Here is a 72089-nt window from a genome sequence, read left to right as displayed (position 1 = left end):
TCCCATGGAGGAAAGTGTGCGATGGTGACAGTTGTATTCCACCCCGATGCAATTTCTGTGTTTAATCAACACTTTGAAGGTCCACAGATTACAGAATGCCTCTAGATGTGCATCGGAAACTACTACTGGTCTTCCAGGGAACGATCAAAGCGTAGACTGTTTGTGACATTACTCCCATGGAGGAAAGTGCGCATGATGACTGTTGTATTCAATCCCGATGCAATTTCAGTGTTTCATCAACACTCTGATAGTCCACAGATTACAGAATGCCTCCAGATATGAATCGGAAACAACTACTGGTCTTCGAGGGAACGATCAAAGCGTATACTGTTTGAGACATCAGTCCCATGGAGGAAAGTGCGCATGGTGACTGTTGTATTCAATCCCGATGCAATTTCTGTGTTTCATCAACACTTTGAAGGTCCACAGATTACAGAATACCTCCAGATGGACATCGAAAACTACTACTGGTCTTCCAGTGAACGATCAAAGCGTAGAATGTTTGAGACATTACTCCCATATAGGAAAGTGCGCATGGTGACTGTTGAATTCAATCCCTATGCAATTGCTGTGTTTCATCACACTCTGATAGTCCACAGATTACAGAATGCCTCCAGATGTGCATCGGAAACTACTACTGGTCTTCCAGGGGACGATCAAAATGTAGACCGTTTGAGACATTACTCACACGGAGGAATGTGCGCATGGTGACTGTTGTATTCAATCCCGATGCAATTTCTGTATTTCATCAATACTTCGAAGGTCCACAGATTACAGAATGCCTCCAGATGTGCATCGGAAACTACTACTGGTCTTCCAGAAAACGATCAAAGCGTAGACTCTTAGAGACATTACTCCTATGGAGGAAAGTGCGCATGGTGACTGTTGTATTCCATCCCGATGCAATTTCTGTGTTTCATCACCACTTTGAAGGTCCACAGATTACAGAATGCCTCCAGATGTGGATCGGAAAATTCTACTGGTCTTTCAGGGAACGATCAAAGCGTAGACTCTTTGAGACATTAATCCCATGGAGGTAAGTGCGCATGGTGACTGTCGTATTCAATCCCGATGCAATTTCTGTGTTTCATCAACACTCAGATAGTCCACAGATTACAGAATACCTCCAAATGTGCATCGGAAACTAATAATGGTCTTCCAGGGAACGATCAAAACGTAGAAAGTTTGAGACATTACTCCGTTGAGAAAAGCCCGCATGGTGCCTGTTGTATTCAATCTCGATGCAATTTGTGTGATTCATCAACACTGTGAAAGTCCACAGATTACAGAATGTCTCCAGATGTGCATCGGAAACTACTACTGGTCTTCCAGGGAACGTTCAAAGCGTATACTGTTTGAGACATTACTCACATGGAGGAAAGTGCGCATGGTGACTGTTGTATTCAATCAGGTTGCAATTTCTGTGTCTCATCAACACTTTGAAGGTACACAGATTACAGAATGAATCCAGAAGTGCATGGGAAACTACTACTGGTCTTCCAGGGAACGATCAAAGCGTAGACAGTTTGAGACATTACTCTCATGGAGGAAAGTGTGCATGGTAACTGTTGTATTCCATCCCGATGCAATTTCTGTGTTTCATCAACACTTTGAAGGTCCACAGATTACAGAATGCCTCCAGATGTGCATCGGAAACTACTACTGGTCTTCCAGGGAACGATCAAAGCGTAGACTTTTTGAGATATTACTCCCATGCAGGAATGTTGGCATGGTGCCTGTTGTATTCAACCCCAATGCAATTTCTGTGTTTAATAAACACTCTGATTGTCTACAGATTACAGAATGACTCCAAATGGGCTTCGGAAACTACTACTGGTCTTCCAGGGAGCGATCAAAGTGTAGACAGTTTGAGAAAATACTCCCATGGAGAAAAGCCTGCATAGTGCCTTTTGTATTCAATCCCGATGCAATTTCTGTGTTTCATCAACACTCTGAATGTCCACAGATTACAGAATGCCTCCAGATGTGCATCGGAAACTACTAATGGTCTTCCAGGGAACGATCAATGCGTAGACTGTTTGAGACAGTACTCCCATGGAGGAAAGTGCGCATGGTGACTGTTGTATTCAATACCGATGCAATTTCTGTGTTTCATCAACAATCTGACTGTCCACAGATTACAGAATGCCTCCAGATGTGCATCGGTAGCTACTACAGGTCTTCCAGGGAACGATTAAAGCGTAGACAGTTTGAGACATTACTCACGTGGCGAAAAACCCGCATGGTGCATGTTGTATTTAATCCCGATGCTATTTCTGGGTTTAATCAACACTCTGTCTGTCCACAGATTACAGAATGACTCCGGATGGGTTTCGGAAACTACTACTGGTCTTCCAGGGAGCGATCAAAGCCTAGACAGTTTGAGAGAATACTCTCATGGAGAAAAGCCTGCATGGTGCCTGTTGTATTCAATCCCGATGCAATTTCTGTGTTTCATCAACACTTTGAAAGTCCACTGATTACAGAATGCCTCCAGATGTGCATCGGAAACTACTACTGGTCTTCCAGGGAACGATCAAAGCGTAGTTTCTTTGAGACATTACTCCCATGGAGGAAAGTGCGCATGATGACTGTTGTATTCAATCCCGATGCAATTTCAGTGTTTCATCAACACTCTGATAGTCCACAGATTACAGAATGCCTCCAGATGTGCATCGGAAACTACTACTGGTCTTCCAGGGAACTATCAGAGCGTATACTGTTTGAGACTTTAGTAACATTTAGAAAAGTGCGCATGGTGACTGTTGTATTCACTCCCGATGCAATTTCTGTGTTTCATCAACACTTTGAAGGTCCACAGATTACAGAATGCCTCCAGATTTGCATGGGAAACTACTACTGGTCTTCCAGGGAACGATCAAAGCGTAGACTGTTAGAGACATTACTCCCATGGAGGGAAGTGCGCGTGATGACTCTTGTATTCAATCCCGATGCAATTTCTGTGTTTCATCAAAACTGTGATAGTAAACATATTACTGAATGCCTCCAGACGTGCATCGGAAACTACTACTGGTCTTCTAGGGAATGATCAAAGCGTAGACTGTTTGAGGCATTACTCCCATGGAGGAAAGTGTGCGATGGTGACAGTTGTATTCCACCCCGATGCAGTTTCTGTGTTTAATCAACACTTTGAAGGTCCACAGATTACAGAATGCCTCTAGATGTGCATCGGAAACTACTACTGGTCTTCCAGGGAACGATCAAAACGTAGACTGTTTGTGACATTACTCCCATGGAGGAAAGTGCGCATGATGACTGTTGTATTCAACCCCGATGCAATTTCAGTGTTTCATCAACACTCTGATAGTCCACAGATTACAGAATGCCTCCAGATATGAATCGGAAACAACTACTGGTCTTCGAGGGAACGATCAAAGCGTATACTGTTTGAGACATCAGTCCCATGGAGGAAAGTGCGCATGGTGACTGTTGTATTCAATCCCGATGCAATTTCTGTGTTTCATCAACACTTTGAAGGTCCACAGATTACAGAATGCCTCCAGATGGACATCGGAAAACTACTACTGGTCTTCCAGTGAACGATCAAAGCGTAGACTGTTTGAGATATTACTCCCATATAGGAAAGTGCGCATGGTGACTGTTGAATTCAATTACTATGCAATTGCTGTGTTTCATCAACACTCTGATAGTCCACAGATTACAGAATGCCTCCAGATGTGCATCGGAAACTACTGCTGGTCTTCCAGGGGACGATCAAAATGTAGACCGTTTGAGACATTACTCACACGGAGGAATGTGCGCATGGTGACTGTTGTATTCAATCCCGATGCAATTTCTGTATTTCATCAATACTTCGAAGGTCCACAGATTACAGAATGCCTCCAGATGTGCATCAGAAACTACTACTGGTCTTACAGAAAACGATCAAAGCGTAGACTCTTAAAGACATTACTCCTATGGAGGAAAGTGCGCATGGTGACTGTTGTATTCGATCCCGATGCAATTTCTGTGTTTCATCACCACTTTTTAGGTCCACAGATTACAGAATGCCTCCAGATGTGGATCGGTAAATTCTACTGGTCTTTCAGGGAACGATCAAAGCGTAGACTCTTTGAGACATTAATCCCATGGAGGTATGTCCGCATGGTGACTGTCGTATTCAATCCCGATGCAATTTCTGTGTTTCATCAACACTCTGATAGTCCACAGATTACAGAATACCTCCAAATGTGCATCGGAAACTACTAATGGTCTTCCAGGGAACGATCAAAACGTAGAAAGTTTGAGACATTACTCCGTTGAGAAAAGCCCGCATGGTGCCTGTTGTATTCAATCTCGATGCAATTTGTGTGATTCATCAACACTCTGAAAGTCCACAGATTACAGAATGCCTCCAGATGTGCATCGGAAACTACTACTGGTCTTCCAGGGAACGTTCAAAGCGTAGACTGTTTGAGACATTACTCACATGGAGGAAAGTGCGCATGGTGACTGTTGTATTCAATCCCGTTGCAATTTCTGTGTCTCATCAACACTTTGAAGGTACACAGATTACAGAATGAATCCAGAAGTGCATGGGAAACTACTACTGGTCTTCCAGGAAACGATCAAAGCGTAGACAGTTTGAGACATTACTCTCATGGAGGAAAGTGTGCATGGTAACTGTTGTATTCCATCCCGATGCAATTTCTGTGTTTCATCAACACTTTGAAGGTCCACAGATTACAGAATGCCTCCAGATGTGCATCGGAAACTACTACTGGTCTTCCAGGGAACGATCAAAGCGTAGACTTTTTGAGATATTACTCCCACGCAGGAATGTGGGCATGGTGCCTGTTGTATTCAACCCCAATGCAAATTCTGTGTTTAATAAACACTCTGATTGTCTACAGATTACAGAATGACTCCAAATGGGCTTCGGAAACTACCACTGGTCTTCCAGGGAGCGATCAAAGTGTAGACAGTTTGAGACAATACTCCCATGGAGAAAAGCCTGCATAGTGCCTGTTGAATTCAATCCCGATGCAATTATTGTGTTTCATCAACACTCTGAATGTCCACAGATTACAGAATGCCTCCAGATGTGCATCGGAAACTACTAATGGTCTTCCAGGGAACGTTCAAAGCGTAGACTGTTTGAGACAGTACTCCCATGGAGGAAAGTGCGCATGGTGACTGTTGTATTCAATCCCGATGCAATTTCTGTGTTCCATCAACAATCTGACTGTCCACAGATTACAAAATGACTCCAAATGTGCATCGGAAACTACTACTGGTCTTCCAGGGAACGATTAAAGCGTAGACAGTTTGAGACATTACTCACGTGGCGAAAAGCCCGCATGGTGCCTGTTGTATTTAATCCCGATGCTATATCTGTGTTTAATCAACACTCTGACTGTCCACAGATTACAGAATGACTCCAGATGGGTTTCTGAAACTACTACTGGTGTTCCAGGGAGCGATGAAAGCGTAGACAGTTTGAGACAATACTCTCATGTAGAAAAGACTGCATGGTGCCTGTTGTATTCAATCCCGATGCAATTTCTGTGTTTCATCAACACTTTGAAAGTCCACAGATTACAGAATGCCTCCAGATGTGCATCGGAAACTACTACTGGTCTTCCAGGGAACGATCAAAGCGTAGACTGTTTGAGACATTACTCCAATGGAGGAAAGTGCGCATGATGACTGTTGTATTCAATCCCGATGCAATTTCTGTGTTTCATCAACACTCTGATAGTCCACAGATTACAGAATGCCTCCAGATGTGCATCGGAAACTACTACTGGTCTTCCAGGGAAGTATCAAAGCGTATACTGTTTGAGACTTTAGTCCCATGGAGGAAAGTGCGCATGGTGACTGTTGTATTCAATCCCGATGCAATTTCTGTGTTTCATCAACACTTTGAAGGTCCACAGATTACAGAATGCCTCCAGATGTACATCGAAAACTACTACTGGTCTTCCAGGGAACGATCAAAGCGTAGACTGTTTGAGATATTACTCCCAAGTAGGAAAGTGCGCATGGTGAGTGTTGTATTCAATCCCGATGCAATTTCTGTGTTTCATCAACACTCCGATAGTCCACAGATTACATAATGCCTCCAGATGTGCATCGGAAACTACGATTGGTCTTCCAGGGAACGATCAAAATATAGACCGTTTGAGACATTACTCACATGGAGGAATGTTCGCATGGTTACTGTTGTATTCAATCCCGGTGCAATTTTTGTGTTTCATCAACACTTTGAAGGTCCACAGATTACAGAATGCCTCCAGATGTGCATCGGAGACTACTACTGGTCTTCCAGAAAACGATCAAAGCGTTGACTCTTAGAGACATTACTCCCATGGAGGAAAGTGCGCATGGTGACTGTTGTATCCATCCCGATGCAATTTCTGTGTTTCATCAACACTTTGAAGGTCCACAGATTACAGAATGCCTCCAGATGTGCATCGGAAACTACTACTGGTCTTTCAGGAACGATCAAAGCGTAGACTGTTTGAGACATTAATCCCATGGAGGTAAGTGCAGATGGTCACTGTTGTATTCAATCCCGATGCAATTTCTGTGTTTCATCAACACTCTAATAGTCCACAGATTACCGAATACCTCCAAATGGGCATGGGAAACTACTACTGGTCTTCCAGGGAACGATCAAAGCGAAGACAGTTTGAACATTACTCCCGTGGAGAAAAGCCCGCATGGTGTCTGTTGTATTCAATCCCGATGCAATTTGTGTGTTTCATCAACACTCTGAAAGTCCACAGATTACAGAATGACTCCAGATGGGCTTCGGAAACTACTACTAGTCTTCCAGGGAACGATCAAAGCGTATACTGTTTGGGACATTAGTCCCATGGAGGAAAGTCGAATGGTGACTGTTGTATTCAATCCCGATGCAATTTCTGTGTTTCATCAACACTCTGATGGTCCACAGATTACAGAGTGCCTCTAGATGTGCATCGGAAACTACTACTGGTCTTCCAGGGAAAGATCAAAACTTAGACTGTTTGAGACATTACTCACATGGAGGAAAGTGCGCATGGTGCCTGTTGTATTCAGTCCCGATGCAATGTCTGTGTTTCATCAACACTTTGAAGGTCCACAGATTACAGAATGCCTCCAGATGTACATCGAAAACTACTACAGGTCTTCCAGGGAACGATCAAAGCGTAGACCGTTTGAGACATTACTCACATGGAGGAAAGTGCGCATGGTGAATGTTGTATTCAATCCCGAGGAAATTTCTTTGTTTAATCAACACTTTGAAGGTCCACGGATTACAGAATGCCTCCAGATGTGCATCGGAAACTACTACTGGTATTCCAGGGAACGATCAAAGCGTAGACTTTTTGAGACATTACTCCCATGGAGGAATGTGCACATGGTGCCTGTTGTATTCAACCAGAATGCAATTTCTGTGTTTTATCAACACTCTGAAAGTCCACAGATTACAGAATGCCTTCAAATGTGCATCGTAAACTACTACTTGTCTTCCAGGGAACGATCAAATCGTAGACAGTTTGAGCCATTAATCCCGTGGAGAAAAGCCCGCATGGTGCCTGTTGTATTCAATCCCGATGCTATTTCTGTGTTTAATAAAGACTCTGATTGTCTACAGATTACAGAATGACTCCAAATGGGCTTCGGAAACTACTACTGGTCTTCCAGGGAGCGATCAAAGTGTAGACAGTTTGAGACAATACACTCATGGAGAAAAGCCTGCATAGTGCCTCTTGTATTCAATCCCGATGCAATTATTGTTTTTCATCATCACTCTGAATGTCCACAGATTACAGAATGCCTCCAGATGTGCATCGGAAACTACTAATGCTCTTCCAGGGAACGATCAAAGCGTAGACTGTTTGAGACAGTACTCCCATGGAGGAAAGTGCGCATGGTGACTGTTGTATTCAATCCCGATGCAATTTCTGTGTTTCATCAACAATCTGACTGTCCACAGATTACAGAATGCCTCCAAATGTGCATCGGAAACTACTACTGGTCTTCCAGGGAACGATTAAAGCGTAGACAGTTTGAGACATTACTCACGTGGTGAAAAGCCCGCATGGTGCCTGTTGTATTTAAGCCCGATGCTATTTCTGTGTTTAATCAACACTCTGACTGTCTACAGATTACAGAATGACTCCAGATGGGTTTCGGAAACTACTACTGGTCTTCCAGGGAGCGATCAAAGCGTAGACAGTTTAAGACAATACTCTCATGGAGAAAAGCCTGCATGGTGCCTGTTGTATTCAATCCCGATGCAATTTCTGTGTTGCATCAACACTTTGAAAGTCCACAGATTACAGAATGCCTCCAGATGTGCATCGGAAACTACTACTGGACTTCCAGGGAACGATCAAATCGTATACTGTTTGAGACATTACTACCATGGAGGAAAGTGCGCATGATGACTGTTGTATTCAATCCCGATGCAATTTCAGTGTTTCTTCAACACTCTGATAGTCCACAGATTACAGAATGTCTCCAGATGTGCATCGGAAACTACTACTGGTCTTTCATTGAACTATCAAAGCGTATACTGTTTGAGACTTTAGTCCCATGGAGGTAAGTGCACATGGTGACTGTTGTATTCAATCCCGATGCAATATCTGTGTTTCATCAACACTCTGATAGTCCACAGATTACAGAGTGCCTCCAGATGTGCATCGGAAACTACTACTGGTCTTCCAGGGAAAGAGCAAAACGTAGACTGTTTGAGACATTACTCACATGGAGGAAAGTGCGCATGGTGCCTGTTGTATTCAGTCCCGATGCAATTTCAGTGTTTCATCAACACTCTGATAGTCCACAGATTACAGAATGCCTCCAGATGTGCATAGGAAACTACTACAGGTCTTCCAGGGAACGATCAAAGCGTAGACTGTTTGAGATATTACTCCCAAGTGGGAAAGTGCGCATGGTGACTGTTGTATTCCATCCCGATGCATTTTCTGTGTTTCATCAACACTTTGAAGGTCCACAGATTACAGAATGCCTAGAGATGTGCATCGGAAACTACTACTGGTCTTTCAGGGAACGATCAAAGCGTAGACTGTTTGAGACATTAATCCCATGGAGGTAAGTGCGCATGATGACTGTTGTATTCAATCCCGATGCAATTTCTGTGTTTCATCAACACTCTAATAGTCCACAGATTACCGAATACCTCCAAATGTGCATCGGAAACTACTACTGGTCTTCCAGGGAACGATCAAAGCGTAGACAGGTTGAGACATTACGCCCGTGGAGAAAAGCCCGCAGGGTGTCTGTTGTATTCAATCCCAATGCAATTTGTGTGTTTCATCAACACTCTGAAAGTCCACAGATTACAGAATGACTTCAAATGGGCTTCGGAAACTACTACTGGTCTTCCAGGGAACGATCAAAGCGTACACTGTTTAGACATTAGTCCCATGGAGGAAAGTGCGAATGGTGACTGTTGTATTCAATCCCTATGCAATTTCTGTGTTTCATCAACACTCTGATAGTCCACAGATTACAGAGTGCCTCCAGATGTGCATCGGAAACTACTACTGGTCTTCCAGGGAAAGATCAAAACGTAGACTGTTTGAGACATTACTCACATGGAGGAAAGTGCGCATGGTGCCTGTTGTATTCAGTCCCGATGCAATTTCTGTGTTTCATCAACACTCTGAAAGTCCACAGATTAAAGAATGCCTCCAGATGTGCATCGGAAACTACTACTGGTCTTCCAGGGAACGATCAAAGCGTATACTGTTTGAGACGTTAGTCCCATGGAGGAAAGTGCGCATGGTGACTGTTGTTTTCAATCCCGATGCAATTTCTGTGTTTCATCAACACTTTGAAGGTCCACAGATTACAGAATGCCTCCAGATGTACATCGAAAACTACTACAGGTCTTCCAGGGAACGATCAAAGCGTAGACTGTTTGAGATATTACTCCCATGTAGGAAAGTGCGCATGGTGACCGTTGTATTCAATCTCGATGCAATTTCTGTGTTTCATCAACACTCGGATAGTCCACAGATTACATAATGCCTCCAGATGTGCATCGGAAACTACTACTGGTCTTCCAGGGAGCGATCAAAGCGTAGACCGTTTGAGACATTACTCACATGGAGGAAAGTGCGCATGGTGAATGTTGTATTCAATCCCGAGGAAATTTCTGTGTTTCATCAACACTTTGAAGGTCCACAGATTACATAATGCCTCCAGATGTGCATCGGAATCTCCTACTGGTCTTCCAGAAAACGATCAAAGCGTAGACTCTTAGAGACATTACTCCCATGGAAGGAAGTGCGCATGGTGACTGTTGTATTCAATCCCGATGCAATTTCTGTGTTTCATCAACACTCTAATAGTCCACAGATTACCGAATACCTCCAAATGGGCATGGGAAACTACTACTGGTGTTCCAGGGAACGATCAAAGCGTAGACAGTTTGAGACATTACTCCCGTGGAGAAAAGCCCGCATGGTGTCTGTTGTATTCAATCCCGATGCAATTTGTGTGTTTCATCAACACTCTGAAAGTCCACAGATTACAGAATGACTCCAGATGGGCTTCGGAAACTACTACTGGTCTTCCAGGGAACGATCAAAGCGTATACTGTTTGGGACATTAGTCCCATGGAGGAAAGTGCGAATGGTGACTGTTGTATTCAATCCCGATGCAATTTCATTGTTTCATCAACACTCTGATAGTCCACAGATTACAGAGTGCCTCTAGATGTGCATCGGAAACTACTACTGGTCTTCCAGGGAAAGATCAAAACGTAGACTGTTTGAGACATTACTCACATGGACTAAAGTGCGCATGGTGCCTGTTGTATTCAGTCCCGATGCAATGTCTGTGTTTCATTAACACTCTGAAAGTCCACAGATTACAGAATGCCTCCAGATGTGCATCGGAAACTACTACTGGTCTTCCAGGGAAAGATCAAAGCGTATACTGTTTGAGGCATTAGTCCCATGGAGGAAAGTGCGCATGGTGACTGTTGTATTCAATCCCGATGCAATTTCTGTGTTTCATCAACACTTTGAAGGTTCACAGATTACAGAATGCCTCCAGATGTACATCGAAAACTATTACAGGTCTTCCAGGGAACGATCAAATCGTAGACAGTTTGAGCCATTACTCCCGTCGAGAAAAGCCCGCATGGTGCCTGTTGTATTCAATCCCAATGCTATTTCTGTGTTTAATAAACACTCTGATTGTCTACAGATTACAGAATGACTCCAAATGGGCTGCGGAAACTACCACTGGTCTTCCAGGGAGCGATCAAAGTGTAGACAGTTTGAGACAATACTGCCATGGAGAAAAGCCTGCATAGTGCCTGTTGTATTCAATCCCGATGCAATTATTGTGTTTCATCAACACTCTGAATATCCACAGATTACAGAATGCCTCCAAATGTGCATCGGAAACTACTACTGGTCTTCCAGGGAACGATTAAAGCGTAGACAGTTTGAGACATTACTCACGTGGCGAAAAGCCCGCATGGTGCCTGTTGTATTTATCCCGATGCTATATCTGTGTTTAATCAACACTCTGACTGTCCACAGATTACAGAATGACTCCAGATGGGTTTCGGAAACTACTACTGGTCTTCCAGGGAACGATCAAAATATAGACCGTTTGAAACATTACTCACATGGAGGAAGGTTCTCATGGTTACTGTTGTATTCAATCCCGATGCAATTTTTGTGTTTCATCAACACTTTGAAGGTCCACAGATTACAGAATGCCTCCAGATGTGCATCGGAAACTACTATTGGTCTTCCAGAAAACGATCAAAGCGTTGACTCTTAGAGACATTACTCCCATGGAGGAAAGTGCTTATGGTGACTGTTGTATTCCATCCCGATGCAATTTCTGTGTTTCATCAACACTTTGAAGGTCCACAGATTACAGAATGCCTCCAGATGTGCATCGGAAACTACTACTGGTCTTTCAGGGAACGATCAAAGCGTAGACTGTTTGAGACATTAATCCCATGGAGGTAAGTGCACATTTTCACTGTTGTATTCAATCCCGATGCAATTTCTGTGTTTCATCAACACTCTAATAGTCCACAGATTACCGAATACCTCCAAATGGGCATCGGAAACTACTACTCGTCTTCCAGGGAACGATCAAAGCGTAGACAGTTTGAGACATTACTCCCGTGGAGAAAAGCCCGCATGGTGACTGTTGTATTCAATCCCGATGCAATTTCTGTGTTTCATCAACACTCTGAAAGTCCACAGATTACAGAATGACTCCAGATGGGCTTCGGAAACTACTACTGGTCTTCCAGGGAACGATCAAAGCGTATACTGTTTGGGACATTAGTCCCATGGAGGAAAGTCGAATGGAGACTGTTGTATTCAATCCCGATGCAATTTCTGTGTTTCATCAACACTCTGATGGTCCACAGATTACAGAGTGCCTCTAGATGTGCATCGGAAACTACTACTGGTCTTCCAGGGAAAGATCAAAACTTAGACTGTTTGAGACATTACTCACATGGAGGAAAGTGCGCATGGTGCCTGTTGTATTCAGTCCCGATGCAATGTCTGTGTTTCATCAACACTCTGAAAGTCCACAGATTACAGAATGCCTCCAGATGTACATCGAAAACTACTACAGGTCTTCCAGGGAACGATCAAAGCGTAGACCGTTTGAGACATTACTCACATGGAGGAAAGTGCGCATGGTGAATGCTGTATTCAATCCCGAGGAAATTTCTTTGTTTCATCAACACTTTGAAGGTCCACAGATTACAGAATGCCTCCAGATGTGCATCGGAAACTACTACTGGTATTCCAGGGAACGATCAAAGCGTAGACTTTTTGAGACATTACTCCCATGGAGGAATGTGCGCATGGTGCCTGTTGTATTCAACCAGAATGCAATTTCTGTGTTTGATCATCACTCTGAATGTCCACAGATTACAGAATGCCTCCAGATGTGCATCGGAAACTACTAATGGTCTTCCAGGGAACGATCAAAGCGTAGACTGTTTGAGACAGTACTCCCATGGAGGAAAGTGCGCATGGTGACTGTTGTATTCAATCCCGATGCAATTTCTGTGTTTCATCAACAATCTGACTGTCCACAGATTACAGAATGCCTCCAAATGTGCATCGGAAACTACTACTGGTCTTCCAGGGAACGATTAAAGCGTAGACAGTTTGAGACATTACTCACGTGGCGAAAAGCCCGCATGGTGCCTGTTGTATTTAAGCCCGATGCTATTTCTGTGTTTAATCAACACTCTGACTGTCTACAGATTACAGAATGACTCCAGATGGGTTTCGGAAACTACTACTGGTCTTCCAGGGAACGATCAAATCGTATACTGTTTGAGACATTACTACCATGGAGGAAAGTGCGCATGATGACTGTTGCATTCAATCCCGATGCAATTTCAGTGTTTCTTCAACACTCTGATAGTCCACAGATTACAGAATGTCTCCAGATGTGCATCGGAAACTACTACTGGTCTTTCATTGAACTATCAAAGCGTATACTGTTTGAGACTTTAGTCCCATGGAGGTAAGTGCACATGGTGACTGTTGTATTCAATCCCGATGCAATTTCAGTGTTTCTTCAACACTCTGATAGTCCACAGATTACAGAATGCCTCCAGATGTGCATAGGAAACTACTACAGGTCTTCCAGGGAACGATCAAAGCGTAGACTGTTTGAGATATTACTCCCAAGTGGGAAAGTGCGCATGGTGACTGTTGTATTCCATCCCGACGCAATTTCTGTGTTTCATCAACACTTTGAAGGTCCACAGATTACAGAATGCCTAGAGATGTGCATCGGAAACTACTACTGGTCTTTCAGGGAACGATCAAAGCGTAGACTGTTTGAGACATTAATCCCATGGAGGTAAGTGCACATGGTGACTGTTGTATTCAATCCCGATGCAATTTCTGTGTTTCATCAACACTCTAATAGTCCACAGATTACCGAATACCTCCAAATGTGCATCGGAAACTACTACTGGTCTTCCAGGGAACGATCAAAGCGTAGACAGGTTGAGACATTACTCCCGTGGAGAAAAGCCTGCAGGGTGTCTGTTGTATTCAATCCCAATGCAATTTGTGTGTTTCATCAACACTCTGAAAGTCCACAGATTACAGAATGACTTCAAATGGGCTTCGGAAACTACTACTGGTCTTCCAGGGAACGATCAAAGCGTACACTGTTTAGACATTAGTCCCATGGAGGAAAGTGCGAATGGTGACTGTTGTATTCAATCCCTATGCAATTTCTGTGTTTCATCAACACTCTGATAGTCCACAGATTACAGAGTGCCTCCAGATGTGCATCGGAAACTACTACTGGTCTTCCAGGGAAAGATCAAAACGTAGACTGTTTGAGACATTACTCACATGGAGGAAAGTGCGCATGGTGCCTGTTGTATTCAGTCCCGATGCAATTTCTGTGTTTCATCAACACTCTGAAAGTCCACAGATTAAAGAATGCCTCCAGATGTGCATCGGAAACTACTACTGGTCTTCCAGGGAACGATCAAAGCGTATACTGTTTGAGACGTTAGTCCCATGGAGGAAAGTGCGCATGGTGACTGTTGTTTTCAATCCAGATGCAATTTCTGTGTTTCATCAACACTTTGAAGGTCCACAGATTACAGAATGCCTCCAGATGTACATCGAAAACTACTACAGGTCTTCCAGGGAACGATCAAAGCGTAGACTGTTTGAGATATTACTCCCATGTAGGAAAGTGCGCATGGTGACCGTTGTATTCAATCTCGATGCAATTTCTGTGTTTCATCAACACTCGGATAGTCCACAGATTACATAATGCCTCCAGATGTGCATCGGAAACTACTACTGGTCTTCCAGGGAGCGATCAAAGCGTAGACCGTTTGAGACATTACTCACATGGAGGAAAGTGCGCATGGTTAATGTTGTATTCAATCCCGAGGAAATTTCTGTGTTTCATCAACACTTTGAAGGTCCACAGATTACATAATGCCTCCAGATGTGCATCGGAATCTCCTACTGGTCTTCCAGAAAACGATCAAAGCGTAGACTCTTAGAGACATTACTCCCATGGAGGGAAGTGCGCATGGTGACTGTTGTATTCAATCCCGATGCAATTTCTGTGTTTCATCAACACTCTAATAGTCCACAGATTCCCGAATACCTCCAAATGTGCATCGGAAACTACTACTGGTCTTCCAGGAACGATCAAAGCGTCGACAGTTTGAGACATTACTCCCGTGGAGAAAAGCCCGCATGGTGTCTGTTGTATTCAATCCCGATGCAAATTGTGTGTTTCATCAACACTCTGAAAGTCCACAGATTACAGAATGACTCCAGATGGGCTTCGGAAACTACTACTGGTCTTCCAGGGAACGATCAAAGCGTATGCTGTTTGAGACATTAGTCCCATGGAGGAAAGTGCGAATGGTGACTGTTGTATTCAATCCCGATGCAATTTCTGTGTTTCATCAACACTCTGATAGTCCACAGATTACAGAGTGCCTCCAGATGTGCATCGGAAACTACTACTGGTTTTCCAGGGAAAGATCAAAACGTAGACTGTTTGAGACATTACTCACATGGAGGAAAGTGCGCATGGTGCCTGTTGTATTCAGTCCCGATGCAATTTCTGTGTTTCATCAACACTCTGAAAGTCCACAGATTACAGAATGAATCCAGATGTGCATCGGAAACTACTACTGGTCTTCCAGGGAACGATCAAAGCGTATACTGTTTGAGACATTAGTCCCATGGAGGAGAGTGCGCACGGTGACTGTTGTATTCAATCCCGATGCAATTTCTGTGTTTCATCAACACTTTGAAGGTCCACAGATTACATAATGCCTCCAGATGTGCATCGGAAACTACTACTGGTCTTCCAGGGAACGATCAAAGCGTAGACTTTTTGAGACATTACTCCCATGGAGGAATGTGCGCATGGTCACTGTTGTATTCAATCCCGATGCAATTTCTGTGTTTCATCAACACTCTAATAGTCCACAGATTACCGAATACCTCCAAATGGGCATGGGAAACTACTACTGGTGTTCCAGGGAACGATCAAAGCGTAGACAGTTTGAGACATTACTCCAGTGGAGAAAAGCCCGCACGGTGTCTGTTGTATTCAATCCCGATGCAATTTGTGTGTTTCATCAACACTCTGAAAGTCCACAGATTACAGAATGACTCCAGATGGGCTTCGGAAACTACTACTGGTCTTCCAGGGAACGATCAAAGCGTATACTGTTTGGGACATTAGTCCCATGGAGGAAAGTGCGAATGGTGACTGTTGTATTCAATCCCGATGCAATTTCATTGTTTCATCAACACTCTGATAGTCCACAGATTACAGAGTGCCTCTAGATGTGCATCGGAAACTACTACTGGTCTTCCAGGGAAAGATCAAAACGTAGACTGTTTGAGACATTACTCACATGGACTAAAGTGCGCATGGTGCCTGTTGTATTCAGTCCCGATGCAATGTCTGTGTTTCATCAACACTCTGAAAGTCCACAGATTACAGAATGCCCCCAGATGTGCATCGGAAACTATTACAGGACTTCCAGGGAACGATCAAATCGTAGACAGTTTGAGCCATTACTCCCGTCGAGAAAAGCCCGCATGGTGCCTGTTGTATTCAATCCCAATGCTATTTCTGTGTTTAATAAACACTCTGATTGTCTACAGATTACAGAATGACTCCAAATGGGCTTCGGAAACTACCACTGGTCTTCCAGGGAGCGATCAAAGTGTAGACAGTTTGAGACAATACTCCCATGGAGAAAAGCCTGCATAGTGCCTGTTGTATTCAATCCCGATGCAATAATTGTGTTTCATCAACACTCTGAATGTCCACAGATTACAGAATGCCTCCAAATGTGCATCGGAAACTACTACTGGTCATCCAGGGAACGATTAAAGCGTAGACAGTTTGAGACATTACTCACGTGGCGAAAAGCCCGCATGGTGCCTGTTGTATTTATCCCGATGCTATATCTGTGTTTAATCAACACTCTGACTGTCCACAGATTACAGAATGACTCCAGATGGGTTTCGGAAACTACTACTGGTCTTCCAGGGAACGATCAAAATATAGACCGTTTAAAACATTACTCACATGGAGGAAGGTTCTCATGGTTACTGTTGTATTCAATCCCGATGCAATTTTTGTGTTTCATCAACATTTTGAAGGTCCACAGATTACAGAATGCCTCCAGATGTGCATCGGAAACTACTATTGGTCTTCCAGAAAACGATCAAAGCGTTGACTCTTAGAGACATTACTCCCATGGAGGAAAGTGCTTATGGTGACTGTTGTATTCCATCCCGATGCAATTTCTGTGTTTCATCAACACTTTGAAGGTCCACAGATTACAGAATGCCTCCAGATGTGCATCGGAAACTACTACTGGTCTTTCAGGGAACGATCAAAGCGTAGACTGTTTGAGACATTAATCCCATGGAGGTAAGTGCACATTTTCACTGTTGTATTCAATCCCGATGCAATTTCTGTGTTTCATCAACACTCTAATAGTCCACAGATTACCGAATACCTCCAAATGGGCATCGGAAACTACTACTCGTCTTCCAGGGAACGATCAAAGCGTAGACAGTTTGAGACATTACTCCCGTGGAGAAAAGCCCGCATGGTGACTGTTGTATTCAATCCCGATGCAATTTCTGTGTTTCATCAACACTCTGAAAGTCCACAGATTACAGAATGACTCCAGATGGGCTTCGGAAACTACTACTGGTCTTCCAGGGAACGATCAAAGCGTATACTGTTTGGGACATTAGTCCCACGGAGGAAAGTGCGAATGGTGACTGTTGTATTCAATTCCGATGCAATTTCTGTGTTTCATCAACACTCTGATAGTCCACAGATTACAGAGTGCCTCCAGATATGCATCGGAAACTACTACTGGTCTTCCAGGGAAAGATCAAAACGTAGACACTTTGAGAGATTACTCACATGGAGGAAAGTGCGCATGGTGCCTGTTGTATTCAGTCCCGATGCAATTTCTGTGTTTCATCAACACTCTGAAAGTCCACAGATTACAGAATGCCTCCAGATGTACATCAAAAACTACTACAGGTCTTCCAGGGAACGATCAAAGCGTAGACCGTTTGAGACATTACTCACATGGAGGAAAGTGCGCATGGTGAATGTTGTATTCAATCCCGAGGAAATTTCATGTTTCATCAACACTTTGAAGGTCCACAGATTACAGAATGCCTCCAGATGTGCATCGGAAACTACTACTGGTCTTCCAGGGAACGATCAAAGCGTAGACTTTTTGAGACATTACTCCCATGGAGGAATGTGCGCATGGTGCCTGTTGTATTCAACCCCAATGCAATTTCTGTGTTTTATCAACACTCTGAAAGTCCACAGATTACAGAATGCCTTCAAATGTGCATCGTAAACTACTACTTGTCTTCCAGGGAACGATCAAATCGTAGACAGTTTGAGCCATTAATCCCGTGGAGAAAAACCCGCATGGTGCCTGTTGTATTCAATCCCGATGCAATTTCTGTGTTTCATCAACACTTTGAAAGTCCACAGATTACAGAATGCCTCCAGATGTGCATCGGAAACTACTACTGGTCTTCCAGGGAACGATCAAATCGTAGACTGTTTGAGACATTACTCCCATGGAGGAAAGTGCGCATGATGACTGTTGTATTCAATACCCGATGCAATTTCAGTGTTTCTTCAACACTCTGATAGTCCACAGATTACAGAATGCCTCCAGATGTGCATCGGAAACTACTACTGGTCTTCCATTGAACTATCAAAGCGTATAATGTTTGAGACCTTAGTCCAATGGAGCTAAGTGCACATGGTGACTGTTGTATTCAATCCCGATGCAATTTGTGTGTTTCATCAACACTCTGAAAGTCCACAGATTACAGAATGACTCCAGATGGGCTTCGGAAACTACTACTGGTCTTCCAGGGAACGATCAAAGCGTATACTGTTTGAGACATTACTCACATGGAGGAAAGTGCGCATTGTGCCTGTTGTATTCAGTCCCGATGCAATTTCAGTGTTTCATCAACACTCTGATAGTCCACAGATTACAGAATGCCTCCAGATGTGCATAGGAAACTACTACAGGTCTTCCAGGGAACGATCAAAGCGTAGACTGTTTGAGATATTACTCCCAAGTGGGAAAGTGCGCATGGTGATTGTTATATTCCATCCCGATGCAATTTCTGTGTTTCATCAACACTTTGAAGGTCCACAGATTACAGAATGCCTCCAGATGTGCATAGGAAACTACTACAGGTCTTCCAGGGAACGATCAAAGCGTAGACTGTTTGAGATATTACTCCCAAGTGGGAAAGTGCGCATGGTGACTGTTGTATTCCATCCCGATGCAATTTCTGTGTTTCATCAACACTTTGAAGGTCCACAGATTACAGAATGCCTCCAGATGTGCATCGGAAACTACTACTGGTCTTCCAGGGAACGATCAAAGCGTATACTGTTTGAGACATTAATCCCATGGAGGAAAGTGCGCATGGTGAATGTTGTATTCAATCCCGATGCAATTTCTGTGTTTCATCAACACTCTAATAGTCCACAGATTACCGAATACCTCCAAATGTGCATCGGAAACTACTACTGGTCTTCCAGGAACGAACAAAGCGTAGACCGTTTGAGACATTACTCCCGTGGAGAAAAGCCCGCATGGTGTCTGTTGTATTCAATCCCGATGCAAATTGTGTGTTTCATCAACACTCTGAAAGTCCACAGATTACAGAATGACTCCAGATGGGCTTCGGAAACTACTACTGGTCTTCCAGGGAACGATCAAAGCGTATACTGTTTGAGACATTAGTCCCATGTAGGAAAGTGCGAATGGTGACTGTTGTATTCAATCCCAATGCAATTTGTGTGTTTCATCAACACTCTGAAAGTCCACAGATTACAGAATGACTTCAAATGGGCTTCGGAAACTACTACTGGTCTTCCAGGGAACGATCAAAGCGTACACTGTTTAGACATTAGTCCCATGGAGGAAAGTGCGAATGGTGACTGTTGTATTCAATCCCTATGCAATTTCTGTGTTTCATCAACACTCTGATAGTCCACAGATTACAGAGTGCCTCCAGATGTGCATCGGAAACTACTACTGGTCTTCCAGGGAAAGATCAAAACGTAGACTGTTTGAGACATTACTCACATGGAGGAAAGTGCGCATGGTGCCTGTTGTATTCAGTCCCGATGCAATTTCTGTGTTTCATCAACACTCTGAAAGTCCACAGATTAAAGAATGCCTCCAGATGTGCATCGGAAACTACTACTGGTCTTCCAGGGAACGATCAAAGCGTATACTGTTTGAGACGTTAGTCCCATGGAGGAAAGTGCGCATGGTGACTGTTGTTTTCAATCCAGATGCAATTTCTGTGTTTCATCAACACTTTGAAGGTCCACAGATTACAGAATGCCTCCAGATGTACATCGAAAACTACTACAGGTCTTCCAGGGAACGATCAAAGCGTAGACTGTTTGAGATATTACTCCCATGTAGGAAAGTGCGCATGGTGACCGTTGTATTCAATCTCGATGCAATTTCTGTGTTTCATCAACACTCGGATAGTCCACAGATTACATAATGCCTCCAGATGTGCATCGGAAACTACTACTGGTCTTCCAGGGAGCGATCAAAGCGTAGACCGTTTGAGACATTACTCACATGGAGGAAAGTGCGCATGGTTAATGTTGTATTCAATCCCGAGGAAATTTCTGTGTTTCATCAACACTTTGAAGGTCCACAGATTACATAATGCCTCCAGATGTGCATCGGAATCTCCTACTGGTCTTCCAGAAAACGATCAAAGCGTAGACTCTTAGAGACATTACTCCCATGGAGGGAAGTGCGCATGGTGACTGTTGTATTCAATCCCGATGCAATTTCTGTGTTTCATCAACACTCTAATAGTCCACAGATTCCCGAATACCTCCAAATGTGCATCGGAAACTACTACTGGTCTTCCAGGAACGATCAAAGCGTCGACAGTTTGAGACATTACTCCCGTGGAGAAAAGCCCGCATGGTGTCTGTTGTATTCAATCCCGATGCAAATTGTGTGTTTCATCAACACTCTGAAAGTCCACAGATTACAGAATGACTCCAGATGGGCTTCGGAAACTACTACTGGTCTTCCAGGGAACGATCAAAGCGTATGCTGTTTGAGACATTAGTCCCATGGAGGAAAGTGCGAATGGTGACTGTTGTATTCAATCCCGATGCAATTTCTGTGTTTCATCAACACTCTGATAGTCCACAGATTACAGAGTGCCTCCAGATGTGCATCGGAAACTACTACTGGTTTTCCAGGGAAAGATCAAAACGTAGACTGTTTGAGACATTACTCACATGGAGGAAAGTGCGCATGGTGCCTGTTGTATTCAGTCCCGATGCAATTTCTGTGTTTCATCAACACTCTGAAAGTCCACAGATTACAGAATGAATCCAGATGTGCATCGGAAACTACTACTGGTCTTCCAGGGAACGATCAAAGCGTATACTGTTTGAGACATTAGTCCCATGGAGGAGAGTGCGCACGGTGACTGTTGTATTCAATCCCGATGCAATTTCTGTGTTTCATCAACACTTTGAAGGTCCACAGATTACATAATGCCTCCAGATGTGCATCGGAAACTACTACTGGTCTTCCAGGGAACGATCAAAGCGTAGACTTTTTGAGACATTACTCCCATGGAGGAATGTGCGCATGGTCACTGTTGTATTCAATCCCGATGCAATTTCTGTGTTTCATCAACACTCTAATAGTCCACAGATTACCGAATACCTCCAAATGGGCATGGGAAACTACTACTGGTGTTCCAGGGAACGATCAAAGCGTAGACAGTTTGAGACATTACTCCAGTGGAGAAAAGCCCGCACGGTGTCTGTTGTATTCAATCCCGATGCAATTTGTGTGTTTCATCAACACTCTGAAAGTCCACAGATTACAGAATGACTCCAGATGGGCTTCGGAAACTACTACTGGTCTTCCAGGGAACGATCAAAGCGTATACTGTTTGGGACATTAGTCCCATGGAGGAAAGTGCGAATGGTGACTGTTGTATTCAATCCCGATGCAATTTCATTGTTTCATCAACACTCTGATAGTCCACAGATTACAGAGTGCCTCTAGATGTGCATCGGAAACTACTACTGGTCTTCCAGGGAAAGATCAAAACGTAGACTGTTTGAGACATTACTCACATGGACTAAAGTGCGCATGGTGCCTGTTGTATTCAGTCCCGATGCAATGTCTGTGTTTCATCAACACTCTGAAAGTCCACAGATTACAGAATGCCTCCAGATGTGCATCGGAAACTATTACAGGACTTCCAGGGAACGATCAAATCGTAGACAGTTTGAGCCATTACTCCCGTCGAGAAAAGCCCGCATGGTGCCTGTTGTATTCAATCCCAATGCTATTTCTGTGTTTAATAAACACTCTGATTGTCTACAGATTACAGAATGACTCCAAATGGGCTTCGGAAACTACCACTGGTCTTCCAGGGAGCGATCAAAGTGTAGACAGTTTGAGACAATACTCCCATGGAGAAAAGCCTGCATAGTGCCTGTTGTATTCAATCCCGATGCAATAATTGTGTTTCATCAACACTCTGAATGTCCACAGATTACAGAATGCCTCCAAATGTGCATCGGAAACTACTACTGGTCATCCAGGGAACGATTAAAGCGTAGACAGTTTGAGACATTACTCACGTGGCGAAAAGCCCGCATGGTGCCTGTTGTATTTATCCCGATGCTATATCTGTGTTTAATCAACACTCTGACTGTCCACAGATTACAGAATGACTCCAGATGGGTTTCGGAAACTACTACTGGTCTTCCAGGGAACGATCAAAATATAGACCGTTTGAAACATTACTCACATGGAGGAAGGTTCTCATGGTTACTGTTGTATTCAATCCCGATGCAATTTTTGTGTTTCATCAACATTTTGAAGGTCCACAGATTACAGAATGCCTCCAGATGTGCATCGGAAACTACTATTGGTCTTCCAGAAAACGATCAAAGCGTTGACTCTTAGAGACATTACTCCCATGGAGGAAAGTGCTTATGGTGACTGTTGTATTCCATCCCGATGCAATTTCTGTGTTTCATCAACACTTTGAAGGTCCACAGATTACAGAATGCCTCCAGATGTGCATCGGAAACTACTACTGGTCTTTCAGGGAACGATCAAAGCGTAGACTGTTTGAGACATTAATCCCATGGAGGTAAGTGCACATTTTCACTGTTGTATTCAATCCCGATGCAATTTCTGTGTTTCATCAACACTCTAATAGTCCACAGATTACCGAATACCTCCAAATGGGCATCGGAAACTACTACTCGTCTTCCAGGGAACGATCAAAGCGTAGACAGTTTGAGACATTACTCCCGTGGAGAAAAGCCCGCATGGTGACTGTTGTATTCAATCCCGATGCAATTTGTGTGTTTCATCAACACTCTGAAAGTCCACAGATTACAGAATGACTCCAGATGGGCTTCGGAAACTACTACTGGTCTTCCAGGGAACGATCAAAGCGTATACTGTTTGGGACATTAGTCCCACGGAGGAAAGTGCGAATGGTGACTGTTGTATTCAATTCCGATGCAATTTCTGTGTTTCATCAACACTCTGATAGTCCACAGATTACAGAGTGCCTCCAGATATGCATCGGAAACTACTACTGGTCTTCCAGGGAAAGATCAAAACGTAGACACTTTGAGAGATTACTCACATGGAGGAAAGTGCGCATGGTGCCTGTTGTATTCAGTCCCGATGCAATTTCTGTGTTTCATCAACACTCTGAAAGTCCACAGATTACAGAATGCCTCCAGATGTACATCAAAAACTACTACAGGTCTTCCAGGGAACGATCAAAGCGTAGACCGTTTGAGACATTACTCACATGGAGGAAAGTGCGCATGGTGAATGTTGTATTCAATCCCGAGGAAATTTCATGTTTCATCAACACTTTGAAGGTCCACAGATTACAGAATGCCTCCAGATGTGCATCGGAAACTACTACTGGTCTTCCAGGGAACGATCAAAGCGTAGACTTTTTGAGACATTACTCCCATGGAGGAATGTGCGCATGGTGCCTGTTGTATTCAACCCCAATGCAATTTCTGTGTTTTATCAACACTCTGAAAGTCCACAGATTACAGAATGCCTTCAAATGTGCATCGTAAACTACTACTTGTCTTCCAGGGAACGATCAAATCGTAGACAGTTTGAGCCATTAATCCCGTGGAGAAAAACCCGCATGGTGCCTGTTGTATTCAATCCCGATGCAATTTCTGTGTTTCATCAACACTTTGAAAGTCCACAGATTACAGAATGCCTCCAGATGTGCATCGGAAACTACTACTGGTCTTCCAGGGAACGATCAAATCGTAGACTGTTTGAGACATTACTCCCATGGAGGAAAGTGCGCATGATGACTGTTGTATTCAATACCCGATGCAATTTCAGTGTTTCTTCAACACTCTGATAGTCCACAGATTACAGAATGCCTCCAGATGTGCATCGGAAACTACTACTGGTCTTCCATTGAACTATCAAAGCGTATAATGTTTGAGACCTTAGTCCAATGGAGCTAAGTGCACATGGTGACTGTTGTATTCAATCCCGATGCAATTTGTGTGTTTCATCAACACTCTGAAAGTCCACAGATTACAGAATGACTCCAGATGGGCTTCGGAAACTACTACTGGTCTTCCAGGGAACGATCAAAGCGTATACTGTTTGAGACATTACTCACATGGAGGAAAGTGCGCATTGTGCCTGTTGTATTCAGTCCCGATGCAATTTCAGTGTTTCATCAACACTCTGATAGTCCACAGATTACAGAATGCCTCCAGATGTGCATAGGAAACTACTACAGGTCTTCCAGGGAACGATCAAAGCGTAGACTGTTTGAGATATTACTCCCAAGTGGGAAAGTGCGCATGGTGATTGTTATATTCCATCCCGATGCAATTTCTGTGTTTCATCAACACTTTGAAGGTCCACAGATTACAGAATGCCTCCAGATGTGCATAGGAAACTACTACAGGTCTTCCAGGGAACGATCAAAGCGTAGACTGTTTGAGATATTACTCCCAAGTGGGAAAGTGCGCATGGTGACTGTTGTATTCCATCCCGATGCAATTTCTGTGTTTCATCAACACTTTGAAGGTCCACAGATTACAGAATGCCTCCAGATGTGCATCGGAAACTACTACTGGTCTTCCAGGGAACGATCAAAGCGTATACTGTTTGAGACATTAATCCCATGGAGGAAAGTGCGCATGGTGAATGTTGTATTCAATCCCGATGCAATTTCTGTGTTTCATCAACACTCTAATAGTCCACAGATTACCGAATACCTCCAAATGTGCATCGGAAACTACTACTGGTCTTCCAGGAACGAACAAAGCGTAGACCGTTTGAGACATTACTCCCGTGGAGAAAAGCCCGCATGGTGTCTGTTGTATTCAATCCCGATGCAAATTGTGTGTTTCATCAACACTCTGAAAGTCCACAGATTACAGAATGCCTCCAGATGTGCATCGGAAACTACTACTGGTCTTCCAGGGAACGATCAAAGCGTAGACTTTTTGAGACATTACTCCCATGGAGGAATGTGCGCATGGTGCCTGTTGTATTCAACCCCAATGCAATTTCTGTGTTTTATCAACACTCTGAAAGTCCACAGATTACAGAATGCCTTCAAATGTGCATCGTAAACTACTACTTGTCTTCCAGGGAACGATCAAATCGTAGACAGTTTGAGCCATTAATCCCGTGGAGAAAAACCCGCATGGTGCCTGTTGTATTCAATCCCGATGCAATTTCTGTGTTTCATCAACACTTTGAAAGTCCACAGATTACAGAATGCCTCCAGATGTGCATCGGAAACTACTACTGGTCTTCCAGGGAACGATCAAATCGTAGACTGTTTGAGACATTACTCCCATGGAGGAAAGTGCGCATGATGACTGTTGTATTCAATACCCGATGCAATTTCAGTGTTTCTTCAACACTCTGATAGTCCACAGATTACAGAATGCCTCCAGATGTGCATCGGAAACTACTACTGGTCTTCCATTGAACTATCAAAGCGTATAATGTTTGAGACCTTAGTCCAATGGAGCTAAGTGCACATGGTGACTGTTGTATTCAATCCCGATGCAATTTGTGTGTTTCATCAACACTCTGAAAGTCCACAGATTACAGAATGACTCCAGATGGGCTTCGGAAACTACTACTGGTCTTCCAGGGAACGATCAAAGCGTATACTGTTTGAGACATTACTCACATGGAGGAAAGTGCGCATTGTGCCTGTTGTATTCAGTCCCGATGCAATTTCAGTGTTTCATCAACACTCTGATAGTCCACAGATTACAGAATGCCTCCAGATGTGCATAGGAAACTACTACAGGTCTTCCAGGGAACGATCAAAGCGTAGACTGTTTGAGATATTACTCCCAAGTGGGAAAGTGCGCATGGTGATTGTTATATTCCATCCCGATGCAATTTCTGTGTTTCATCAACACTTTGAAGGTCCACAGATTACAGAATGCCTCCAGATGTGCATAGGAAACTACTACAGGTCTTCCAGGGAACGATCAAAGCGTAGACTGTTTGAGATATTACTCCCAAGTGGGAAAGTGCGCATGGTGACTGTTGTATTCCATCCCGATGCAATTTCTGTGTTTCATCAACACTTTGAAGGTCCACAGATTACAGAATGCCTCCAGATGTGCATCGGAAACTACTACTGGTCTTCCAGGGAACGATCAAAGCGTATACTGTTTGAGACATTAATCCCATGGAGGAAAGTGCGCATGGTGAATGTTGTATTCAATCCCGATGCAATTTCTGTGTTTCATCAACACTCTAATAGTCCACAGATTACCGAATACCTCCAAATGTGCATCGGAAACTACTACTGGTCTTCCAGGAACGAACAAAGCGTAGACCGTTTGAGACATTACTCCCGTGGAGAAAAGCCCGCATGGTGTCTGTTGTATTCAATCCCGATGCAAATTGTGTGTTTCATCAACACTCTGAAAGTCCACAGATTACAGAATGCCTCCAGATGTGCATCGGAAACTACTACTGGTCTTCCAGGGAACGATCAAAGCGTAGACTTTTTGAGACATTACTCCCATGGAGGAATGTGCGCATGGTGCCTGTTGTATTCAACCCCAATGCAATTTCTGTGTTTTATCAACACTCTGAAAGTCCACAGATTACAGAATGCCTTCAAATGTGCATCGTAAACTACTACTTGTCTTCCAGGGAACGATCAAATCGTAGACAGTTTGAGCCATTAATCCCGTGGAGAAAAACCCGCATGGTGCCTGTTGTATTCAATCCCGATGCAATTTCTGTGTTTCATCAACACTTTGAAAGTCCACAGATTACAGAATGCCTCCAGATGTGCATCGGAAACTACTACTGGTCTTCCAGGGAACGATCAAATCGTAGACTGTTTGAGACATTACTCCCATGGAGGAAAGTGCGCATGATGACTGTTGTATTCAATACCCGATGCAATTTCAGTGTTTCTTCAACACTCTGATAGTCCACAGATTACAGAATGCCTCCAGATGTGCATCGGAAACTACTACTGGTCTTCCATTGAACTATCAAAGCGTATAATGTTTGAGACCTTAGTCCAATGGAGCTAAGTGCACATGGTGACTGTTGTATTCAATCCCGATGCAATTTGTGTGTTTCATCAACACTCTGAAAGTCCACAGATTACAGAATGACTCCAGATGGGCTTCGGAAACTACTACTGGTCTTCCAGGGAACGATCAAAGCGTATACTGTTTGAGACATTACTCACATGGAGGAAAGTGCGCATTGTGCCTGTTGTATTCAGTCCCGATGCAATTTCAGTGTTTCATCAACACTCTGATAGTCCACAGATTACAGAATGCCTCCAGATGTGCATAGGAAACTACTACAGGTCTTCCAGGGAACGATCAAAGCGTAGACTGTTTGAGATATTACTCCCAAGTGGGAAAGTGCGCATGGTGATTGTTATATTCCATCCCGATGCAATTTCTGTGTTTCATCAACACTTTGAAGGTCCACAGATTACAGAATGCCTCCAGATGTGCATAGGAAACTACTACAGGTCTTCCAGGGAACGATCAAAGCGTAGACTGTTTGAGATATTACTCCCAAGTGGGAAAGTGCGCATGGTGCCTGTTGTATTCAATCCCGATGCAATTTCTGTGTTTCATCAACACTTTGAAAGTCCACAGATTACAGAATGCCTCCAGATGTGCATCGGAAACTACTACTGGTCTTCCAGGGAACGATCAAATCGTAGACTGTTTGAGACATTACTCCCATGGAGGAAAGTGCGCATGATGACTGTTGTATTCAATACCCGATGCAATTTCAGTGTTTCTTCAACACTCTGATAGTCCACAGATTACAGAATGCCTCCAGATGTGCATCGGAAACTACTACTGGTCTTCCATTGAACTATCAAAGCGTATAATGTTTGAGACCTTAGTCCAATGGAGCTAAGTGCACATGGTGACTGTTGTATTCAATCCCGATGCAATTTGTGTGTTTCATCAACACTCTGAAAGTCCACAGATTACAGAATGACTCCAGATGGGCTTCGGAAACTACTACTGGTCTTCCAGGGAACGATCAAAGCGTATACTGTTTGAGACATTACTCACATGGAGGAAAGTGCGCATTGTGCCTGTTGTATTCAGTCCCGATGCAATTTCAGTGTTTCATCAACACTCTGATAGTCCACAGATTACAGAATGCCTCCAGATGTGCATAGGAAACTACTACAGGTCTTCCAGGGAACGATCAAAGCGTAGACTGTTTGAGATATTACTCCCAAGTGGGAAAGTGCGCATGGTGATTGTTATATTCCATCCCGATGCAATTTCTGTGTTTCATCAACACTTTGAAGGTCCACAGATTACAGAATGCCTCCAGATGTGCATAGGAAACTACTACAGGTCTTCCAGGGAACGATCAAAGCGTAGACTGTTTGAGATATTACTCCCAAGTGGGAAAGTGCGCATGGTGACTGTTGTATTCCATCCCGATGCAATTTCTGTGTTTCATCAACACTTTGAAGGTCCACAGATTACAGAATGCCTCCAGATGGGCTTCGGAAACTACTACTGGTCTTCCAGGGAACGATCAAAGCGTATACTGTTTGAGACATTAGTCCCATGTAGGAAAGTGCGAATGGTGACTGTTGTATTCAATCCCGATGCAATTTCTGTGTTTCATCAACACTCTGATAGTCCACAGATTACAGAGTGCCTCCAGATGTGCATCGGAAACTACTACTGGTCTTCCAGGGAAAGATCAAAACGTAGACTGTTTGAGACATTACTCACATGAAGGAAAGTGCGCATGGTGACTGTTGTATTCAGTCCCGATGCAATTTCAGTGTTTCATCAACACTCTGAAAGTCCACAGATTACAGAATGAATCCAGATGTGCATCGGAAACTACTACTGGTCTTCCAGGGAACGATCAAAGCGTATACTGTTTGAGACATTACTCCCGTGGAGAAAAGCCCGCATGGTGACTGTTGTATTCAATCCCGATGCAATTTCTGTGTTTCATCAACACTTTGAAGGTCCACAGATTACAGAATGCCTCCAGATGTGCATCGGAAACTACTACTGGTCTTCCAGGGAACGATCAAAGCGTAGACTTTTTGAGACATTACTCCCATGGAGGAATGTGCGCATGGTGCCTGTTGTATTCAACCCCAATGCAATTTCTGTGTTTTATCAACACTCTGATAGTCCACAGATTACAGAATGCCTCCAAATTTGCATCGTAAACTACTACTTGTCTTCCAGGGAACGATCAAATCGTAGACAGTTTGAGCCATTACTCCCGTGGAGAAAAGCCCGCATGGTGCCTGTTGTATTCAATCCGGATGCTATATCTGTGTTTAATAAACACTCTGATTGTCTACAGATTACAGAATGACTCCAAATGGGCTTCGGAAACTACTACTGGTCTTCCAGGGAGCGATCAAAGTGTAGACAGTTTGAGACAATACTGCCATGGAGAAAAGCCTGCATAGTGCCTGTTGTATTCAATCCCGATGCAATTATTGTGTTTGATCAACACTCTGAATGTCCACAGATTACAGAATGCCTCCAGATGTGCATCGGAAACTACTAATGGTCTTCCAGGGAACGATCAAAGCGTAGACTGTTTGAGACAGTACTCCCATGGAGGAAAGTGCGCATGGTGACTGTTGTATTGAATCCCTATGCAATTTCTGTGTTTCATCAACAATCTGACTATCCACAGATTACAGAATGCCTCCAAATCTGCATCGGAAACTACTACTGGTCTTCCAGGGAACTATTAAAGCGTAGACAGTTTGAGACATTACTCACGTGGCGAAAAGCCCGCATGGTGCCTGTTGTATTTAATCCCGATGCTATTTCTGTGTTTAATCAACACTCTGACTGTCCACAGATTACAGAATGACTCCGGATGGGTTTCGGAAACTACTACTGGTCTTCCAGGGAGCGATCAAAGTGTAGACAGTTTGAGACAATACTCCCATGAAGAAAAGCCTGCATAGTGCCTGTTGTATTCAATCCCGATGCAATTATTGTGTTTCATCAACACTTTGAAAGTCCACAGATTACAGAATGCCTCCAGATGTGCATCGGAAACTACTACTGGTCTTCCAGGGAACGATCAAATCGTAGACTGTGTGAGACATTACTCCCATGGAGGAAAGTGCGCATGATGACTGATGTATTCAATCCCGATGCAATTTCAGTGTTTCTTCAACACTCTGATAGTCCACAGATTACAGAATGCCTCCAGATGTGCATCGGAAACTACTACTGGTCTTCCAGGGAACTATCAAAGCGTATACTGTTTGAGACTTTAGTCCCATGGAGGTAAGTGCACATGGTGCCTGTTGTATTCAGTCCCGATGCAATTTCAGTGTTTCATCAACACTCTGATAGTCCACAGATTACAGAATGCCTCCAGATGTGCATCGGAAACTACTACAGGTCTTCCAGGGAACGATCAAAGCGTCGACTGTTTGAGATATTACTCCCAAGTAGGAAAGTGCGCATGGTGACTGTTGTATTCCATCCCGATGCAATTTCTGTGTTTCATCAACACTTTGAAGGTCCACAGATTACAGAATGCCTCCAGATGTGCATCGGAAACTACTACTGGTCTTTCAGGGAACGATCAAAGCGTAGACTCTTTGAGACATTACTCCCATGGAGGGAAGTGCGCATGGTGACTATTGTTTTCAGTCCCGATGCAATTTCTGTGTTTCATCAACACTCTAATAGTCCACAGATTACCGAATACCTCCAAATGTGCATCGGAAACTACTACTGGTCTTCCAAGGAACGATGAAAGCGTAGACAGTTTGAGACATTACTTCCGTGGAGAAAAGCCTGCATGGTGTCTGTTGTATTCAATCCCGATGCAATTTGTGTGTTTCATCAACACTCTGAAAGTCCACAAATTACAGAATGACTCCAGATGGGCTTCGGAAACTACTACTGGCCTTCCAGGGAACGATCAAAGCGTATACTGTTTGAGACATTAGTCCCATGGAGGAAAGTGCGAATGGTGACTGTTGTATTCAATCCCGATGCAATTTCTGTGTTTCATCAACACTCTGATAGTCCACAGATTACAGAGTGCCTCCAGATGTGCATCGGAAACTACTACTGGTCTTCCAGGGAAAGATCAAAACGTAGACTGTTTGAGACATTACTCACATGGAGGAAAGTGCGCATGGTGCCTGTTGTATTCAGTCCCGTTGCAATTTCTGTGTTTCATCAACACTCTGAAAGTCCACAGATTACAGAATGCCTCCAGATGTGCATCGGAAACTACTACTGGTCTTCCAGGGAACGATCAAAGCGTAAACTGTTTGAGACATTAGTCCCATGGAGGAAAGTGCGCATGGTGACTGTTGTATTCAATCCCGATGCAATTTCTGTGTTTCATCAACACTTTGAAGGTCCACAGATTACAGAATGCCTCCACATGTACATCGAAAACTAGTACAGGTCTTCCAGGGAACGATCAAAGCGTAGACTGTTTGAGATATTACTCCCATGTAGGAAAGTGCGCATGGTGACTGTTGTATTCAATCTCGATGCAATTTCTGTGTTTCATCAACACTCGGATAGTCCACAGATTACATAATGCCTCCAGATGTGCATCGGAAACTACTACTGGTCTTCCAGGGAGCGATCAAAGCGTAGACCGTTTGAGACATTACTCACATGGAGGAAAGTGCGCATGGTGAGTGTTGTATTCAATCCCGAGGAAATTTCTGTGTTTCATCACCACTTTGAAGGTCCTCAGATTACATAATGCCTCCAGATGTGCATCGGAAACTACTACTGGTCTTCCAGGGAACGATCAAATCGTAGACTGTTTGAGATATTACTCCTATGTAGGAAAGTGCGCATGGTGACTGTTGTATTCAATCTCGATGCAATTTCTGTGTTTCATCAACACTCTGATAGTCCACAGATTACAGAGTGCCTCCAGATGTGCATCGGAAACTACTACTGGTCTTCCAGGGTAAGATCAAAACGTGGACTGATTGTGACATTACTCACATGGAGGAAAGTGCGCATGGTGCCTGTTGTATTCAGTCCCGATGCAATTTCAGTGTTTCATCAACACTCTGATAGTCCACAGATTACAGAATGCCTCCAGATGTGCATCGGAAACTACTACAGGTCTTCCAGGGAACGATCAAAGCGTAGACTGTTTGAGATATTACTCCCAAGTAGGAAAGTGCGCATGGTGACTGTTGTATTCTATCCCGATGCAATTTCTGTGTTTCATCAACACTTTGAAGGTCCACAGATTACAGAATGCCTCCAGATGTGCATCGGAAACTACTACTGGTCTTTCATGGATCGATCAAAGCGTAGACTCTTTGAGACATTACTCCCGTGGAGGGAAGTGCGCATGGTGACTGTTGTATTCAATCCCGATGCAATTTTTGTGTTTCATCAACACTCTAATAGTCCACAGATTACCGAATACCTCCAAATGTGCATCGGAAACTACTACTGGTCTTCCAGGGAACGATGAAAACGTAGACAGTTTGAGACATTACTCCCGTGGAGAAAAGCCCGCATGGTGTCTGTTGTATTCAATCCCGATGCAATTTGTGTGTTTCATCAACACTCTGAAAGTCCACAGATTACAGAATGACTCCAGATGGGCTTCGGAAACTACTACTGGTCTTCCAGGGAAAGATCAAAACGTAGACTGTTTGAGACATTACTCACATGGAGGAAAGTGCGCATGGTGCCTGTTGTATTCAGTCCCGATGCAATATCTGTGTTTCATCAACACTCTGAAAGTCCACAGATTACAGAATGCCTCCAGATGTGCATCGGAAACTACTACTGGTCTTCCAGGGAACGATCAAAGCGTATACTGTTTGAGACATTATTCCCATGGAGGAAAGTGCGAATGGTGACTGTTGAATTCAATCCCGATGCAATTTCTGTGTTTCATCAACACTCTGATAGTCCACAGATTACAGAGTGCCTCCAGATGTGCATCGGAAACTACTACTGGTCTTCCAGGGAAAGATCAAAACGTAGACTGTTTGAGACATTACTCACATGGAGGAAAGTGCGCATGGTGCCTGTTGTATTCAGTCCCGATGCAATATCTGTGTTTCATCAACACTCTGAAAGTCCACAGATTACAGAATGCCTCCAGATGTGCATCGGAAACTACTACTGGTCTTCCAGGGAACGATCAAAGCGTATACTGTTTGAGACATTAGTCCCATGGAGGAAAGTGCGCATGGTGACTGTTGTATTCAATCCCGATGCAATTTCTGTGTTTCATCAACACTTTGAAGGTCCACAGATTACAGAATGCCTCCACATGTACATCGAAAACTACTACAGGTCTTCCAGGGAACGATCAAAGCGTAGACTGTTTGAGATATTACTCCCATGTAGAAAAGTGCGCATGGTGACTGTTGTATTCAATCTCGATACAATTTCTGTGTTTCATCAACACTCGGATAGTCCACAGATTACATAATGCCTCCAGATGTGCATCGGAAACTACTACTGGTCTTCCAGGGAGCGATCAAAGCGTAGACCGTTTGAGATATTACTCACATGGAGGAAAGTGCGCATGGTGAATGTTGTATTCAATCCCGAGGAAATTTCTGTGTATCATCAACACTTTGAAGGTCCTCAGATTACATAATGCCTCCAGATGTGCATCGGAAACTACTACTGGACTTCCAGGGAACGATCAAAAAGTAGACTGTTTGAGATATTACTCCCATGTAGGAAAGTGCGCATGGTGAGTGTTGTATTCAATCTCGATGCAATTTCTGTGTTTCATCAACACTCTAATAGTCCACAGATTACCGAATACCTCCAAATGTGCATCGGAAACTACTACTGGTCTTCCAGGGAACGATGAAAGCGTAGACAGTTTGAGACATTACTCCCGTGGAGAAAAGCCCGCATGGTGTCTGTTGTATTCAATCCCGATGCAATTTGTGTGTTTCATCAACACTCTGAAAGTCCACAGATTACAGAATGACTCCAGATGGGCTTCGGAAACTACTACTGGTCTTCCAGGGAACGATCAAAGCGTATACTGTTTGAGACATTAGTCCCATGGAGGAAAGTGCGAATGGGGACTGTTGTATTCAATCCCGATGCAATTTCTGTGTTTCATCAACACTCTGATAGTCCACAGATTACAGAGTGCCTCCAGATGTGCATCGGAAACTACTACTGGTCTTCCAGGGAAAGATCAAAACGTAGACTGTTTGAGACATTACTAACATGGAGGAAAGTGCGCATGGTGCCTGTTGTATTCAGTCCCGATGCAATTTCTGTGTTTCATCAACACTCTGAAAGTCCACAAATTACAGAATGCTTCCAGATGTGCATCGGAAACTACTACTGGTCTTCCAGGGAACGATCAAAGCGTATACTGTTTGAGACATTAGTCCCATGGAGGAAAGTGCGCATGGTGACTGTTGTATTCAATCCCGATGCAATTTGTGTGTTTCATCAACACTTTGAAGGTCCTCTGATTACATAATGCCTCCAGATGTGCATCGGAAACTACTACTGGTCTTCCAGGGAACGATCAAAGCGTAGACTGTTTGAGATATTACTCCCATGTAGGAAAGTGCGCATGGTGACTGTTGTATTCAATCTCGGTGCAATTTCTGTGTTTCATCATCACTCTGATAGTCCACAGATTACATAATGCCTCCAGATGTGCATCGGAAACTACTACTGGTCTTCCAGGGAGCGATCAAAGCGTAGACTGTTTGAGACATTACTCCCATGGAGGAAAGTGCGCATGGTAACTGTTGTAATCCATCCCGATGCAATTTCTGTGTTTCATCAACACTTTGAAGGTCCACAGTTTACAGAATGCCTCCAGATGTGCATCAGAAACTACTACTGGTCTTCCAGGGAACGATCAAAGCGTAGACCGTTTGAGACATTACACACATGGAGGAAAGTGCGCATAGTGACTGTTGTATTCAATCCCGATGCAATTTCTGTGTTTCATCAACACTTTGAAGGTTCACAGTATACATAATGCCTCCAGATGTGCATCGGAAACTACTACTGGTCTTCCAGAAAACGATCAAAGCGTAGACTCTTAGAGACGTTACTCCCATGGAGGAAAGTGCGCATGGTGACTGTTGTATACAATCCCAATGCAATTTCTGTGTTTCATCAACACTTTGAAGGTCCACAGATTACAGAATGCCTCCAGATCTGCATCGGAAACTACTACTGGTCTTCCAGGGAAGGATCAAAGCGTAGACCGTTTGAGACATTACTCACATGGAGGAAAGTGCGCATAGTGACTGTTGTATTCAATCCCGATGCAATTTCTGTGTTTCATCAACACTTTGAAGGTTCACAGATTACATAATGCCTCCAGATGTGCATCGGAAACTACTACTGGTCTTCCAGAAAACGATCAAAGCGTAGACTCTTAGAGACGTTACTCCCATGGAGGAAAGTGCGCATGGTGACTGTTGTATACAATCCCAATGCAATTTCTGTGTTTCATCAACACTTTGAAGGTCCACAGATTACAGAATGCCTCCAGATGTACATCGAAAACTACTACTGGTCTTCCAGTGAACGATCAAAGCGTAGACTGTTTGAGATATTACTCCCATGTAGGAAACTGCGCATGGTGAATGTTGTATTCAATCCCGATGCAATTGCTGTGTTTCATCAACACTCTGATAGTCCACAGATTACAGAATACCTCCAAATGTGCATCGGAAACTACTACTGGTCTTCCAGGGAACGATCAAAACGTAGGAAGTTTGAGACATTACTCCGTGGAGAAAAGCCCGCATGGTGCCTGTTGTATTCAATCACGATGCAATTTCTGTGTTTCATCAACACTTTGAAGGTCCACAGATTACAGAATGAATCCAGAAGTGCATGGGAAACTACTACTGGTCTTCCAGGGAACGATCAAATCGTAGACTGTTTGAGACATTACTCCCATGGAGGAAAGTGCGCATGATGACTGTTGTATTCAATCCCGATGCAATTTCAGTGTTTCTTCAACACTCTGATAGTCCACAGATTACAGAATGCCTCCAGATGTGCATCGGAAACTACTACTGGTCTTCCAGGGAACTATCAAAGCGTATACTGTTTGAGACTTTAGTCCCATGGAGGTAAGTGCACATGGTGACTGTTGTATTCAATCCTGATGCAATTTGTGTGTTTCATCAACACTCTGAAAGTCCGCAGATTACAGAATGACTCCAGATGGGCTTCGGAAACTACTACTGGTCTTCCAGGGAACGATCAAAGTGTATACTGTTTGAGACATTAGTCCCATGGAGGAAAGTGCGAATGGTGACTGTTGTATTCAATCACGATGCAATTTCTGTGTTTCATCAACACTCTGATAGTCCACAGATTACAGAGTGCCTCCAGATGTGCATCGGAAACTACTACTGGTCTTCCAGGGAAAGATCAAAACGTAGACTGTTTGAGACATTACTCACATGGAGGAAAGTGCGCATGGTACCTGCTGTATTCAGTCCCGGTGCAATTTCTGTGTTTCATCAACACTCTGAAAGTCCACAGATTACAGAAGGCCTCCAGATGTGCATCGGAAACTTCTACTGGTCTTCCAGGGAACGATCAAAGCGTATACTGTTTGAGACATTAGTCCCATGGAGGAAAGTGCGCATGGTGACTGTTGTATACAATCCCGATGCAATTTCTGTGTTTCATCAACACTTTGAAGGTCCTCAGATTACATAATGCCTCCAGATGTGCATCGGAAACTACTACTGGTCTTCCAGGGTACGATCAAAGCGTAGACTGTTTGAGATATTACTCCCATGTAGGAAAGTGCGCATGGTGACTGTTGTATTCAATCTCAATGCAATTTCTGTGTTTCATCAACACTCTGATAGTCCACAGATTACATAATGCCTCCAGATGTACATCGAAAACTACTACTGGTCTTCCAGTGAACGATCAAAGCGTAGACTGTTTGAGATATTACTCCCATGTAGGAAACTGCGCATGGTGAATGTTGTATTCAATCCCGATGCAATTGCTGTGTTTCATCAACACTCTGATTGTCCACAGATTACAGAATACCTCCAAATGTGCATCGGAAACTACTACTGGTCTTCCAGGGAAAGATCAAAACGTAGACTGTTTGAGACATTACTCACATGGAGGAAAGTGCGCATGGTACCTGCTGTATTCAGTCCCGATGCAATTTCTGTGTTTCATCAACACTCTGAAAGTCCACAGATTACAGAAGGCCTCCAGATGTGCATCGGAAACTACTACTGGTCTTCCAGGGAACGATCAAAGCGTATACTGTTTGAGATATTACTCACATGGAGGAAAGTGCGCATGGTGACAGTTGTATTCAATCCCGTTGCAATTTCTGTGTCTCATCAACACTTTGAAGGTCCACAGATTACAGAATGAATCCAGAAGTGCATGGGAAACTACTACTGGTCTTCCAGGGAAAGATCAAAACGTAGACTGTTTGAGACATTACTCACATGGAGGAAAGTGCGCATGGTACCTGCTGTATTCAGTCCCGATGCAATTTCTGTGTTTCATCAACACTCTGAAAGTCCACAGATTACAGAAGGCCTCCAGATGTGCATCGGAAACTACTACTGGTCTTCCAGGGAACGATCAAAGCGTAGACTGTTTGAGACATTACTCCCATGGAGGAAAGTGCGCCATATGACTGTTGTATTCAATCCTGATGCAATTTCAGTGTTTCATCAACACTCTGATAGTCCACAGATTACAGAATGCCTCCAGATGTGCATCGGAAACTACTACTGGTCTTCCAGGGAACGATCAAAGCGTATACTGTTTGAGACTTTAGTCCCATGGAGGAAAGTGCGCATGGTGACTGTTGTATTCAATCCCGATGCAATTTCTGTGTTTCATCAACACTTTTAAGGTCCACAGATTACAGAATGCCTCCAGATGTACATCGAAAACTACTACTGATCTTCCAGGGAACGATCAAAGCGTAGACTGTTTGAGATATTACTCCCAAGTAGGAAAGTGCGCATGGTGATTGTTGTATTCAATCCCGATGCAATTAATGTGTTTCATCAACACTCGGATAGTCCACAGATTACATAATGCCTCCAGATGTGCATCGGAAACTACTACTGGTCTTCCAGGGAACGATCAAAATGTAGACCGTTTGAGACATTACTCACATGGAGGAAAGTTCACATGGTTACTGTTGTATTCAATCCCGATGCAATTTCTGTGTTTCATCAAAACTGTGATAGTAAACATATTACTGAATGCCTCCAGACGTGCATCGGAAATTACTACTGGCCTTCCAGGGAACGATCAAAGCGTAGACTGTATGAGACATTACTCCCATGGAGGAAAGTGCGCATGGTAACTGTTGTATTCCATCCCGATGCAATTTCTGTGTTTCATCAACACTTTGAAGGTCCACAGATTACAGAATGCCTCCAGATGTGCATCGGAAACTACTACTGGTCTTCCAGGGAACGATCAAAGCGTAGACAGTTTCAGACATTACTCCCGTGGAGAAAAGCCCTCATGGTGCCTGTTGTATTTAATCCCGATGCTATTTCTGTGTTTAATCAACACTCTGACTGTCCACAGATTACAGAATGACTCCAGATGGGTTTCGGAAACTACTACTGGTCTTCCAGGGAGCGATCAAAGCGTAGACAGTTTGAGACAATACTCTCATGGAGAAAAGCCTGCATGTTGCCTGTTGTATTCAATCCCGATGCAATTTCTGTGTTTCATCAACACTTTGAAAGTCCACAGATTACAGAATGCCTCCAGATGTGCATCGCTAACTACTACTGGTCTTCCAGGGAACGATCAAAGCGTACACTGTTTGAGACATTACTCCCGTGGAGGAAAGTGCGCATGGTGACTGTTGTATTCAATCCCGATGCAATTTCTGTTTTTCATCAACACTTTGAAGGTCCACACATTACAGAATGCCTCCAGATGGACATCGAAAACTACTACTGGTCTTCCAGGGAACGATCAAAGCGTAGACTGTTTGAGATATTACTCCCAAGTAGGAAAGTGCGCATGGTGACTGTTGTATTCAATCCCGATGCAATTTCTGTGTTTCATCAACACTCGGATAGTCCACAGATTACATAATGCCTCCAGATGTGCATCGGAAACTACTACTGGTCATCCAGGGAACGATCAAAGCGTAGACAGTTTCAGACATTACTCCCGTGGAGAAAAGCACGCATGGTGTCTGTTGTATTCAATCCCGATGCAATTTGTGTGTTTCATCAACACTCTGAAAGTCCACAGATTACAGAATGACTCCAGATGGGCTTCGGAAACTACTACTGGTCTTCCAGGGAACGATCAAAGCGTATACTGTTTGAGACATTAGTCCCATGGAGGAAAATGCGAATGGTGACTGTTGTATTCAATACCGATGCAATTTCTGTGTTTCATCAACACTCTGATAGTCCACAGATTACAGAGTGCCTCCAGATGTGCATCGGAAACTACTACTGGTCTTCCAGGGAAAGATCAAAACGTAGACTGTTTGAGACATTACTCACATGGAGGAAAGTGCGCATGGTGCCTGTTGTATTCAGTCCCGATGCAATTTCTGTGTTTCATCAACACTCTGAAAGTCCACAGATTACAGAATGCCTCCAGATGTGCATCGGAAACTACTACTGGTCTTCCAGGGAACGATCAAAGCGTAGACTCTTAGAGACATTACTCCCATGGAGGGAAGTGCGCATGGTGACTGTTGTATTCAATCCCGAAGCAATTTCTGATTTTCATCAACACTTTGAAGGTTCACAGATTACAGAATGCCTCCAGATGTGCATCGGAAACTACTACTGGTCTTTCAGGGAACGATCAAAGCGTAGACTGTTTGAGACATTAATCCCATGGAGGTAAGTGTGCATGGTGACTGTTGTATTCAATCCCGATGCAATTTCTGTGTTTCATCAACACTCTGATAGTCCACAGATTACAGAATACCTCCAAATGTGCATCGGAAACTACTACTGGCCTTCCAGGGAACGATCAAAGCGTAGACCGTTTGAGACATTACTCACATGGAGCAAAGTGCGCATAGTGACTGTTGTATTCAATCCCGATGCAATTTCTGTGTTTCATCAACACTTTGAAGGTTCACAGATTACATAATGCCTCCAGATGTGCATCGGAAACTACTACTGGTCTTCCAGAAAACGATCAAAGCGTAGACTCTTAGAGACATTACTCAGATGGAGGAAAGTGGGCATGGTGACTGTTGTATTCAATCGCAATGCAATTTGTGTGTTTCATCAACACTCTGAAAGTCCACAGATTACAGAATGCCTCCAGATGTGCATCGGAAACTACTACTGGTCGTCTAGGGAGCGATCAAAGCGTAGACTGTTTGAGACATTACTCACATGGAGGAAAGTGCGCATGGTGACTGTTGTATTCAATCCCGTTGCAATTTCTGTGTCTCATCAACACTTTGAAGGTTAACAGATTACAGAATGAATTCAGATGTGCATGGGAAACTACTACTGGTCTTCCAGGGAAAGATCACAGCGTAGACTGTTTGAGACATTACTCCCATGGAGGAAAGTGCGCATGGTGACTGTTGTATTCCATCCCGATGCAATTTCTGTGTTTCATCAACACTTTGAAGGTCCACAGATTACAGAATGCCTCCAGATGTGCATCGGAAACTACAACTGGTCTTCCAGGGAACGATCAAAGCGTAGACTTTTTGAGACATTACTCCTATGGAGGAATGTGCGCATGGTGCCTGTTGTATTCAACCCCGATGCAATTTCTGTGTTTTATCAACACTCTGATAGTCCACAGATTACCGAATGCCTCCAAATGAGCATCGGAAACTATTACTGGTATTCCAGGGAACGGTCAAATCGTAGACAGTTTGAGACATTACTCCAGTGGAGAAAAGCCCGCATGGTGCCTGTTGTATTCCATCCCGATGCAATTTCTGTGTTTCATCAACACTCTGATTGTCCAGAGATTACAGAATGCCTCCAGATGTGCATCGGAAACTACTAATGGTCTTCCAGGGAACGATCAAAGCGTAGAATGTTTGAGACAGTACTCCCATGGAGGAAAGCGCGCATGGTGACTGTTGTATTCAATCCCGATGCAATTTATGTGTTTCATCAACAATCTGACTGTCCACAGATTACAGAATGCCTCCAAATTTGCATCGTAAACTACTACTGGTCTTCCAGGGAACGAGTAAAGCGTAGACAGTTTGAGACATTACTCACGTGGCGAAAAGCCCGCATGGTGCCTGTTGTATTTAATCCCGATACTATTTCTGTTTTTAATCAACACTCTGACTATCCACAGATTACAGAATGACTTCAGATGGGCTTTGGAAACTACTACTTTTCTTCCAGGGAGCGATCAAAGCGTAGACAGTTTGAGACAATACTCTCATGGAGAAAAGCCTGCATGGTGCCTGTTGTATTCAATCCCGATGCAATTTCTGTGTTTCATCAACACTTTGAAAGTTCACAAATTACAGAATGCCTCCAGATGTGCATCGGAAACTACTACTGGTCTTCCAGGGAACGATCACAATGTAGACCGTTTGAGACATTACTCACATGGAGGAAAGTGCGCATGGTGACTGTTGTATTCAATTCCGATGCAATTTCTGTGTGTCATCAACACTTTGAAGGTCCACAGATTACAGAATGCTTCCAGATGTGCATCGGAAACTACTACTACTCTTCCAGAAAACGATCAAAGCGTAGACTCTTAGAGACATTACTCCCGTGGAGGAATGTGAGCATGGTGACTGTTGTATTCCATCCCGATGCAATTTCTGTGTTTCATGAACACATTGAAGGTCCACAGATTACAGAATGCCTCCAGATGTGCATCGGAAAATTCTACTGGTCTTTCAGGGAACGATCAAAGCGTAGACTGTTTGAGACATTCCTCCCATGAAGGAAAGTGCGCATGGTGACTTTTGTATGCAGTCCCGATGCAATTTCTGTGTTTCATCAACAATCTGATAGTCCGCAGATTACAGAATGCCTCCAGATGTGCATCGGTAACTACTACTGGTCTTCCAGGGAACGATCAAAGCGTAGACAGATTGAGACATTACTCCCGTGGAGAAACGCCCGCACGGTGACTGTTGTATTCAATCCCGATGCAATTAGTGTGTTTCATCAACACTCTGAAAGTCCACAGATTACAGAATGCCTCCAGATGTGCATCGGAAACTACTACTGGTCTTCCAGGGAACGATCAAAGCGGAGACTGTTTGAGACATTACTCACATGGAGGGAAGTGCACACGGTGACTGTTGTATTCAATCCCGTTGCAATTTCTGTCTCTCATCAACACTTTGAAGGTCCACAGATTACAGAATGAATCCAGATGTGCATGGGAAACTACTACAGGTCTTCCAGGGAACGATCAAAGCGTAGACTGTTTCAGACATTACTCCCATGGAGGGAAGTGCGCATGATGACTCTTGTATTCAATCCCGATGCAATTTCTGTGTTTCATCAAAACTGTGATAGTAAACATATTACTGAATGCCTCCAGACGTGCATCGGAAACTACTACTGGTCTTCCAGGGAACGATCAAAGCGTAAACTGTTTGAGACATTACTCCCATGGAGGAAAGTGCGCATGTTGACTGTTGTATTCCATCCCGATGCAATTTCTGTGTTTCATCAACACTTTGAAGGTCCACAGATTACAGAATGCCTCCAGATGTGCATCGGAAACTACTACTGGTCTTCCAGGGAACGATCAAAGAGTAGACACTTTGCGACATTACTCCCATGGAGGAAAGTGCGCATGGTGACTGTTGTATTCAATCCCAATGCAATTTGTGTGTTTCATCAACACTCTGAAAGTCCACAGATTACAGAATGCCTCCAGATGTGCATCGGATACTACTACTGGTCTTCCAGGGAACGATCAAAATGTAGACCGTTTGAGACATTACTCACATGGAGGAAAGTGCGCATGGTGACTGTTGTATTCAATTCCGATGCATTTTCTGTGTTTCATCAACACTTTGAAGGTCCACAGATTACAGAATGCCTCCAGATGTGCATCGGAAACTACTACTAGTCTTCCAGAAAACGATCAAAGCGTAGACTCTTAGAGACATTACTCCCATGGAGGAAAGTGCGCATGGTGACTGTTGTATTCCATCCCGATGCAATTTCTGTGTTTCATCAACACATTGAAGGTCCACAGATTACAGAATGCCCCCAGATGTGCATCGGAAAATTCTACTGGTCTTTCAGGGAACGATCAAAGCGGAGACTCTTTAAGACATTACTCACATGGAGGAAAGTGCGCATGGTGACTGTTGTATTCAATCCCGTTGCAATTTCTGTGTCTCATCAACACTTTGAAGGTCCACAGATTACAGAATGAATCAAGATGTGCATGGGAAACTACTACTGGTCTTCCAGGGAACGATCAATGCGTAGACTGTTTGAGACATTACTCCCATGGAGGGAAGTGCGCATGATGACTCTTGTATTCTATCCGGATGCAATTGCTGTGTTTCATCAAAACTGTGATAGTAAACATATTACTGAATGCCTGCAGACGTGCATCGGAAACTACTACTGGTCTTCCAGGGAACGATCAAAGCGTAGACTGTTTGAGACATTACTCCCATGGAGGAAAGTGCGCATGGTGACTGTTCTATTCCATAACGATGCAATTTCTGTGTTTCATCAACACTTTGAAGGTCCACAGATTACAGAATGCCTCCAGATGTGCATCGGAAACTACTACTGGTCTTCCAGGGAACGATCAAAGCGTAGACTCTTTGAGACATTACTCCCATGGAGGAATGTGCGCATGGTGCCTGTTGTATTCAACCCCGATGCAATTTCTGTGTTTTATCAACACTCTGATAGTCCACAGATTACAGAATACCTCCAAATGTGCATCGGAAACTACTACTGGTCTTCCAGGGAACGATCAAATCGTAGACAGTTTGAGACATTACTCCCGTGGAGAAAAGCCCGCATGGTGCCTGTTGTACTCAATCCCGATGCTATTTCTGTGTTTAATAAACACTGATTGTCCACAGATTACAGAATGACTCCAAATGGCCTTCAGAAACTACTACTGGTCTTCCAGGGAGCGATCAAAATGTAGACAGTTTGAGACAATACTCCCATGGAAAAAAGCCTGCATAGTGCCTGTTGTATTCAATCCCGATGCAATTTCTGTGTTTCATCAACACTCTGATTGTCCACAGATAACAGAATGCCTCCAGATGTGCATCGGAAGCTAGTAATGGTCTTCCAGGGAACGATCAAAGCGTAGACTCTTTGAAACAGTACTCCCATTTAGGAAAGTGCGCATGGTGACTGTTGTATTCAATCCCGATGCAATTTCTGTGTTTCATCAACAATCTGACTGTCCACAGATTACAGAATCTCTCCAGATGTGCATCGGAAACTAATACTGGTCTTCCAGGGAACGATCAAAGCGTAGACTGTTTGGGACATTACTCCCATGGAGGAAAGTGCGAAGGATGACTGTTGTATTCAATCCCGATGCAATTTCAGGGTTTCATCAACACTCTGATAGTCCACAGATTACAGAATGCCTCCAGATGTGCATCGGAAACTACTACTGGTCTTCCAGGGAACGATCAAAGTGTATACTGTTTGAGACTTTAGTCCCATGGAGGAAAGTGCGCATGGTGAATGTTGTATTCAATCCCGATGCAATTTCTGTGTTTCATCAACACTTTGAAGGTCCACCGATTACAGAATGCCTCCAGATGTACATCGAAAACTACTACGGGTCTTCCAGGGAACGATCAAAGCGTAGACTGTTTGAGATATTACTCCCAAGTAGGAAGTGCGCATGGTGACTGTTGTATTCAATCCCGATGCAATTTCTGTGTTTCATCAACACTCTGATAGTCCACAGATTACATAAAGCATCCAGATGAGCATCGGATACTACTACTGGTCTTCCAGGGAACGATCAAAGCGTAGACTGTTTGAGACATTACTCACAGTGAGGAAAGTGCGCATGGTGACTGCTGTATTCAATCCCGTTGCAATTTCTGTGTTTCATCAACACTTTGAAGGTCCATAGATTGCAGAATGCCTCCAGATGTGCATCGGAATCTACTACTGGTCTTCCAGGGAACGATCAAAGCGTAGACTGTTTGAGACATTAATCCCATGGAGGAAACTGCGCATGGTGACTGTTGTATTCAATCCCGATGCAATTTCTGTGTTTCATCAACATTCTCATAGTCCACAGATTACAGAATGCCTCCAGATGTGTATCGGAATCTACTACTGGTCTTCCAAGGAACGATCAAAGCGTAGACTGTATGAGACATTACTCACATGGTGGAAAGTGCGCTTGGTGACTGTTGTATTCAATCCCGATGCAATTTCTGTGTTTCATCAACACTTTGAAGGTCCACAGATTACAGAATGCTTCGAGATGTGCATCGGAAGCTACTACTGGTCTTTCAGGGAACGATCAAAGCGTAGACTTTTTGAGACATTTATCCCATGTAGGTAAGTGCGCATGGTGACTGTTGTTTTCAATCCTGATGCAATTTCTGTGTTTCATCAACACTCTGACAGTCCACAGATTACAGAATGCCTCCAAATGTGCATCGGAAACTACTACTGGTCTTCGAGGGAACGATCAAAGCGTAGAGCGTTTGAGACATAACTCCCATGGAGGAAAGAGCGCATGGTGACTGTTGTATTCAATCCCGATGCAATTTCTGTGTTTCATCAACACTCTGATAGTCCTCAGATTACAGAATACCTCCAGATGTGCACGGGGAAACTACTACTGGTCCTCCAGGGAACGATCCATGCGTAGACTGTTTCAGACATTACTCCCATGGAGGGAAGTGCGCATGATGACTCTTGTATTCAATCCCGATGCAATTTCTGTGTTTCATCAAAACTGTGATAGTAAACATATTACTGAATGCCTCCAGACGTGCATCGGAAACTACTACTGGTCTTCCAGGGAACGATCAAAGCGTAGACTGTTTGAGACATTACTCCCATGGAGGAAAGTGCGCATGGTGACTGTTGTATTCCATCCTGATGCAATTTCTGTGTTTCATCAACACTTTGAAGGTCCACAGGTTACAGAATGCCTCCAGATTGCATTGGAAACTACTACTGGTCTTCCAGGGAACGATCAAAGCGTAGACTTTTTGAGACATTACTCCTATGGAGGAATGTGAACATGGTGCCTGTCGTATTCAATCCCGATGCAATTTCAATGTTTCATGAACACTCTGAAGGTCCACAGAATACAGAATGGCTCCAGATGTGCATCGGAAACTACTACTGGTTTTCCAGGGAACGATCAAAGCGTAGACAGTTTGAGACATTTTTTCCGTGGAGAAAATCCCGCATGGTGCCTGTTGTACTCAATCCCGATGCTATTTCTGTGTTTAATAAACACTCTGATTGTCCACTGATTACAGAATGACTCCAGATGGGCATCGGAAACTACTACTGGTCTTCCAGGGAAAGATCAAAGCGTAGACTGTTTGAGACATTGGTCCCATGGAGGAAAGTGCGCATGGTGACTGTTGTATTCAATCCCGATGCAATTTCTGTGTTTCATCAACACTCTGATTGTCCGCAGATTACAGAATGCCTCCAGATGTGCATCGGAAACTACTAATGGTCTTTCACTGAACGATCAAAGCGTAGACTGTTTGGACATTACTCCCATGGAGGAAAGTGCGCATGGTGACTGTTGTATTCAATCCCGATGCAATTTCTGTGTTACATCAACAATCTGATAGTCCGCAGATTACAGAGTGCATCCAAATGTGCATCGGAAACTACTACTGGTCTTCCAGGGAACGATCAAAGCGTAGACAGTTTCAGACATTACTCCCATGGTGGGAAGTGCGCATGATGACTCTTGTATTCAATCCCGATGCAATTTCTGTGTTTCATCAAAACTGTGATAGTAAACATATTACTGAATGCCTCCAGACGTGCATCGGAAACTACTACTGGCCTTCCAGGGAACGATCAAAGCGTAGACTGTTTGAGACATTACTCCCATGGAGGAAAGTGCGCATTATGACTGTTGTATTCAATCCCGATGCAATTTCAGTGTTTCATCAACACACTGATAGTCCACAGATTACATAATGCCTCAGATGTGCATCGGAAACTACTACTGGTCTTCCAGGGAACGATCAAAGCGTAAACAGTTTGAGACATTACTCCCGTGGAGAAAAGCCCGCATGGTGTCTGTTGTATTCAATCCCGATGCAATTTGTGTGTTTCATCAACACTCTGAAAGTAAACAGATTACAGAATGACTCCAGATGGGCTTCGGAAACTACTACTGGTCTTCCAGGGAACGATCAAAGCGTAGACTGTTTGAGACATTACTGACAGTGAGGAAAGTGCGCATGGTGAATGCTGTATTCAATCCTGATGCAATTTCTGTGTTTCATCAACACTCTGAGAGTCCACAGATTACAGAATGCCTCCAAATGTGCATCGGAAACTACTACTGGTCTTCCAGGGAACGATCAAAGCGTAGACAGTTTCAGACATTACTCCCATGGAGGAAAGTGCGCATGATGACTCTTGTATTCAATCCCGATGCAATTTCTGTGTTTCATCAAAACTGTGATAGTAAACATATTACTGAATGCCTCCAGACGTGCATCGGAAACTACTACTGGCCTTCCAGGGAACGATCAAAGCGTAGACTGTTTGAGACATTACTCCCATGGAGGAAAGTGCGTATGGTAACTGTTGTAATCCATCCCGATGCAATTTCTGTGTTTCATCAACACTTTGAAGGTCTACAAATTACAGAATGCCTCCAGATGTGCATCGGAAACTACTACTGGTCTTCCAGGGAGCGATCAAAGCGTAGACTTTTTGAGACATTACTCCCATGGAGGAATGTGCGCATGGTGCCTGTTGTATTCAACCCCAATGCAATTTCTGTGTTTCATCAACACTCTGATAGTCCACAGGTTACAGAATGCCTCCAAATGTGCATCGTAAGCTACTACTTGTCTTCCAGGGAACGATCAAATCGTAGACAGTTTGAGATATTACTCCTGTGGAGAAAAGCCCGCATGGTGCCTGTTGTATTCAATCCCGATGCTATTTCTGTGTTTAATAAACACTCTGATTGTCTACAGATTACAGAATGACTCCAAACGGGCTTCGGAAACTACTACTGGTCTTCCAGGGTGCGATCAAAGTGTAGACAGTTTGAGACAATACTCCCATGGAGAAAAGCCTGCATGGTGCCTGTTGTATTCAATCCCGATGCAATTTCTGTGTTTCATCAACACTTTGAAAGTCCACAGATTACAGAATGCCTCCAGATGTGCATCGGAAACTACTACTGGTCTTCCAGGGAACGATCAAAGCGTAGACTGTTTGAGACATTACTCCCATGGAGGAAAGTGCGCATGATGACTGTTGCATTCAATCCTGATGCAATTTCAGTGTTTCATCACCACACTGATAGTCCACAGATTACAGAATGCCTCCAGATGTGCATCGGAAACTACTACTGGTCTTCCAGGGAACTATCAAAGCGTATACTGTTTGAGACTTAGTCCCTTGGAGGAAAGTGCGCATGGTGACTGTTGTATTCAATCCCGATGCAACTAATGTGTTTCATCAACACTCGGATAGTCCACAGATTACATAATGCCTCCAGATGTGCATCGGAAACTACTACTGGTCTTCCAGGGAACGATCAAAATGTAGACCGTTTGAGACATTACTCACATGGAGGAAAGTACGCATGGTTACTGTTCTATTCAATCCCGATGCAATTTTTGTGTTTCAACAGCACTGTGAAGGTCCACAGATTACAGAATGCCTCCAGATGTGTATCGGAAACTACTACTGGTCTTCCAGAAAACGATCAAAGCGTTGACTCTTAGAGACATTACTCCCATTGAGGAAAGTGCGCATGGTGACTGTTGTATTCATCCCGATGCAATTTCTGTGTTTCATCAACACTTTGAAGGTCCACACATTACAGAATGCCTCCAGATGTGCATCGGAAACTACTACTGGTCTTTCAGGGAACGATCAAAGCGTAGACTGTTAGAGACATTAATCCCTTGGAGGTAAGTGCGCATGGTGACTGTTGTATTCAATGCCGATGCAATTTCTGTGTTTCATCAACACTCTGACTGTCCACAGATTACAGAATGCCTCCAGATGGGCTTCGGAAACTACTACTGGTCTTCCAGGGAACGATCAAAGCGTATACTGTTTGACACATTAGTCCCATGGAGGAAAGTGCGCATGGTGACTGTTGTATTCAATCCCGATGCAATTTCTGTGTTTCATCAAAACTGTGATAGTAAACATATTACTGAATGCCTCCAGACGTGCATCGGAAACTACTACTGGTCTTCCAGGGAACGATCAAAGCGTAGACAGTTTGAGACATTACTCCCGTGGAGAAAAGCCCGCATGGTGTCTGTTGTATTCAATCCCGATGCAATTTGTGTGTTTCATCAACACTTTGAAGGTCCACAGATTACAGAATGCCTCCAGATGTGCATCGGAAACTACTACTGGTCTTCCAGGGAACGATCAAAGCGTAGACAGTTTCAGACATTACTCCCGTGGAGAAAAGCCCGCATGGTGCCTGTTGTATTTAATCCCGATGCTATTTCTGTGTTTAATCAACACTCTGACTGTCCACAGATTACAGAATGACTCCAGATGGGCTTCGGAAACTACTACTGGTCTTCCAGGGAACGATCAAAGCTTATACTGTTTGACACATTAGTACCATGGAGGAAAGTGCGAATGGTGACTGTTGTATTCAATCCCGATGCAATTTCTGTGTTTCATCAAAACTGTGATAGTAAACATATTACTGAATGCCTCCAGACGTGCATCGGAAACTACTACTGGCCTTCCAGGGAACGATCAAAGCGTAGACTGTTTGAGACATTACTCCCATGGAGGAAAGTGCGCATGGTAACTGTTGTATTCCATCCCGATGCAATTTCTGTGTTTCATCAACACTTTAAAGGTCCATAGATTACAGAATGCCTCCAGATGTGCATCGGAAACTACTACTGGTCTTCCAGGGAACGATCAAAGCGTAGACAGTTTCAGACCATACACCCGTGGAGAAAAGCCCGCATGGTGCCTGTTTTATTTAATCCCGATGCTATTTCTGTGTTTAATCAACACTCTGACTGTCCACAGATTACAGAATGACTCCAGATGGGTTTCGGAAACTACTACTGGTCTTCCAGAGAGCGATCAAAGCGTAGACAGTTTGAGACAATACTCTCATGGAGAAAAGCCTGCATGGTGCGTGTTGTATTCAATCCCGATGCAATTTCTGTGTTTCATCAACACTTTGAAAGTCCACAGATTACAGAATGCCTCCAGATGTGCATCGCTAACTACTACTGGTCTTCCAGGGAACGATCAAAGCGTAGAGTGTTTGAGACATTACTCCCATGGAGGAAAGTGCGCATGATGACTGTTGTATTCAATCCCGATGCAATTTCAGTGTTTCATCAACACTCTGATAGTCCACAGATTACAGAATGCCTCCAGATGTGCATCGGAAACTACTACTGGTCTTCCAGGGAACTATCAAAGCATATACTGTTTGAGACTTTAGTCCCATGGAGGAAAGTGCGCATGGTGACTGTTGTATTCAATCCCGATGCAATTTCTGTGTTTCATCAACACTTTGAAGGTCCACAGATTACAGAATGCCTCCAGATGGACATCGAAAACTACTACTGGTCTTCCAAGGAACGATCAAAGCGTAGACTGTTTGAGATATTACTCCCAAGTAGGAATGTGCGCATGGTGACTGTTGTATTCAATCCCGATGCAATTTCTGTGTTTCATCAACACTCGGATAGTCCACAGATTACATAACGCCTCCAGATGTGCATCGGAAACTACTACTGGTCTTCCAGGGAACGATCAAAGCGTAGACAGTTTCAGACATTACTCCCGTGGAGAAAAGCCCGCATGGTGTCTGTTGTATTCAATCCCGATGCAATTTGTGTGTTTCATCAACACTCTGAAAGTCCACAGATTACAGAATGACTCCAGATGTGCATCGGAAACTACTACTGGTCTTCCAGGGAACGATCAAAGCGTAGACTCTTAGAGACATTACTCCCATGGAGGAAAGTGTGCATGGTGGCTGTTGTATTCCATCCCGATGCAATTTCTGTGTTTCATCAACACATTGAAGGTCCACAGATTACAGAATGCCTCCGGATGTGCATCGGAAAATTCTACTGATCTTTCAGGGAACGATCAAAGCGTAGACTCTTTGAGATATTAATCCCATGGAGGTAAGTGCGCATGGTGACTGTTGTATTCAATCCCGATGCAATATCTGTGTTTCATCAACACTCTGATAGTCCACAGATTACAGAATACCTCCAAATGTGCATCGGAAACTACTACTGGTCTTCCAGGGAACGATCAAAGCGTAGACAGTTTGAGACATTACTCCCGTGGAGAAACGCCCGCATGGTGACTGTTGTATTCAATCCCGATGCAATTTGTGTGTTTCATCAACACTCTGAAAGTCCACAGATTACAGAATGCCTCCAGATGTGCATCGGAAACTACTTTTGGTCTTCCAGGGAACGATCAAAGCGGAGACTCTTTAAGACATTACTCACATGGAGGAAAGTGCGCATGGTGACTGTTGTATTCAATCCCGTTGCAATTTCTGTGTTTCATCAAAACTGTGATAGTAAACATATTACTGAATGCCTGCAGACGTGCATCGGAAACTACTACTGGTCTTCCAGGGAACGATCAAAGCGTAGACTGTTTGAGACATTACTCCCATGGAGGAAAGTGCGCATGGTAGCTGTTGTATTCCATCCCGATGCAATTTCTGTGTTTCATCAACACTTTGAAGGTCCACAGATTTCAGAATGAATCCAGATGTGCATGGGAAACTACTACTGGTCTTCCAGGGAACGATCAAAGCGTACTCTGTTTGAGACATTACTCCCATGGAGGGAAGTGCGCATGATGACTCTTGTATTCAATCCGGATGCAATTGCTGTGTTTCATCAAAACTGTGATAGTAAACATATTACTGAATGCCTGCAGACGTGCATCGGAAACTACTACTGGTCTTCCAGGGAACGATCAAAGCGTAGACTGTTTGAGACATTACTCCCATGGAGGAAAGTGCGCATGGTAACTGTTGTATTCCATCCCGATGCAATTTCTGTGTTTCATCAACACTTTGAAGTTCCACAGATTACAGAATGCCTCCAGATGTGCATCGGAAACTACTACTGGTCTTCCAGGGAACGATCAATGCGTAGACTTTTTGAGATATTACTCCCATGGAGGAATGTGCGCATGGTGCCTGTTGTATTCAACCCCGATGAAATTTCTGTGTTTTATCAACACTCTGATAGTCCACAGATTACAGAATGCCTCCAAATGTGCATCGGAAACTACTACTGGTCTTCCAGGGAGCGATCAAATCGTAGACAGTTTGGGACATTACTCCCGTGGAGAGAAGCCCGCATGGTGCCTGTTGTATTCAATCCCGATGCTATTTCTGTATTTAATAAACACTCTGATTGTCCACAGATTACAGAATGACTCCAAATGGGCTTCGGAAACTACTACTGGTCTTCCAGGGAGCGATCAAAATGTAGACAGTTTGAGACAATACTCCCATGGAGAAAAGCCTGCATATTGCCTGTTGTATTCAATCCCGATGCAAATTCTGTGTTTCATCAACACTCTGATTGTCCACAGATTACAGAATGCCTCCAGATGTGCATCGGAAGCTACTAATGGTCTTCCAGGGAACGATCAAAGTGTAGACTGTTTGAAACAGTACTCCCATGGAGGAAAGTGCGCATGGTGACTGTTGTATTCAATCCTGATGCAATTTCTGTGTTTCATCAACAATCTGACTGTCCACAGATTACAGAATGCCTCCAAATGTGCATTGGAAACTACTATTGGTCTTCCAGGGAACGATTAAAGCGTAGACAGTTTGAGACATTACTCACAGTGAGGAAAGTGCGCATGGTGACTGTTGTATTCAATCTCGATGCAATTTCTGGATTTCATCAACACTCTGATAGTCCGCAGATTACAGAATGCCTCCAAATGTGCATCGGAAACTACTACTGGTCTTCCAGGGAACGATCGAAGCGAAGACAGCTTGAGACATAACATCCGTGGCGAAAAGCCCGCATGGTGCCTTTTGTATTCAATCCCGATGCTATTTCTGTGTTTAATCAACACTCTGACTGTCCACAGATTAAAGAATGACTCCAGATGGGCTTCGGAAACTACTACTGGTCTTCCAGGGAGCGATCAAAGTATAGACAGTTTGAGACAATACTCCCATGAAGAAAAGCCTGAAAGGTGACTGTTGTATTCAATCACGATGCAATTTCTGTGTTTCATCAACACTCTCATAGTCCACAGATTACAGAATGCCTCCAGATGTGCATCGGAATCTACTACTGGTCTTCCAAGGAACGATCAAAGCGTAGACTCTATGAGACGTTACTCACATGGTGGAAAGTGCGCTTGGTGACTGTTGTATTCAATCCCGATGCAATTTCTGTGTTTCATTAACACTTTGAAGGTCCACAGATTACAGAATGCTTCGAGATGTGCATCGGAAGCTACTACTGGTCTTTCAGGGAACGATCAAAGCGTAGACTTTTTGAGACATTTATCCCATGGAGGTAAGTGCGCATGGTGACTGTTGTTTTCAATCCTGATGCAATTTCTGTGTTTCATCAACACTCTGAGAGTCCACAGATTACAGAATGCCTCCAGATGTGCATCGGAAACTACTACTGGTCTTCCAGGAAACGATCAATGCGAAGACTTTTTGAGACATTACTCCCATGGAGGAAAGTGCGCATGGTGACTGTTGTATTCAATCCAGATGCAAATTCTGTGTTTCATCAACACTCTGATAGTCCACAGATTACAGAATACCTCCAGATGTGCACGGGGAAACTACTACTGGTCTTTCAGGGAACGATCAAACCGTAGACTGTTTCAGACATTACTCCCATGGAGGGAAGTGCGCATGATGACTCTTGTATTCAATCCCGATGCAAATTCTGTGTTTCATCAAAAGTGTGATAGTAAACATATTACTGAATGCCTCCAGACGTGAATCGGAAACTACTACTGGTCTTCCAGGGAACGATCAAAGCGTAGACTGTTTAAGTCATTACTCCCATGGAGGAAAGTGCGCATGGTGACTGTTGTATTCCATCCTGATGCAATTTCTGTGTTTCATCAACACTTTGAAGGTCCACAGGTTACAGGATGCCTCCAGATGTGCATTGGAAACTACTACTGGTCTTCCAGGGAACGATCAAAGCGTAGACTTTTTGAGACATTACTCCCATGGAGGAATGTGAACATGGTGCCTGTCGTATTCAATCCCGATGCAATTTCTGTGTTTTATCAACACTCTGATAGTCCAAAGATTACAGAATGCCTCCAGATGTGCATCGGAAACTACTACTGATCTTCCAGGGAACGATCAAAGCGTAGACAGTTTGAGACATTTTTTCCGTGGAGAAAAGACCGCATGGTGCCTGTTGTACTCAATCCCGATGCTATTTTTGTGTTTAATAAACACTCTGATTGTCCACAGATTACAGAATGACTCCAGATGGGCTTCGGAAACTACTACTGGTCTTCCAGTTAACGATCAAAGCGTAGACAGTTTGAGACACCACTCCCATGGAGAAAATTCCGCATTGTGCCTGTTGTATTCATCACGAAACAATTTCAATGTTTCATGAACACTCTGATGGTCCACAGAATACAGAACGCCACCACATGTGCTTCGGAAACTATTACTGGGCTTCTAGGGAACGATGAAAACGTAGATAGTTTGAGACATTAGTCCCATGGAGAAAAGCCTGCATGGTGCCTGTAGTATACAATCCCTATGCAATTTCTGTGTTTCATCAACACTTTGAAAGTCCACAGATTAAAGAATCACTCCAGATGTACATCGGAAACTACTACTGGTCTTCCAGGGAAAGATCAAAGCGTAGACTGTTTGAGACATTGGTCCCATGGAGGAAAGTGCGCATGGTGACTGTTGTATTCAATCCCGATGCAATTTCTGTGTTTCATCAACACTCTGATTGTCCACAGATTACAGAATGCTTCCAGATGTGTATCGGAAACTACTAATGGTCTTTCAGGGAACGATCAAAGCGTAGACTGTTTGGACATTACTCCCATGGAGGAAAGTGCGCATGGTGACTGTTGAATTCAATCCCGATGCAATTTCTGTGTTACATCAACAATCTGATAGTCCGCAGATTACAGAATGCATCCAAATGTGCATCGGAAACTACTACTGGTCTTCCAGGGAGCGATCAAAGCGTACACAGTTTGAGACAATACTCCCATGGAGAAAAGCCGGCATGGTGCCAATTGTATTCAATCCCGATGCAATTTCTGTGTTTCATCAACACTTTGAAAATCCACAGATTACAGAATGCCTCCAGATGTACAACGAAAACTACTACTGGTCTTCCAGGGAACGATCAAAGCGTAGACTGTTTGAGATATTACTCCCATGTAGGAAAGTGCGCATGGTGACTGTTGTATTCAATCCCGATGCAATTTGTGTGTTTTATCAACACTCTGATGTTGCACAGATTACATAATGCCTCCAGATGTGAATCGGAAACTACTACTGGTCTTCCAGGGAACGATCAAAGCGTAGACCGTTTGAGACATTACTCACATGGAGGAAAGTGCGCATGGTGACTGTTGTATTCAATCCCGATGCAATTTCAGTGTTTCTTCAACACTCTGATAGTCCACAGATTACAGAATGCCTCCAGATGTGCATCGGAAACTTTTACTGGTCTTCCAGGGAACGATCAATCCGTAGACTGTTTGAGACATTACTCCCATGGAGGAAAGTGCGCATGATGACTGTTGTATTCAATCCCGATGCAATTTCAGTGTTTCATCAACACTCTGATAGTCCACAGATTACATAATGCCTCCAGATGTGCATCGGAAACTACTACTGGTCTTCCAGGGAACGATCAAAGCGTAGACAGTTTGAGACATTACTCCCGTGGAGAAAAGCCCTCATGGTGTCTGTTGTATTCAATCCCGATGCAATTTGTGTGTTTCATCAACACTCTGAAAGTAAACAGATTACAGAATGACTCCAGATGGGCTTCGGAAACTACTACTGGTCTTCCAGGGAACGATCGAAGCGTAAACTGTTTGAGACATTACTCACAGGGAGGAAAGTGCGCATGGTGACTGTTGTATTCAATCCCGTTGCAATTTCTGTGTTTCCTCAACACTTTGAAGGTCCACAGATTACAGAATGCCTCCAGATGTGCATCGGAATCTACTACTGGTCTTCCAAGGAACGATCAAAGCGTAGACTGTATGAAACATTACTCACATGGTGGAAAGTGCGCATGGTGACTGTTGTATTCAATCCCGATGCAATTACTGTGTTTCATCAACACTTTGAAGGTCCACAGATTACAGAATGCTTCGAGATGTGCATCGGAAACTACTACTGGTCTTTCAGGGAACGATCAAAGCGTAGACTGTTTGAGACATTAATCCCATGGAGGTAAGTACGCATGGTGACTGCTGTATTCAATCCTGATGCAATTTCTGTGTTTCATCTACACTCTGAGAGTCCACAGATTACAGAATGCCTCCAAATGTGCATCGGAAACTACTACTGGTCTTCCAGGGAACGATCAAAGCGTAGACAGTTTCAGACATTACTCCCATGGAGGGAAGTGCGCATGATGACTCTTGTGTTCAATCCCGATGCAATTTCTGTGTTTCATCAAAACTGTGATAGTAAACATATTACTGAATGCCTCCAGACGTGCATCGGAAACTACTACTGATCTTCCAGGGAACGATCAAAGCGTAGACTGTTTGAGACATTACTCCCATGGAGGAAAGTGCGCATGGTGACTGTTGTATTCCATCCTGATGCAATTTCTGTGTTTCATCAACACTTTGAAGGTCCACAGGTTACAGAATGCCACCAGATGTGCATTGGAAACTACTACTGGTCTTCCAGGGAACGATCAAAGCGTAGACTTTTTGAGACATTACTCCCATGGAGGAATGTGAACATGGTGACTGTCGTATTCAATTCCGATGCAATTTCTGTGTTTTATCAACACTCTGAAAGTAAACAGATTACAGAATGACTCCAGATGGGCTTCGGAAACTACTACTGGTCTTCCAGGGTACGATCAAAGCGTATACTGTTTGAGACATTAGTCCCATGGAGGAAAGTGCGAATGGTGATTGTTGTATTCAATCCCGATGCAATTTCTGTGTTTCATCAACAGACTGATAGTTCACAGATTATAGAGTGCCTCCAGATGTGCATCGGAAACTACTACTGGTCTTCCTGGGAACGATCAAAGCGTAGACTGTTTGAGACATTATTCACAGTGAGGAAAGTGCGCATGGTGACTTTTGAATTCAATCCCGTTGCAATTTCTGTGTTTCATCAACACTTTGAAGGTCCACAGATTACAGAATGCCTCCAGATGTGCATCGGAATCTACTACTGGTCTTCCAGGGAACGATAAAGCGTAGACTGTTTGAGACATTAATCCCATAGAGGAAAGTGCGCATGGTGACTGTTGTATTCCATCCCGATGCAATTTCTGTGTTTCATCAACACTTTGAAGGTCCACATATTACAGAATGCCTCCAGATGTGCATCGGAAACTACTACTGGTCTTCCAGGGAACGATCAAAGCGTAGACTTTTTGAGACATTACACCCATGGAGGAATGTGCGCATGGTGCCTGTTGTATTCAACCCCGATGCAATTTCTGTGTTTTATCAACACTCTGATAGTCCACAGATTACAGAATGCCTCCAAATGTGCATCGGAAACTACTACTGGTCTTCCAGGGAACGATCAAATCGTAGACAGTTTGAGACATTATTCCCGTGGAGAAAAGCCCGCATGGTGAATGTTGTATTCAATCCCGATGCTATTTCTGTGTTTAATAAACACTCTGATTCTCCACAGATTACAGAATGACTCCAAATATGCTTCGGAAACTACTACTGGTCTTCCAGGGAGCGATCATAATGTAGACAGTTTGAGACAATACTCCCATGGAGAAAAGCCTGCATAGTGCCTGTTGTATTCAATCCCGATGCAATTTCTGTGTTTCATCAACACTCTGATTGTCCACAGATTACAGAATACCTCCAGATGTGCATCGGAAGCTACTAATGGTCTTCCAGGGAACGATCAAAGCGTAGACTGTTTGAAACAGTACTCCCATGGAGGAAAGTGCGCATGGTGACTGTTGTATTCAATCCCGATGCAATTTCTGTGTTTCATCAACAATCTGACTGTCCACAGATTACAGAATGCCTTCAAATGTGCATCGGAAACTACTACATGTCTTCCAGGGAACGATTAAAGCGTAGACAGTTTGAGACATTACTCACGTGGCGAAAAGCCCGCATGGTGCCTGTTGTATTTAGTCCCGATGCTATTTCTGTTTTTAATGAACACTCTGACTGTCCACAGATTACAGAATGACTCCAGATGGGCTTCGGAAACTACTACTGGTCTTTCAGGAAACGATCAAATCGTAGACCGTTTGAGACATTTCTCACATGAAGGGAAGTGCGCATGGTGACTGTTGTATTCCATCCCGATGCGATTTCTGTGTTTCATCAATACTTTGAAGGTCCACAGATTACAGAATGCCTCCAGATGTGCGTCGAAAACTACTACTGGTCTTTCAGGGAACGATCAAAGCGTAGACTGTTTGAGACATTAATCCCATGGAGGTAAGTGCGCATGGTGACAGTTGTATTCAATCCCGATGCAATTTCTGTGTTTCATCAACACTCTGATAGTCAACAGATTACAGAATACCTCCAAATGTGCATCGGAAACTACTACTGGTCTTCCAGGGAACGATCAAAGCGTAGACAGTTTGAGACATTACTCCCGTGGAGAAAAGCCCGCATGGTGTCTGTTGTATTCAATTCCGATGCAATTTGTGTGTTTCATCAACACTCTGAAAGTAAACAGATTATAGAGTGCCTCCAGATGTGCAACGGAAACTACTACTGGTCTTCCAGGGAACGATCAAAGCGTAGACTGTTTGAGACATTACTCACAGTGAGGAAAGTGCGCATGGTGACTGTTGAATTCAATCCCGTTGCAATTTCTGTGTTTCATCAACACTTTGAAGGTCCACAGATTACAGTATGCCTCCAGATGTGCATCGGAAACTACTACTGGTCTTCCAGGGAACGATCAAAGCGTAGACTTTTTGAGACATTACTCCCATGGAGGAATGTGCGCATGGTGCCTGTTGTATTCAACCCCGATGCAATTTCTGTGTTTTATCAACACTCTGATAGTCCACAGATTACAGAATGCCTCCAAATGTGCATCGGAAATTACTACTGGTCTGCCAGGGAACGATCAAATCGTAGACAGTTTGAGACATTATTCCCGTGGAGAAAAGCCCGCATGGTGAATGTTGTATTCAATCCCGATGCTATTTCTGTGTTTAATAAACACTCTGATTCTCCACAGGTTACAGAATGACTCCAAATATGCTTCGGATACTACTACTGGTCTTCCAGGGAGCAATCAAAATGTAGACAGTTTGAGACAATACTCCCATGGAGAAAAGCCTGCATAGTACCTGTTGTATTCAATCCCGATGCAATTTCTGTGTTTCATCAACACTCTGATTGTCCACAGATTACAGAATGCCTCCAGATGTGCATCGGAAGCTACTAATGGTCTTCCAGGGAACGATCAAAACGTAGACTGTTTGAAACAGTACTCCCATGGAGGAAAGTGCGCATGGTGACTGTTGTATTCAATCCCGATGCAATTTCTGTGTTTCATCAACAATCTGACTGTCCACAGATTACAGAATGCCTCCAAATGTGCATCGGAAACTACTACTGGTCTTCCAGGGAACGATTAAAGCGTAGACTCTTAGAGACATTACTCAGATGGAGGAAAGTGGGCATGGTGACTGTTGTATTCAATCGCAATGCAATTTGTGTGTTTCATCAACACTCTGAAAGTCCACAGATTACAGAATGCCTCCAGATGGGCTTCGGAAACTACTACTGGTCTTTCAGGGAGCGATCAAAGCGTAGACAGTTTGAGACAATACTCTCATGGAGAAAAGCCTGCATGGTGCTTGTTGTATTCAATCCCGATGCAATTTCTGTGTTTCATCAACACTTTGAAAGTCCATAGTTTACAGAATGTCTCCAGATATGAATCGGAAACTAATACTGGTCTTCCAGGGAACGATCAAAACGTAGACCGTTTGAGACATTTCTCACATGGAGGGAAGTGCGCATGGTGACTGTTGTATTCCATCCCGATGCAATTTCTGTGTTTCATCAATACTTTGAAGGTCCACAGATTACAGAATGCCTCCAGATGTGCGTCGAAAACTACTACTGGTCTTTCAGGGAACGATCAAAGCGTAGACTGTTTGAGACATTAATCCCATGGAGGTAAGTGCGCATGGTGACTGTTGTACTCAATCCCGATGCAATTTCTGTGTTTCATCAACACTCTGATAGTCAACAGATTACAGAATACCTCCAAATGTGCATCGGAAACTACTACTGGTCTTCCAATGAACGATCAAAGCGTAGACAGTTTGAGACATTACTCCCGTGGAGAAAAGCATGCATGGTGTCTGTTGTATTCAATTCCGATGCAATTTGTGTGTTTCATCAACACTCTGAAAGTGAACAGATTACAGAATGAATCCAGATATGATTCGGAAACTACTACTGGTCTTCCAGGGAACGATCAAAGCGTATACTCTTTGAGACATTAGTCCCATGGAGGAAAGTGCGAATGGTGACTGTTGTATTCAATCCTGTTGCAATTTCTGTGTTTCATCAACACTCTGATAGTCAACAGATTACAGAGTGCCTTCAGATGTGCATCGGAAACTACTACTGGTCTTCCAGGGAACGATCAAAGCGTAGACTGTTTGAGACATTACTCACAGTGAGGAAAGTGCGCATGGTGACTGTTGTATTCAATCCCGTTGCAATATCTGTGTTTCATCAACACTTTGAAGGTCCATAGATTACAGAATGCCTCCAGATGTGCATCAGAATCTACTACTGGTCTTCCAGGGAACGATCAAAGCGTAGACTGTTTGAGACATTAATCCCGTGGAGGAAACTGCGCATGGTGACCCTTGTATTCCATCCCGATGCAATTTCTGTGTTTCATCAGCACTTTGAAAGTCCACAGATTACAGAATGCCTCCAGATGTGCATCGGAAACTACTAATGGTCTTCCAGGGAACGATCAAAGCGTAGACTGTTTGAAACAGTACTCCCATGGAGGAAAGTGCGCATGGTGACTGTTGTATTCAATCCCGATGCAATTTCTGTGTTTCATCAACAATCTGACGGTCCACAGATTACAGAATGCCTCCAAATGTGCATCGGAAACTACTACTGGTCTTCCAGGGAACGATTAAAGCGTAGACAGTTTGAGACATTACTCACGTGGCAAAAAGCCCGCATGGTGCCTGTTGTATTTAATCCCGATGCTATTTCTGTTTTTAATCATCACTCTGACTGTCCACAGATTACAGAATGACTCCAGATGGGCTTCGGAAACTACTACTGGTCTTTCAGGGAGCGATCAAAGCGTAGACAGTTTGAGACATTATTCCCGTGGAGAAAAGCCCGCATGGTGAATGTTGTATTCAATCCCGATGCTATTTCTGTGTTTAATAAACACTCTGATTCTCCACAGATTACAGAATGACTCCAAATATGCTTCGGAAACTACTACTGGTCTTCCAGGGAGCGATCATAATGTAGACAGTTTGAGACAATACTCCCATGGAGAAAAGCCTGCATAGTGTCTGTTGTATTCAATCCCGATGCAATTTCTGTGTTTCATCAACACTCTGATTGTCCACAGATTACAGAATACCTCCAGATGTGCATCGAAAGCTACTAATGGTCTTCCAGGGAACGATTAAAGCGTAGACAGTTTGAGACATTACTCACGTGGCGAAAAGCCCGCATGGTGCCTGTTGTATTTAATCCCGATGCTATTTCTGTTTTTAATCAACACTCTGACTGTCCACAGATTACAGAATGACTCCACATGGGCTTCGGAAACTACTACTGGTCTTTCAGGAAACGATCAAATCGTAGACCGTTTGAGACATTTCTCACATGAAGGGAAGTGCGCATGGTGACTGTTGTATTCCATCCCGATGCGATTTCTGTGTTTCATCAATACTTTGAAGGTCCACAGATTACAGAATGCCTCCAGATGTGCGTCGAAAACTACTACTGGTCTTTCAGGGAACGATCAAAGCGTAGACTGTTTGAGACATTAATCCCATGGAGGTAAGTGCGCATGGTGACAGTTGTATTCAATCCCGATGCAATTTCTGTGTTTCATCAACACTCTGATAGTCAACAGATTACAGAATACCTCCAAATGTGCATCAGAAACTACTACTGGTCTTCCAGGGAACGATCAAAGCGTAGACAGTTTGAGACATTACTCCCGTGGAGAAAAGCCCGCATGGTGTCTGTTGTATTCAATTCCGATGCAATTTGTGTGTTTCATCAACACTCTGAAAGTAAACAGATTACAGAATGAATCCAGATGGGCTTCGGAAACTACTACTGGTCTTCCAGGGAACGATCAAAGCGTAGACTTTTTGAGACATTACTCCCATGGAGGAATGTGAACATGGTGCCTGTCGTATTCAATCCCGATGCAATATCTGTGTTTTATCAACACTCTGAAAGTAAACAGATTACAGAATGACTCCAGATGGGCTTCGGACACTACTACTGGTCTTCCAGGGAACGATCAAAGCGTATACTGTTTGAGACATTAGTCCCATGGAGGAAAGAGCGAATGGTGACTGTTGTACTCAATCCCGATGCAATTTCTGTGTTTCATCAACAGACTGATAGTCCACAGATTATAGAGTGCCTCCAGATGTGCATCGGAAACTACTACTGGTCTTCCAGGGAACGATCAATGCGTAGACTGTTTGAGACATTACTCACAGTGAGGAAAGTGCGCATGGTGACTGTTGAATTCAATCCCGTTGCAATTTCTGTGTTTCATCAACACTTTGAAGGTCCACAGATTACAGAATGCCTCCAGATGTGCATCGGAAACTACTACTGGTCTTCCAGGGAACGATCAAAGCGTAGACTTTTTGAGACACTACTCCCATGGAGGAATGTGCGCATGGTGCCTGTTGTATTCAACCCCGATGCAATTTCTGTGTTTTATCAACACTCTGATGGTCCACAGATTACAGAATGTCTCCAAATGTGCATCGGAAATTACTACTGGTCTTCCAGGGAACGATCAAATCGTAGACAGTTTGAGACATTATTCCCGTGGAGAAAAGCCCGCATGGTGAATGTTGTATTCAATCCCGATGCTATTTCTGTGTTTAATAAACACTCTGATTCTCCACAGATTACAGAATGACTCCAATTATGCTTCGGATACTACTACTGGTCTTCCAGGGAGCAATCAAAATGTAGACAGTTTGAGACAATACTCCCATGGAGAAAAGCCTGCATAGTGCCTGTTGTATTCAATCCCGATGCAATTTCTGTGTTTCATCAACACTCTGATTGTCCACAGATTACAGAATGCCTCCAGATGTGCATCGGAAGCTACTAATGGTCTTCCAGGGAACGATCAAAACGTAGACTGTTTGAAACAGTACTCCCATGGAGGAAGGTGCGCATGGTGACTGTTGTATTCAATCCCGATGCAATTTCTGTGTTTCATCAACAATCTGACTGTCCACAGATTACAGAATGCCTCCAAATGTGCATCGGAAACTACTACTGGTCTTCCAGGGAACGATTAAAGCGTAGACTCTTAGAGACATTACTCAGATGGAGGAAAGTGGGCATGGTGACTGTTGTATTCAATCGCAATGCAATTTGTGTGTTTCATCAACACTCTGAAAGTCCACAGATTACAGAATGCCTCCAGATGGGCTTCGGAAACTACTACTGGTCTTTCAGGGAGCGATCAAAGCGTAGACAGTTTGAGACAATACTCTCATGGAGAAAAGCCTGCATGGTGCTTGTTGTATTCAATCCCGATGCAATTTCTGTGTTTCATCAACACTTTGAAAGTCCACAGATTACAGAATGTCTCCAGATGTGCATCGGAAACTAATACTGGTCTTCCAGGGAACGATCAAAACGTAGACCGTTTGAGACATTTCTCACATGAGGGAAGTGCGCATGGTGACTGTTGTATTCAATCCCGATGCAATTTCTGTGTTTCATCAATACTTTGAAGGTCCACAGATTACAGAATGCCTCCAGATGTGCGTCGAAAACTACTACTGGTCTTTCAGGGAACGATCAAAGCGTAGACTGTTTGAGACATTAATCCCATGGAGGTAAGTGCGCATGGTGACTGTTGTACTCAATCCCGATGCAATTTCTGTGTTTCATCAACACTCTGATAGTCAACAGATTACAGAATACCTCCAAATGTGCATCGGAAACTACTACTGGTCTTCCAGGGAACGATCAAAGCGTAGACAGTTTGAGACATTACTCCCGTGGAGAAAAGCATGCATGGTGTCTGTTGTATTCAATTCCGATGCAATTTGTGTGTTTCATCAACACTCTGAAAGTGAACAGATTACAGAATGAATCCAGATGGGATTCGGAAACTACTACTGGTCTTCCAGGGAACGATCAAAGCGTATACTCTTTGAGACATTAGTCCCATGGAGGAAAGTGCGAATGGTGACTGTTGTATTCAATCCCGTTGCAATTTCTGTGTTTCATCAACACTCTGATAGTCAACAGATTACAGAGTGCCTCCAGATGTGCATCGGGAACTACTACTGGTCTTCCAGGGAACGATCAAAGCGTAGACTGTTTGAGACATTACTCACAGTGAGGAAAGTGCGCATGGTGACTGTTGTATTCAATCCCGTTGCAATATCTGTGTTTCATCAACACTTTGAAGGTCCATAGATTACAGAATGCCTCCAGATGTGCATCAGAATCTACTACTGGTCTTCCAGGGAACGATCAAAGCGTAGACTGTTTGAGACATTAATCCCGTGGAGGAAACTGCGCATGGTGACCCTTGTATTCCATCCCGATGCGATTTCTGTGTTTCATCAATACTTTGAAGGTCCACAGATTACAGAATGCCTCCAGATGTGCGTCGAAAACTACTACTGGTCTTTCAGGGAACGATCAAAGCGTAGACTGTTTGAGACATTAATCCCATGGAGGTAAGTGCGCATGGTGACAGTTGTATTCAATCCCGATGCAATTTCTGTGTTTCATCAACACTCTGATAGTCAACAGATTACAGAATACCTCCAAATGTGCATCGGAAACTACTACTGGTCCTCCAGGGAACGATCAAAGCGTAGACAGTTTGAGACATTACTCCCGTGGAGAAAAGCCCGCATGGTGTCTGTTGTATTCAATTCCGATGCAATTTGTGTGTTTCATCAACACTCTGAAAGTAAACAGATTACAGATTGAATCCAGATGGGCTTCGGACACTACTACTGGTCTTCCAGGGAACGATCAAAGCGTATACTGTTTGAGACATTAGTCCCATGGAGGAAAGTGCGAATGGTGACTGTTGTATTCAATCCCGATGCAATTTATGTGTTTCATCAACAGACTGATAGTCCACAGATTATAGAGTGCCTCCAGATGTGCATCGGAAACTACTACTGGTATTCCAGGGAACGATCAAAGCGTAGACTGTTTGAGACATTACTCACAGTGAGGAAAGTGCGCATGGTGACTGTTGAATTCAATCCCGTTGCAATTTCTGTGTTTCATCAACACTTTTAAGGTCCACAGATTACAGAATGCCTCCAGATGTGCATCGGAAACTACTACTGGTCTTCCAGGGAACGATCAAAGCGTAGACTTTTTGAGACATTACTCCCATGGAGGAATGTGCGCATGGTGCCTGTTGTATTCAACCCCGATGCAATTTCTGTGTTTTATCAACACTCTGATAGTCCACAGATTACAGAATGCCTCCAAATGTGCATCGGAAATTACTACTGGTCTTCCAGGGAACGATCAAATCGTAGACAGTTTGAGACATTATTCCCGTGGAGAAAAGCCCGCATGGTGAATGTTGTATTCAATCCCGATGCTAGTTCTGTGTTTAATAAACACTCTGATTCTCCACAGATTACAGAATGACTCCAAATATGCTTCGGAAACTACTAGTGGTCTTCCAGGGAGCAATCAAAATGTAGACAGTTTGAGACAATACTCCCATGGAGAAAAGCCTGCATAGTGCCTGTTGTATTCACTCCCGATGCAATTTCTGTGTTTCATCAACACTCTGATTTTCCACAGATTACAGAATGCCTCCAGATGTGCATCGGAAGCTACTAATGGTCTTCCAGGGAACGATCAAAACGTAGACTGTTTGAAACAGTACTCCCATGGAGGAAAGTGCGCATGGTGACTGTTGTATTCAATCCCGATGCAATTTCTGTGTTTCATCAACAATCTGACTGTCCACAGATTACAGAATGCCTCCAAATGTGCATCGGAAACTACTACTGGTCTTCCAGGGAACGATTAAAGCGTAGACAGTTTGAGGCATTACTCACGTGGCGAAAAGCCCGCATGGTGCCTGTTGTATTTAATCCCGATGCTATTTCTGTTTTTAATCATCACTCTGACTGTCCACAGATTACAGAATGACTCCAGATGGGCTTCGGAAACTACTACTGGTCTTTCAGGGAGCGATCAAAGCGTAGACAGTTTGAGACAATACTCTCATGGAGAAAAGCCTGCATGGTGCTTGTTGTATTCAATCCCGATGCAATTTCTGTGTTTCATCAATACTTTGAAGGTCCACAGATTACAGAATGCCTCCAGATGTGCGTCGAAAACTACTACTGGTCTTTCAGGGAACGATCAAAGCGTAGACTGTTTGAGACATTAATCCCATGGAGGTAAGTGCGCATGGTGACTGTTGTACTCAATCCCGATGAAATTTCTGTGTTTCATCAACACTCTGATAGTCAACAGATTACAGAATACCTCCAAATGTGCATCGGAAACTACTACTGGTCTACCAGGGAACGATCAAAGCGTAGACAGTTTGAGACATTACTCCCGTGGAGAAAAGCATGCATGGTGTCTGTTGTATTCAATTCCGATGCAATTTGTGTGTTTCATCAACACTCTGAAAGTGAACAGATTACAGAATGAATCCAGATGGGATTCGGAAACTACTACTGGTCTTCCAGGGAACGATCAAAGCGTATACTCTTTGAGACATTAGTCCCATGGAGGAGAGTGCGAATGGTGACTGTTGTATTCAATCCCGTTGCAATTTCTGTGTTTCATCAACACTCTGATAGTCAACAGATTACAGAGTGCCTCCAGATGTACATCGGAAACTACTACTGGTCTTCCAGGGAACGATCAAAGCGTAGACTGTTTGAGACATTACTGACAGTGAGGAAAGTGCGCATGGTGACTGTTGTATTCAATCCCGTTGCAATATCTGTGTTTCATCAACACTTTGAAGGTCCATAGATTACAGAATGCCTCCAGATGTGCATCAGAATCTACTACTGGTCTTCCAGGGAACGATCAAAGCGTAGACTGTTTGAGACATTACTCCCATGGAGGAAAGTGCGCATGGTGACTGTTGTATTCAATCTCGATGCAATTTCTGGGTTTCATCAACACTCTGATAGTCCGCAGATTACTGAATGCCTCCAAATGTGCATCGGAAACTACTACTGGTCTTCCAGGGAGCGATCAAAGTATAGACACATTGAGACAATACTCCCATGGAGAAAAGCCTGCATGGTGCCTGTTGTATTCAATCCCGATGCTATTTCTGTGTTTTATCAACACTCTGACTGTCCACAGATTACAGAATGACTCCAGATGGGCTTCGGAAACTACTACTGGTTTTCCAGGGAGCGATGAAAGTATAGAAACTTTGGGACAATACTCCCATGGAGAAAAGCCTGCATGGTGCCTGTTGTATTCAATCCCGATCCAATTTCTGTGTTTCATCAACACTCTCATAGTCCACAGATTACAGAATGCCTCCAGATGTGCATCGGAATCTAGTACTGGTCGTCCAAGGAACGATCAAATCGTAGACTGTATCAGACATTACTCACATCGTGGAAAATGCGCTTTGTGACTGTTGTTTTCAATCCCGATGCAATTTCTGTGTTTCATCAACACTTTGAAGGTCCACAGATTACAGAATGCTTCGAGATGTGCATCGGACGCTACTACTGGACTTCCAGGGAACGATCAAATCGTAGACAGTTTGAGACATTATTCCCGTGGAGAAAAGCCCGCATGGTGAATGTTGTATTCAATCCCGATGCTATTTCTGTGTTTAATAAACACTCTGATTCTCCACAGATTACAGAATGACTCCAAATATGCTTCGGAAACTACTACTGGTCTTCCAGGGAGCAATCAAAATGTAGACAGTTTGAGACAATACTCCCATGTGAGAAAAGCCTGCATAGTGCCTGTTGTATTCAATCCCGATGCAATTTCTGTGTTTCATCAACACTCTGATTGTCCACAGATTACAGAATGCCTCCAGATGTGCATCGGAAGCTACTAATGGTCTTCCAGGGAACGATCAAAGCGTAGACTGTTTGAGACATTACTCCCATGGAGGAAAGTGCGCATGGTGACTGTTGTATTCAATCTCGATGCAATTTCTGGGTTTCATCAACACTCTGATAGTCCGCAGATTACTGAATGCCTCCAAATGTGCATCGGAAACTACTACTGGTCTTCCAGGGAGCGATCAAAGTATAGACACATTGAGACAATACTCTCATGGAGAAAAGCCTGCATGGTGCCTGTTGTATTCAATCCCGATGCTATTTCTGTGTTTAATCAACACTCTGACTGTCCACGGATTACAGAATGACTCCAGATGGGCTTCGGAAACTACTACTGGTTTTCCAGGGAGCGATGAAAGTATAGAAACTTTGGGACAATACTCCCATGGAGAAAAGCCTGCATGGTGCCTGTTGTATTCAATCCCGATCCAATTTCTGTGTTTCATCAACACTCTCATAGTCCACAGATTACAGAATGCCTACAGATGTGCATCGGAATCTAGTACTGGTCGTCCAAGGAACGATCAAATCGTAGACTGTATCAGACATTACTCACATCGTGGAAAATGCGCTTGGTGACTGTTGTTTTCAATCCCGATGCAATTTCTGTGTTTCATCAACACTTTGAAGGTCCACAGATTACAGAATGCTTCGAGATGTGCATCGGACGCTACTACTGGTCTTCCAGGGAACGATCAAATCGTAGACAGTTTGAGACATTATTCCCGTGGAGAAAAGCCCGCATGGTGCCTGTTGTATTTAATCCCGATGCTATTTCTGTTTTTAATCATCACTCTGACTGTCCACAGATTACAGAATGCCTCCAAATGTGCATCGGAAACTACTACTGGTCTTCCAGGGAACGATCAAAGCGTAGACAGTTTGAGACATTACTCCCATGGAGGAAAGTGCGCATGGTGACTGTTGTATTCAATCCCGATGCAATTTCTGTGTTTCATGAACACTCTGATAGTCCAAAGATTACAGAATACCTCCAGATGTTCACGGGAAACTACTACTGGTCTTCCAGGGAACGATCAAAGCGTAGACTGTTTCAGACATTACTCCCATGCAGGGAAGTGCGCATGATGACTCTTGTATTCAATCCCGATGCAATTTCTGTGTTTCATCAAAACTGTGATAGTAAACATATTACTGAATGCCTAGAGACGTGCATCGGAAACTACTACTGGTCTTCCAATGAACGATCAAAACGTAGAATGTTTGAGACATTACTGCCATGGAGGAAAGTGCGCATGGTGACGGTTGTATTCCATCCTGATGCAATTTCTGTGTTTCATCAACACTTTGAAGGTCTACAGGTTACAGAATGCCTCCAGATGTGCATTGGAAACTACTACTGGTCTTCCAGGGAACGATCAAAGCGTAGACAGTTTGAGACATTTTTTCCGTGGAGAAAAGCCCGCATGGTGCCTGTTGTACTCAATCCCGATGCTATTTCTGTGTTTAATAAACACTCTGATTGTCCACAGATTACAGAATGACTCCAGATGGGCTTCGGAAACTACTACTGGTCCTCCAGGGAACGATCAAAGCGTAGACAGTTTGAGACATCAATCCCATGGAGAAAATTCTGCATTGTGCCTGTTGTATTCATCACGAAACAATTTCAATGTTTCATGAACACTCTGAAGGTCCACAGAATACAGAACGCCTCCACATGTGCTTCGGAAACTATTACTGGGCTTCTAGGGAACGATCAAAACGTAGATAGTTTGAGACATTAGTCCCATGGAGAAAAGCCTGCATGGTGCCTGTTGTATACAATCCCGATGCAATTTATGTGTTTCATCAAAACTTTGAAAGTCCACAGATTAAAGAATCACTCCAGATGTACATCGGAAACAATTACTGGTCTTCCAGGGAAAGATCAAAGCGTAGACTGTTTGAGACATTGGTCCCATGGAGGAAAGTGCGCATGGTGACTGTTGTATTCAATCCCGATGCAATTTCTGTGTTTCATCAACACTCTGATTGTCCACAGATTACAGAATGCCTCCAGATGTGCATCGGAAACTACTAATGGTCTTTCAGGGAAAGATCAAAGCGTAGACTGTTTGGACATTACTCCCATGGAGGAAAGTGCGCATGGTGACTGTTGTATTCAATCCCGATGCAATTTCTGTGTTACATCAACAATCTGATAGTCCGCAGATTACAGAATGCATCCAAATGTGCATCGGAAACTACTACTGGTCTTCCAGGGAACGATTAAAGCGTAGACAGTTTGAGACATTACTCCCGTGGCGAAAAGCCCGCATGGTGGCTGTTGTATTTAATCCCGATACTATTTCTGTGTTTAATCACCACTCTGACTGTCCACAGATTACAGAATGACTCCAGATGATCTTCCGAAACTACTACTGGTCTTCCAGGGAGCGATCAAAGCGTAGACAGTTTGAGACAATACTCCCATGGAGAAAAGCCGGCATGGTGCCAGTTGTATTCAATCCCGATGCAATTACTGTGTTTCATCAACACTTTGAAAATCCACGGATTACAGAATGCCTCCAGATGTGCATCGGAAACTACTACTGGTCTTCCAGGGAACAATCAAAGCGTAGACTGTTTGAGACATTACTCCCATTGAGGAAAGTGCGCATGATGACTGTTGTATTCAATCCCGACGCAATTTCAGTGTTTCATCAACACTCTGATAGTCCACAGATTACAGAATGCCTCCAGATGTGCATCGGAAACTACT

The sequence above is a fragment of the Schistocerca gregaria genome, chromosome 4 (assembly GCF_023897955.1).
Source record: "Schistocerca gregaria isolate iqSchGreg1 chromosome 4, iqSchGreg1.2, whole genome shotgun sequence".
Lineage (NCBI taxonomy): Eukaryota > Metazoa > Arthropoda > Insecta > Orthoptera > Acrididae > Schistocerca > Schistocerca gregaria.
The sequence above is the reverse complement of the archived record's forward strand: the minus strand, read 5'-3'. Positions refer to the sequence as shown.